This window comes from Mytilus galloprovincialis, chromosome 9, assembly GCF_965363235.1.
Source record: "Mytilus galloprovincialis chromosome 9, xbMytGall1.hap1.1, whole genome shotgun sequence".
Classification (NCBI taxonomy): domain Eukaryota; kingdom Metazoa; phylum Mollusca; class Bivalvia; order Mytilida; family Mytilidae; genus Mytilus; species Mytilus galloprovincialis.
The window spans coordinates 54,934,195-55,006,283 of NC_134846.1; the positions used below are offsets into that span (position 1 = coordinate 54,934,195).

At 32.0% G+C, this 72,089-nt stretch overlaps 2 protein-coding genes and 1 long non-coding RNA gene across 3 annotated transcripts in view; all 3 read right to left on the minus strand.

Moving 5' to 3' along the window:
• Positions 1–24,591: 24,591 nt before the first annotated feature.
• LOC143045327 (uncharacterized) lies at positions 24,592–41,102 on the minus strand. Its single transcript, XM_076217765.1, has 8 exons — positions 40,970–41,102; positions 35,726–35,977; positions 31,545–31,823; positions 30,888–31,001; positions 28,920–29,231; positions 28,305–28,337; positions 26,071–26,143; positions 24,592–25,203 (listed from the first exon to the last, which is right to left on the minus strand). Exons 1-8 carry the CDS (start codon positions 41,040–41,042, stop codon positions 24,738–24,740), a joined length of 1,602 nt encoding a protein of 533 aa, XP_076073880.1. The 5' UTR covers positions 41,043–41,102; the 3' UTR covers positions 24,592–24,737.
• Positions 41,103–48,771: 7,669 nt separating this feature from the next.
• On the minus strand, positions 48,772–56,439 carry LOC143045328 (uncharacterized). The gene is made up of 5 exons (XM_076217767.1): positions 56,284–56,439; positions 55,381–55,686; positions 53,048–53,116; positions 52,483–52,555; positions 48,772–49,629 (listed from the first exon to the last, which is right to left on the minus strand). The coding sequence occupies exons 1-5, from the start codon at positions 56,360–56,362 to the stop codon at positions 48,939–48,941; spliced, it is 1,218 nt and encodes a 405-aa protein (XP_076073882.1). The 5' UTR covers positions 56,363–56,439; the 3' UTR covers positions 48,772–48,938.
• A 13,623-nt stretch (positions 56,440–70,062) lies between these two features.
• The window catches only part of LOC143045329 (uncharacterized), an 8,206-nt gene continuing 6,179 nt past the window's right edge, over positions 70,063–72,089 (minus strand). Inside the window, exon 8 of the long non-coding RNA XR_012968935.1 lies at positions 70,063–70,611. This is a non-coding gene — a long non-coding RNA (uncharacterized LOC143045329). The remainder of the gene's footprint in view (positions 70,612–72,089) is intronic.

Here is a 72,089-nt window from a genome sequence, read left to right on the forward strand (position 1 = left end):
AAATGTGTATGAAATGTTGAATCTGGGAAAAAGAATGGAAAACAGAATGGCAAGTGGGACATCTTACCAAAAGAAAGAAGGATTTTGAAAGTTTGCACCCCTTGTGTCCCCTCTTTCCCATTGCTGGTAAATTACCCTTAGCAAATAGTTTTGTTAAGTACTATGTTACAGATTAAAAAATAAACTTTAGTGATATTCAGTTAACTCATTTAATTGTGCATATCCTTACCCTTGATAAATGGCCTCCATAATAAAATATCTTTTGCACAAATATTTAGTAGTTAAATAATGTAGATTTGTTCTCCAAAATGGCTGTTCACATTTAAGTGAAAAACATCTTCATTATGATAAATTCCAAGTATGTTATAATAAATCAAACCAAACACTTATTTTGTAAGTCTTAGGGGTCAAACCTAAAAAAATAAATAACTTACCATATTTTCATATTAGAATTTTATACATTAGGAATATGTGCAAATAATGAATCATACATAATTGTTTTGTTTTCTTACGTTATCACTGGCCCTTACATGTTGCGTTTTAATTTGTCTATGAAGTGCAATCTAGAGTTTTGGTGTTCATGGGTTGCTGAGTTACTTTGCTAACCCTGTATTATATATATGAAACTAAAATCTAATTTACTTTTTTTGTTTTTAACCTTTATTTAAATGATACTTTCAATAGCTATCTTATACTGTAAACCAAAATATTTTCGTTGATACTTATTTCGCGTTTTGCTCTTTCAAGCACACTTCGCGGCGATTTATTTTCCCAATTTTTCAATTTGCATGATGGAGGTAAATAAGGAAAGATCCAAGTTTTAGTTGAGGATTTTTATTAGCGTTACTTTTCTATTAACGGAACTTAGTTGGTTTACAGTATGCTGTAACTAAAAGAACAGGTTAATCTGTTCATGTATATGTTCATCGTAAAAGATAAAGTTTATATCTATAAGTTTTTGACATTGGTGATTAAATGATTTTTAACCTGATTTTTTTAATGATCTTTAATAAAAGTTTGTAGAAAGAAAATGTTTTCTAATCTGTCTGTCTGTTTATCCATCCATCTATTATTCTGTTAGTCCATCTGACTCGAAATTAAGGTTTTTTCGAGGTAGTTTATTACAAAGTTGTAGTGAATTTGACTTGAAACTTAATACACATTTCATTATGATGTGGACTTTTTAAACCTATTGCCAAAGTTATGAATTTTACCCAAATTTACCATTTACTGAACTATGAAATGTAATAATCTAAAACTAGCACATTCCCATGTTGAAGTTTTTGGTTAAGGTGGTTTATCATTAAGTTATTGTCACACCAACTTGAACTTCGAGGTTCATGATAACGTGTTGTTTTTGAAATAAATGCAAGAGTACGAGTTGAACTTGGGTATTTTTTGCCAAAATTTTGAAGTTAGATAAAACTTTAAGTGGCAAATTACATCAGCAAAAGAAGATCTAACAAAAGTCAACATGGTTATTATAAACACTAGTTATTGGATTCATTGTCATAAAATAAAATTGAGAATGAAAATGGGGAATGTGTCAAAGAGACAACAACCCGACCATAGAAAAGACAACAGCAGAAGGTCACCAACAGGTCGAGAAATTCCCGCACCCGGAGGCGTCATTCATATGGCCCCTAAACAAATATATACTAGTTCAGTGATAATGAACGCCATACTAAACTACAAATTATACACAAGACACTAAAATTAAAAATCATACAAGACTAAGAAAGACGACTAAGGGGTAAAACACTTTAATTTGGCATTATGGATAATTAGAAAGATCATATCCTAGGGAACATGTGTACTAAGTTTCAAGTTGATTGGACTTCAACTTCATATAAATCTACCTTGACCAAACACTTTAATCTGAAGCGGGACAGACGGACGAACGAAAGAACGGTCGCACACAAGGACGAACAGACGAACGAACGGACTTACAGACAGAAATTACACAATGCCCCTCTACTATCGTAGGTGCATGGGGCATGAAATTTTACAATACTTATTCTACAAGAAAAGTCTTGATTCCAACAACATGCAATCAGTAATTATACATCAGTATATATGTTACCTCAATCAATTGCATGTATCGATACAGGACCAGACACGGTATCAAGCTTGTCTCGTTAGTGGAAAGAGTAAAATTGATGTAAAATACACCAACATTTAATAATTTTAATGATATATTTTACATGGCCATAAAAGAGGAAGGTTTGGCATGCCACAAAACCAGGTTCAACCCACCATTTTTTCCTTTAAAAATGTTCTGTACCAAGTCAGGAATATGGCCATTGTTATATTATAGTTCGTTTCTGTGTGTGTTACATTTTAACGTTGTGTTTCCGTTGTGTCGTTTGTTTTCTCTTATTTTTGAGTGTGAATTCACATTACTATAAGACGTGTCAAGGTACTTATCTATCCCAAATTTATGTTTTTGGTTTGATGTTATATTTGTTATTCTCCATAGGATTTTGTCTAATGCTTAGTCCGTTTCTGTATGTGTTACATTCTAATGTTGTGTCGTGGTTCTCCTCTTATATTTAATGCGTTTCCCTCAGTTTTAGTTTGTTACCCCGATTTTGTTTTTTGTCCATGTATTTATGAGTTTTGAACAGCGGTATACTACTGTTGCCTTTATTTAATAACTAAGGTCAAATTGCATAATATCTGTGAAAAACGGAACCATTAAACTAGGTGACACCCAATACAATGTCCTGTACCAAGTAAGAAATATGGCAGTTGCAATCAAATAGTTCGTTTCTATTATATGATGGCGTTTGTTTTCTGTTGCACTTCAGTGTTTTTGATGTTCGTTTGTTTTCCTCCTATAGTTGATGTGTTTCCGTCGGTTTTTCATATGTTCAATTAACAAATTACAAATGAATGTTATAGTTTGACATGCAAAGTACTTGGTCATGGACGAACCGCGGAAAACAAACAATAGCCTTGTGTTGACATAAAAATCAATTTATGTGGTAATTTTATTTTTTTTTAAATTTCCTGTTTACAAAAGTTTGATTTTTTAAAAATATTGAGGAATTTCATATATTACCTTATCCGTTTTTGGCACAACTTTTTGGAGTTTTGGGTCAATGCTCTTCAACTTTATATTTGTTCGGCTTTCTAACTATTTTGTTCTGAGCGTCACTGATGAGTCTTTTGTATCTACGAAAGTCGCGTCTGTCGTGGTAAATTATCAGCCTGGTACCTTTAATAACTAATTGCAGAGATGACAATATTATAATAACTAGTCTTTTTAATAAAAATTAAATTGATATCGTTCTTTTCCATTATATCCCCTTCTTTCTATATTACTGTTTTTGCTTAACAACCTAACAAGCTGAATCAATAATGTAAACAAATTAAAGTTCAGTTCCTTCAGGAAGCCCACATTTTAGGAATGTTTGTGTCATTAATTTTTTTGTTTCACTTCTAAACTTGGCATCCATAAATGCATAAATGAAGGGGTTTACCATACTACTTATATTATATAATAGTAATGATATTACAAAACTGATTTCATCCCTACTCTTTCTAAACATATATGTGATCAAAAATGGAATGTAACTGAGAAAAAATGTTACAGAAATTGCAATAAAAATTGATATCGTCTTTTTCATGACTAGAATATTCCGTTGTGAAAGTTCAGATTTATGCTCATTTTGCTCATCGCGAATTTCTAAATTCCCTGAAATTTCAGCAGTGGTCAAAGAATTTTCTATTCTTTTGAAATGTGCATTAAGAGTTGAAATAATACGTCCGTACAGAACAACAAGAACGACAGCAATACCAATACACAGGACGAGAACAGGTAAACAATATATAATTTTATCCTCATCCGATATTTTACAAACCAAGGATGTATGATTATCACTGCTATTATTCTGAACAATATCTGCAATAAAAAGCTTTGGTAGAACCCCGATGAAAGCTACAGACATCACCACGATTATGACTCGTCCTCTCCATTTTGAAAACATCGAATTGTTTTTACATATTCTAAGATATCTGTCTAAAGCTATGGCTACATGTAAAAAGGATGAAATCCCACTAGGAAGTCCAAAGATAAACGAACGACCTTTACACAGTACGGAATACTTGTCAGTCATATTAGCATACTGTAGTATAACTAATGTTGTTCGAAGTAAAATAGAAGTTATATCGGAAACAGCTAGAACTGAAATGAAAAATCCTTGAGTGTTCTCCATCGCATGAAATTGATATACATATATAACAAGCGCATTCCCAACAATTCCAATGACAAAACGGATAACTGCAATTAATAATTCATACATCCTTTTGAGTATAATTCAGTATTACAATTAGGTTATATGAAATAGTTCTGTCCATGTTCTGTTTAAACATTCATATATTTGATAAGAATAAAATTATACTCGTAACAATATGAATGATCACCAAACGATTGAAACCAGGAACTAAATGTATATATATCAATTAATATTGCATTGTGATTATTTTTTTTCCAACAAAATAAACAATACGATTTTTGATGTTGTATTTTCGGAAACTAATATTCTATTAAATGATTCAACGGATTTCCCTCTATTTGATTATATATATATATATATAGATAGATAAAGGAAACACCTGACAACTCATTACAATGTACTTTCAAAGTTAATCCAGAAAAGTTCTTCGAAAGCAACTCATTTATAGAGTGTTATATTCGTTAGTTAACGCATGGTAGATACTTCAGACTCTGCCGATTGACTGCAAGTCGCAGACGGTATTTTTATCTCAGTATTCAGTGCTAGCCTAGATGGGTACGGTTGGGATCTCACAAAACGTATTTAACCCCGCCGCATTTTTGCGCCTGTCCCAAGTCAGGAGCCTAATGCCTTTGTTAGTCTTTTATGATTTTTTTTTTACAGCGGATGACCGTGAGGGCATATTCAGGTGTATTATTTCCACAGAAATTTCTTCCAAATTGACTTGCATTTTTGACTGATAACAAAACATATTTCGTAAATAATTACGCAGATATGATCGAGTGCAAAATAACTTTCCTTACAACTTGTTATGTATTGGATATTTATGAAAATATTTTTTTAGGACATAGATAAATGATATGAAAAAGTTTTGTCTTGAAAAATGTATATATCAATGACAAATCAAATATACCGAAAATTTGTGTTATGGCGTGCGGGAGAATATCTAAAGAACGTTTTGTAACCAACGCGGGAAATATGAATGCTACTCAAATCCAATCTATTAGAAAACATTATTAGAGAAGATTGTCCAACATGCACTTGCACTGCACTATCATTATAGTAGAGTATAATGAAATACAAATAGATGAACATTATTTATAGCTGGTTTACAAATATTTTTATAGTATATAACAACAAACAAGAGTATACTAATAACAAAAGATTATATCACTACAATATAATAATTATGACAGTGAGATTGAATTCCCTGTTATTTATAATTCATCATCATCAACACACGAACTTGTCTCAGGAAAAAAAAGTGGTCGTGATCATCCACCAGGACTTGCGATCATCCGATGTTCAGTACTTCAATACTTTGATAAATTATAGCTCTCTCTCTCTCTCTCTCTCTCTCTCTCTATATATATATATATATAACTATATATATATATATTCAGTTGTTCATCTATCTAGGTGAAATCGGATGCACGACAAAAAATATCTTTGTAGCTTGAGCTACACAAAATTTGTGTAAAAGTTTAACATATTAATTTATTGATGGTCTATATAAAATATTTTTGCCGTTTATTGTACATAACAATTTTTAAATCTAAACAAATAGTTGTTTTAGTTAAATAGAATAAAAGTCATGATTTATTCCTTTGGTTTTGGGTAAAACTGTTTTTTTTATTAAGTCTATCAGGTTCAAGCTGATGCATCCAGAACATTTCTCTCTGTTTTCTCCTTTCGGAGTCCCAATTTCGGTTTACTTCCATTATTTTTAAGAGAGCCCAGGTGGTCGTGTGGTCTAGCGGGACGGCTGCAGTGCAGGCGATTTGGTGTCACGATATCACAGTAGCATGGGTTCGAATCCCGGCGAGGGAAGAACCAAAAATTTGCGAAAGCAAATTTACAGATCTAACATTGTTGGGTTTATGTTTAGACGAGTTGTATATACATTATGTACACAGCCATGTATCACCATCATTGATGGCGATCCGATGGATACATCTGTTGGAGGGTTGTCACTGACTCAGACGTACTTATGAATATAATTATTTTCTGTGACTGTATCTTACATTAATTTGTAGGATCCTTTACTATAGATAATTTAGCTGATCTGTAACAATAACATCTTCATGCCTTATATATCATGTACTGTAGTACGCCGCTAGATTAAAACTGACGTGGAAAGGTAACACATGCTCACCGAAAGCTCTTTTTAAGAGAGCCCAGGTGGTCGTGTGGTCTAGCGGGACGGCTGCAGTGCAGGCGATTTGGTGTCACGATATCACAGTAGCATGGGTTCGAATCCCGGCGAGGGAAGAACCAAAAATTTGCGAAAGCAAGTTTACAGATGTAACATTGTTGGGTTGATGTTTAGACGAGTTGTATATATTATATATATATATATATATATATATATATATATATATATTGTTTTTAAGTTAAATATAGAGTCACAAAAAATCATTTTAAGAAGATTCTGAATTTCGTTGAATTTAATACATATAACAGTCTTTTTAAGTCTTTTTTTATTTTAAACTAGGAAGACTTACATAAAGCTTGAAGGGATGCCTGCGCTAATTTCCCAATTAAGATAGAGTGTGTGTCAGTTCTTTCATTTTTCGCTTGACACCAAAAAGGTATTGAAGCACAAATGCTGGCACACTCACAAAAGAACATACAAAAAAGTAGTACATAAGTTAAACAAAATAGTTCCTACGCATAGCTGTAACTTTGTCACAAAGTAGACAAAAAGAAGGGTGTTTTTGTGTCAAATGAATGCGCCAGGTCTTGGGATCACTGTAGAATCCTCGATGACAGTTTCTATTGAATAATAAATTAATATTTGATACTTTAATAGGGTCATATTTGCCCTGTTATTCAGGACAGAAGTACCTGGTTTTTTTTTTATATAACCCAACTTTCGGGAACCAGTGCGTTGTAATATGCAAATTAAGATATGTTGAATTTTTCAGCGCAGTCAAGTCGATTATGCATATAAATAAAGACTGCCAATGAGAGAACTATCCACAAAAGTTCAAATGAAGTCGATGTAAGTAATTATAGATAATCGTACAGCCTTCAACAATGAGAACAACCAAAACCGGAATGTCGGCTACAAAAAGACCCAGGCATAGATAAAATAGGAGTCCGTTTAATTTTAGAAATCTAAAGGCCTAATTAAATTAAATTGTTCCAGAAAACACACTTGAAGCAAGTGCGTAAAGTTCTTTCTTTCTTCACTCAGAAAATACCAAGATAGCAAATGTTGAAGTGGACAGGACACATGCGCAATATCTTTACGATTTCATTTTCTAGCTGATACAATGGATTTGAATATGCATGAAGTATTTGGCACTGGACGTTAAAACCCCAACACAATTATATCAATCCGCTATATTTTAAACAAAGCAAAAAAAAAAAAAATAGCAGTGCACTATCAGACTGATATGATAATATTTCTGCAGTCATAAGCTGCATGAATAAAAGGTGATGTAATACGTCAATGAGACAGCAATCCAACTACACAAATAACCAAAAGACATCGAGAGGGAGACGTGTAATCTTAAAAACATGGACCGGTGTCCTGACAATATGGTATATAGGTGCTATCTGATTTATATGTTTATATATTTTTCTCACCTAGTAGTGTACACGGAAAATTACGAATGAAATAGAAGGAGAACCAGATAAGGGTAATAATATGTCAATGGAACAGCAACCTAACGACAGAAATAACGGAAACAAATATCTTGATGCATACGTACAGTCCTCGACAATAGTCAGGTCACCACACAATACGTCTCGCTCTTAATTGTCTCTCGATTATATGAAAGATATATTTGTTTTTCGTTACTTATTTTGTACATAAATTTGACCGTTAGCTTTTTTATTTGAATTCTATTACATTTCTTTTAAAGCTGACTATGCGGTATGGGCTTTTCTCATTGTTGAAGGCCGTACGATGTCCTATAGTTATTAATATCTGTGTCATTTGGTCTCTTGTGGAGTGTTGTTTCATCATTAGAAATCATACCACATCTTCTTTTTTTTAAATATATGAATTCAACAAAATCAATCTAAGTTCTATATAAAAAAAGGGGGGATACTGACATTACGATATGACGAAAGACCACAATCGACAAGTATTCTGACATGGACAAAAAACGTTAAAAAAGGGTTAAAGAAGAGTTATAGATTTATCCCCACTATCCCCCTTTTCATTTAAAACAGTAAGTAGGAGAGATGTGGTGAAAGTTGAATTTTAGAATTAACCTCGTCGCCTAGACGTACGGGTTTCACTCAAACCCAACAAGGGTTAAGTTCCCAACAGAACTACACTGTTACTTCTAGTCTGTGGTTAACTGTAAAATGTTGCTTTGCAAATTTATATGTAAACATTATTTAATGAAAAAGGTGTAATAATATGCGGATAAATTCAAAGATTTGCAAAATTATGAATTGTTTTCTGAAAAAAACCATGATAAAGACTCATTTCATGATTTATACGTTGTTTAACTCTTTTTGCAACTATCTAATTTTAAACTGTGCAGATCACAACTTCAAAAAAGACGAAAAATGCCAATAAACCCACACACGTATACAATACGTATATTTCTGTCCAGATTTTTTCAATACCTTCTCTGAGGAAACTTTACGAATTGTGTACTATATAAGGGTTTCAAACCAAATACAACGTATGCTAACTTCAGAAAGAAAAAGCTTGTTTTGTTTCCTATTATGATTGGCAAACGATTTTTTTTTTTTTGTGTTTTTGTGTTTTTTTTTTGCTTTTTGCATTGCTTTTAGGTTTATTAAAGAAAAGGGGGGTGCCGTGAAGTAGATTTGTTCCCCTGATAATCAACAGCTATAAAATGCGATCATATTTTCAATGTTTTAGTAAAAAGGAAACAACTTTTTTGACACTACAACATAAAATATGAATAAAGAAAGATACAAGTTATACGTCAATAAAACAGCAACAAACTACCGATCGGCATGAAGTACGCTGTTTTTTTACCGTGTTAGATTGTCAGTTCAAATTGACACCACTTTTCACGAGCAAAGAGTGATGTTTTACTTGTAAGTATGTATATAATTGCATTAGAAAAGTTAAAAAAAAAAACCCAACCTGGAATATTATCGCACGAATTTCTTCAGCGCAGGTCTTCATTAAATTGGCAAGTTAATGGTTGTGCAATACCGTCAATCTTAGTAGATGTACACTTTATGTCACAGTAGACGAAAGCAGCCTAATTTCATCGTAAACGATGAAGTCTTTCAAAGCCAGACTCACGCTGCCATAACCACTCCATGACGGTAAAAACAAGTCCTAAGTCGTAGTTTTCGTCAAGCATTATGGCAGATGTAACGGAACTACATGACGAGTAACAATCCACTTAGTGAACCATGCAGAGAGTTAGTCCATTTAATAAATCGTCTAATGGAAACAATACATGGAGAGGATCTGAGAAATCGGTCTACACTGCAGTGTAAGATGAAGAATCAACTGTTAACACTGCCGAAGAAACAAATGAAGTGGTTATATCCGACAGAAAATAACAAAAAAAACAAAGACAATTGCAAATAAAAAACCTGCTCTTGTTAGAGTCACAAAATCCTTTCAAAAAGATTCTGAATTTCGTTGAATTAAAAACATATAACAGTATTGTTTTTAGTTATCGCTTGACTTATTTTTTTAATCCAGTAAATTAGTAAGACTTATTCAAAGCTTGAAGGGGTGTCTGCGCTAATTTCCCAATTCAAATAGAGTGTGTGTCAGTTCTTTCAATTTTCGCTTGACACCAAGAAGGTATTGAAGCACAAATGCTGGCCCGGTCACAAAAGAACACAGAAAGAAGTACATAAGTTAAGCAAAATAGTTCCTACGCATAGCTGTAACTTTGTCAAAAAGTAAACAAAAAGAGGGGTATTTTTGTGTCAAATGAAAGCGCCAGGTCTTGGGATCACTGTAGAATCCTCGATGACAGTTTCTCTTGAATAATAAATCAATATTTGATACTTTGATAGGGGTCATATTTGCCCTGTTATTTAGGACAGAAGTACCTGGTTGTTTTTTTTTATATTTTTTTTTTTATATAACCCAACTTTCGGGAACCAGTGCGTTGTAATATGCAAATTAAGATATGTTGAATTTTTCAGCGCAGTCAAGTCGATTATGCATATAAATAAAGACTGTCAATGAGAGAACTATCCACAAAAGTTCAAATGAAGTCGATGTAAGTAATTATAGATAATCGTACAGCCTTCAACAATGAGAACAACCAAAACCGTAAAGTCGGCTACAAAAAGACCCAGGCATAGATAAAATAGGAGTCAGTTTAATTTAGAAATCTAAAGGCCTAATTTAACGTATAGTTTTGTTATGAAATGACTGCCATTTTATTTGAACTAAAGACAAAAATAGCTTTAAATGCTCAAACTTGCATAATTTAACACAGAAGGGGATATGCATTAGTTTTTGGTTTTTTTTTTTTTGTTCCAGAAAACACACTTGAAGCAAGTGCGTAAAGTTCTTTCTTTCTTCACTCAGAAAATACCAAGATAGCAAATGTTAAAGTGGACAGGACACATGCGCAATATCTTTACGATTTCATTTTCTAGCTGATACAATGGATTTGAATATGCATGAAGTATTTGGCACTGGACGTTAAAACCCCAACACAATTATATCAATCCGCTATATTTTAAACAAAGCAAAAAAAAAAAAAAAAAAATAGCTGTGCACTATCAGACTGATATGATAATATTTCTGCAGTCATAAGCTGCATGAATAAAAGGTGATGTAAAGTATACGTCAATGAGACAGCAATCCAACTACACAAATAACCAAAAGACATCGAGAGGGAGACGTGTAATCTTAAAAACATGGACCGGTGTCCTGACAATATGGTATATAGGTGCTATCTGATTTATATGTTTATATATTTTTCTCATCTAGTAGTGTACACGGAAAATTAAGAATGAAATAGAAGGAGAACCAGATAAGGGTTATAATATGTCAATGGAACAGCAACCTAACGACAGAAATAACGGAAACAAATATCTTGATGCATACGTACAGTCCTCGACAATAGTCAGGTAACCACACAATACGTCTCGCTCTTAATTGTCTCTCGATTATATGAAAGATATATTTGTTTTTCGTTACTTATTTCGTACATAAATTTGACCGTTAGTTTTTTTATTTGAATTCTATTACATTTCTTTTAAAGCTGACTATGCGGTATGGGCTTTTCTCATTGTTGAAGGCCGTACGATGTCCTATAGTTATTAATATCTGTGTCATTTGGTCTCTTGTGGAGTGTTGTTTCATTAGAAATCATACCACATCTTCTTTTTTTTAAATATATGAATTCAACAAAATTAATCTAAGTTCTATATAAAAAAAGGGGGGATACTGACATTACGATATGACGAAAGACCACAATCGACAAGTATCCTGACATGGACAAAAAACGTTAAAAAAGGGTTAAAGAAGAGTTATAGATTTATCCCCACTATCCCCCTTTTCATTTAAAACAGTAAGTAGGAGAGATGAGGTGAAAGTTGAATCTCAGAATTAACCTCGTCGCCTAGACGTACGGGTTTCACTCAAACCCAACAAGGGTTAAGTTCCCAACAGAACTATACTATTACTTCTAGTCTGTGGTTAACTGTAAAATGTTGCTTTGCAAATTGATATGTAAACATTTTTTAATGAAAAAGGTGTAATAATATGCGGATAAATTCAAAGATTTGCAAAATTATGAATTGTTTTCTGAAAAAAAACCATGATAAAGACTCATTTCATGATTTATACGTTGTTTAACTCTTTTTGCAACTATCTAATTTTAAACTGTGCAGATCACAACTTCAAAAAAGACGAAAAATGCCAATAAATCCACACACGTATACAATACGTATATTTCTGTCCAGATTTTTTCAATACCTTCTCTGAGGAAACTTTACGAATTTTGTACTATATAAAGGTTTCAAACCCAATACAACATATGCTAACTTCAGAAAGAAAAAGCTTGTTTTGTTTCCTATTATGATTGGCAAACGATTTTTTTTTGTGTTTTTGTGTTTTATTTTTGCTTTTTGCATTGCTTTTAGGTTTATTTAAGAAAAGGGGGGTGCCGTGAAGTAGATTTGTTCCCCTGATAATCAACAGCTATAAAATGCGAACATATTTTCAATGTTTTAGTAAAAAGGAAACAACTTTTTTGACACTACAACATAAAATATGAATAAAGGAAGATACAAGTTATACGTCAATAAAACAGCAACAAACTACCGATCGGCATGAAGTTCGCTGTTTTTACCGTGTTAGATTGTCAGTTCAAATTGACACCACTTTTCACGAGCAAAGAGTGGTGTTTTACTTGTAAGTATGTATATAATTGCATTAGAAAAGTTTAAAAAAAAAACCAACCTGGAATATTATCGCACGAATTTCTTCAGCGCAGGTCTTCATTAAATTGGCAAGTTAATGGTTGTGCAATACCGTCAATCTAAGTAGATGTACACTTTATGTCACAGTAGACGAAAGCAGCCTAATTTCATCGTAAACGATGAAGTCTTTCAAAGCCAGACTCACGCTGCCATAACCACTCCATGACGGTAAAAACAAGTCCTAAGTCGAAGTTTTCGTCAAGCATTATGGCAGATGTAACGGAACTACATGTCAAGTAACAATCCACTTAGTGAACCATGCAGATAGGGAGTCCATTTAATATATCGTCTAATGGAAAAATACAGGGAGAGGATCTGAGAAATCGGTCTACACTGCAGTGTAAGATGAAGAATCAACTGTTAACACTGCCGAAGAAACAAATGAAGTGGTTACATTCGACAGAAAATAACAAAAAACAAAGACAATTGCATATAAAATAAACCTGCTCTTTTTAGAGTCACAAAATCCTTTCAAAAAGATTCTGAATTTGTTGAATAAAAAGATATGATGACGTTTAATTCTTATGTATGTACATTAAACCTTTTGGAACGACCATTTTACTTTAAATGGGTATGATAGTTTTTTCCTTTAAAAAAATATAATCCAAAATTTAATGAAAAAATATTGTTGTCAAGCAGTTGACAAAAAAATATTGTGAATCCAGATTTCTCCTATACTTTATAGTGTTAAATTTTGAATTTTTTTTTATGCATAGCGTCGAAAAACTTAAAACAATTATCGTGAGAAAATTATTATGACTTAGACAAAAACCATAACGACAAACAAATCTAACAGAGAAAAGTGAAAGATCAAATTCAAAAACGTTTGGTTGTCCACTGTAGCAAAAAGTTAACATGTGTGCTCTATGTCAATCTTGTTAGAAACAGTAATTGAACTAGATTTGTAACACGACCATACGTTTTATGAAATCTTAAGCAAGCTACCATTTGGTTTTCAATTAAGGGAAAAGGGAGGGGGCGCTAGGATGAAATATTTCGTCCTGCTTTTTTTAAGTTGTAATCTGTGTTCTGCCTTTTTATTTTTTCACTCTTTTCCGTCCTGCCTATTTTTATAAGTTTATCCTGAATTTCTTTCACAGAAATTGTCCTAAAAATCAAATGGAAGCTCCCTAAAGGTGACGATGGAATACCCCAGTAGCAAGGGACACTTTTTCCTGTTAATGTAACTGTGAGTAATGCAATGTAAACAAACGCCATCAAAAAATTTTCATGTTTTTTTCGTGTATATTTCCGAGGTCACAACGCTTAAACTTAGAGTATGTAACAGAAATAGTTGATTATTCAACGACAGCAATTACACTGATTGATTTAAAATGAGGCATGTGTTACCCAGTGATGACAAATTTCGTCCTGCTTTTTTTTAAGTTGTAATATCTGTTCTGCCTTTTTGTTTTTACTCTTTTCCGTCCTGCCTATTTTTATAAGTTTATCCTGACTCCCTTTTACATAAATTGTCCTCCTGAAAATCAAATGGTAGCTTCCTAAATGTGACGATTGAATCATAGATTTTAGGAAATGAGTTATGATATTATCCATTGTATCTGCATTAATAGACTGAAAGTTCATGGCCAATACCCTGTAGTTGTAGGGTGTGTACATACAAAAAAGGAGAAAGGAAACGAACAAACCGGAAATCTGGCGATCAGTCCAGATACACGAGGCATATATAGAAATGCGGAAACAGAAGCAAGAAACCAGAGATCACAGAGGTTAAAGGAAGTTTATAAATGCTTCATTTCCTTTATTCATACAAACATATGAAAGCTACTTCAGATACTTCCTATTAACAACTCCTATATTTAAAACAATTCCAGTAATGAATTTGAATACCGGTATTTTGAACATTTGCTTTACGCTATTTGACATAATTTAGATAAGATTAGATCTAAAACTTATTCTTCCACTTGGTTTTAATTTTTTAAAAGACCATAAAAGAATGTTAGAATTAAATATTATTACTTGTTTTATTGCGTAAAGATTTTATTCTCAACGTTACTATTTTGTTTGACTTTAATTTGGTTCAGCTAGACCTAACTTATCAATGAGATAAAAACAAGAATATTAATATTTAAACGACAGGGATTTTTTTGGGGGTTTAGTGTTGGGTACCCCCTTAAAGAAAGTCATGAATGACCGATGAGGCTTATTTTCATCTATATATTTAAACTATGGTGGGGATCATAATTGAAAGAAAACATTCTGATAATTTCTTATAGAAAGCTGTTAGGTAGTTAGTAGAATGTTCATTTAATTGTTGTTGAACTTATTGACATTTCTTATCTTCCAGAAGAAGTTGTAATACATTCACGTATTGATTGTGTGTATTTAAGGTAAGTCAATAACAAAACGACGGAAGTCCATGACCAGAAAGCAATGCATAGACGAATGCTTTTTTTGACAATATTACGAAAATGTTTAACGAGGTGTATAAATTTAGGAAATTTGGTCATTTTTGCCGCGAGTGAACCTAACTTCTAATTTTCCCAAAAGTATTCTATATATACAGCTGTTTGGACATCCCTGTTAGACATGTACACAGTTTTGATTTCCATAAGACTTAATACTTTCATTTAATGAGGAAATCATAAACAATCATACTATCGGTCTGGTTTATATTCCTTTGTGACATAGATAACCTTGATGTGTCGTCATTGAAATGCCAAATTATGTTAAAACAATTATGGGTGCCAGATTTTACGAACCAGGTACAATAACTTTTCGTCACTGCTTATTGGGGACTTTGTGTCGTCAAAGAAAAGTTCGAAGTGTGTATTGCGAACAAGATCGTGCATTTTCAGATTTATCGACAAACTCGATAGACTGGTTCTGCAGTATGAATCGACCTAGAAAAGGGACAAAGTTTTGTTATCACCAGGTAACTTAGAACCTCGCTGAGTATTGTTACAAATATTTTTGGGTGTGCAGAGAGGGGGACTCAACACGAAGCGTTGATTAAACGTCAAATTCATACCGGACATGGCTGCGAATGTATACACCCAGGTCGGCCAAAACGACGTTCTTTTACTGCTACATGTAACAATTTTCTATACACCAGTCAACTGATGGGTGACCTAGTCGCAAACACCTAATTCGTTCTTGAACTTCAGTTGTGTACTTTGGTTTCAGCTTTATTTTTAATAAACGTTTTAATGGCTCAGTGTATTTTGTTCAGAAAATAACAAATTTTACAACTGTTAAGAAAATGGCAAAATTAAACAACTTGAACATCATCTAAAATCTTTTAACATTTCAGATCCAAATGTGGATGGTAAATATCATATCAGGTAGGACTTAATCGTTAGTCACAAAATAAATGATAACTTGTTGCATTGTTTACGGTCATTTGTATTAATATTAACCCAAAACATAATGTTGTGTTGCAATGTATAAATATTTCAAATACCTCATGTGGGGTCTTTGTCGTAGGTATGTAGAAGGTAAATGAAATGCATTTTTAAATTTTACTGTAACCTCAGCATCAATAATGATTAATATAATTCGTTTTTACAACTTGTAATAATTTACAGGCGACGCTAAACTCCGAATCAGTGTATCATGCTATGCTTCTTTACACAGAAAATGAAATGTTACCCAAACGATAACGCTGTATGGAGTTCGATGCGTTAAACATTTTTGAAATAGAGAACTACGATATCCATTCGATAGCATACACAAAACGTCATGCAATCAGTTGAGTTAATACAAATAAATCTTCAACGTTGTCCAGTCAGATTGAAGTTTCAAACCCTATCGCCAAAAATCCTAAGCAGCTTTCGTTTTAAAAGAATAACAACAAAAGCCATTTCCACGTAATTTATTGTATGTGCTGGTAATTGTGTTAATCGATGCATTCCATCCTTGAAAGAAATGCACAATATCTATGATATGAAGTTTCGTGTAGATGATTTCAAACTTTCAAAATCGAAACCCATAGCTTTAGTTAAACTGTAATTTGCAAGGCCCACTCGATTCAACGTCTGGATTCATTTATACAGAAAGGTCGATGGTTAATAACCTCTTGTGTCAATGACATCCCGCTTTTCTCCAAGAAAGATGCTCACAAACTTTACAATTATATAGAAAGAAAAAAACTCAAATTCAATTTTTCAACTTTAATAGCAACCGTTTCCCTGATAAATACATGTACACATACGTGGGATGTACTGATTTTACTATTCGATAATTGTGCACATGACTGAATACTGTGGATTCATTATTATTCGTTGGATACACATTTTCGTGGATTTTGTGGGTACAGCTGAACCACGAAATTATATGTTCAACAAATAACAAATTATATCTGATAGGCTTACATTCACACTTCGACAAACCACGAAATCAAATAGTTACGAGCATCCAAGTTTTACATAATCCACGTAAATAATAAATCCACAGTAGTACTAATGTCAGTTTTAAATTGTTTTAATCATATTTTGATGCTGGTTTATGACAAAAACGGTTAATTGCACTGTTTTCTTTGCAGTCATCAGTTTCATCAGCATATTGTCTTCCACAACCGGTAAGTCAATAGACAGTCTAGAAATAGGGTTTTACAAACCTTACAAAGGTCGAGCATATAACAGTGATAATCTAATTCTGTTATAAATTTATTCTCTAAATGAAGTAGGAATTTGAAATTATGGAATAAAACGGACAAGATATGTTTTCCAATCAAAGGGTGGGCCATAAAATATTTTACAAAATTTTGTGTACAATGTAAATCTAAAATCAGTGTGTAACAGTCAAACCAGATAATAATTATTTTTTAACGTATTTCAGAATACTAGTATCAAAATAAATAAAATCTGATTTTGTTTAGTTTCGTGCTCAATGGAATTTATTACGACTATTTAGATATGTATGCCTTATACGTGACTAGTTTATGATAGAACTGTCTCGCAATTTTACTCCTTTTTAGATATGTTTAAAGTAACAGAACTGGGTTTTAACGAAGTTTTAACATACCTTTTATGGTAACATTATGATTGATTTCCGAGGAATATGTTTTATTATGCAAACAAAAATGTTTTTTTTTTAATTAAAAGTCTTTTTTGAAAAGCATTGTTTTATACTATTTACCTGTATTATAGGCGCAAATGAAAGGTTTCAATTTTGGCGCAAATGAAATCTGGTTTGTTGCGCAAATGAAAGATTTTTTTGGCGCAAATGAAATGCCAATTGGCGCAAAAGCAAAGCACCGCTGAAGGAGATAACCAATTTTATTTGCCAATTAAGAAGCGGAATAAAATAATTTAAGACAGCAGGGAAGATTAACTTTGTAGTTTTATAGCTTTAACTGATAAAAAGAATGAGAGCTTTATATGGTAAATTTTACGATGTCTCTGAAGTGACCAGTGGGTCAGATTTGTATAACATTGCTATTTGATTTATTGTCTAAATTGTACATACACTTTTTAACGTGTAGAAAACCATGTGAGTGGATTCCTTAATCTTATTGGTCAATGATCTTGCGTGGTCAGCACAAGTTTACGTGCCATGTGTGCACTTCATTTTATCATTAACTTTCGTCTTGATAACTTGTGATTCTAAAACATTGCGTGAAATTTAAATTTCCCACCCGCAAACCTCCCTTTATTTATCTTTACGTCAACTAGTTTTGTAAATAGATTTTTTTAGTTGGGCAGATTTTTCTCCCCACCTTTGCTATTATTTGTCATTTATTCAATTGATATGATTTTAGTTGATGTAATTTCGTATTAATTATGCATTATAATTGTATATTAATTATGAACTTTTATGTCAAATGTTTTTTTTCCAAATTGTATTTTTTTTGCAGTTAATGATTTTGAATAAATGACCTTTTTTCGTCAATCTTGTTTTTATAGATATAGCAAAACAAGCTCAAACTCTGGCTGACATGTTTACATGTCAATAAGTTTATGGTATCTGTCTGTCTGTCTTAAATAGGTTATACGCCAATAAGACAGCAGCCAAACAACAAAAACAAAGTAAGGACATATAGAAGGCAACATATAGTATAGTTTTCAACAATAGATAGGTGTCTACACAATATGTCAATTTATAACTCGTCACTAATTTATATAAAAATTGTGGATAAATTTAACAGAAACGATTAAAAAAAAACTACCATTAAATCGCAATTCTCCAAATAATGTTACATTTTTTTACACTTAAGGAAGAAGCCTAAGTATGAAAAAAGTTAATTTTTTGATACTTACCAAATTCTTAATACATAATGTCCCCCTTTCTTTATACTACAAGAAACTCCTAGGAGCTGTGGATTGCAGAATATCGTCCGCATATTATCAAAATGTACACGTAAATGTTTGGCGTCATGTGTTAAAACAGTTATTGGCCAATCAAATCGGTATATCTGCACGGTTCGAGATGACCCTTAACCCGAACTCCTACGTCGACCGGGTTAATACGGGTCACTTAAGCCGTGCAGATTAAATGCTATATACCGATTTGCTTGGTCAATAACTATAATTTCAGATTATTTTTCTTTAATTTTTCTTTAATAAGGATTGCGGTGTTTAACATGTAGAGATGACAGAAGGCTAACAGATTGTTTCTGGAGAGGACCATCTACTTGTTCAGATGGTGTAGAGGTAAACAATTTAGTACTTTATTTTATAAATATGCGCTCTATACTCGATATATTTTAGGAAGCTATGGTAACTACTGTACATGGCTTTCATTGTATGACACATTTAACGTCCTTCCTTCAGCCCAACAACGGTAAAAGTACAATTTAAATCTTAAAAACAGTGTTTTAATATATTACAGTCAATTGCATAGAGTGCGAGATAAAGATAATATCTTTGGTTAAAGGAGAGTAGTTTACCTTACCCTATAATTACTTCACGGTTCAGCTAGCAAGCAAGCTAACCAAATATATTAACTTTGCCTACACACTCAATGCAATTGGCTGTAATGTTCTTTGATTCCATGTTTTACTTCTTTCCAAGAGTCATATAACATCATAACTTTTTAGGTCCCTTTTTTTATAAATTAACAAAACAAACATTGTACTAACATAACTATAATGAGTATTGTAAATATCTATATTGTTAATATAATTGTTTTGCTTCGTGAAGTATGTTTATATTCGATTAAAATGTTTGATTGCATTATATTTTTAATGATTAATTATAGTCAATCTAATTAAAATATTGATCTCTGATTACGTTATACTATATGTAGTATAACGTAATCAGAGATCAATATTTTAATTAGATTGAATTAAAATATTGATCTCTGATTACGTTATACTATATGTAGTATAACGTAATCAGAGATCAATATTTTAATTAGATTGAATTATAGTTATCCGTATACGGTTTGTTATAATAAAATTGGAACCCTCTATAATATTTTAGAGATGTTACCTCGAAGTTAATGTACTGCAGACGTTAGTTACAGTAATCAATGCTGGATGTCGTTCTGAACTGGTACATGTATATAATTATATGTTTAAGTATTTAAAAAGTCTGATTGACCCCTTGTCATCACGACTGCTCCCTATTTCATAATCAAAGTATCTCATCACTCATGATTGTTTGTTATAATTTCTTGTACCATTACGATTAAACTTTAACTTTCACATTTGCATAATGTTTGAGCGAATGAACAATGCTAAAATTGTTATATCCATTAAAAATGGATGGTCAAACTCACGGAAATTCTGGTTTGCTCGTCGACTTTATCAGAAATATTGTTTGCATATTTAGGACGAGAAAACAAATTAATCAAACCTATGCACATCTACATTTTCTTGTAGAGAGTGACATACGATTAGCAGCTGCATTCGATTAAAACTATTGGTTTTTGGAAAAGACAATGTTACCTAATATGATCAAAATGTGAAAAATGTAACAACTATTCAATTTTACAAAGAGATCAAAACGATTCCTCGTAGTATAGCAGCATCATCGTTAAAGCGCACATCATCATCATTATCATCGCCATCCTAATCTCTGTCGTTATTTCTTCATCCCCTTTCCTTTTTCCGACGTAGTCGGTATAGTTTCGGTTTGTGCCCTTTGAACTTAAGAACGCTTAACAATGACAACAGAATACGCATGCTCGAAAATCCTGTCTGTGATTGGACAAAATGCTGTCATGGTGGGTGAATTGGTTGTGTTTGAAAAAAACGTCTCGTTAATTATATCGTGATGGAAAGCAAGTGGAAAACTATAAATATTTGAACTAGATCTTACAAAGATTTATATTTTTATTAAAATAATTGGTTCTCCAATAGCTCTTTGCATCCGTAACAGCTGTTTATTTGGGACAATTATATAATTTTTAATGTAAACTTTGTTGTACGAACGTACATGACTTTTAGAACGCACCTACGCATGTGAGATTTCCGCGGGGTTTTGGTGAATGTAAACAGAAAGATACGAGGACCGAGAATACTGAACACAACTTGAACAGAGAAAACGTTATTTAAATGGTATCTTTGTGCTTCTGAAGGTTATGAAAATGATAGTTTTAAACATATACTCAAATTTAAATACGTCGGTTATCTTTTTTAAAGATAGTTCTTGTTGCAGTATAGTTTATTAATATTGATGTTATTTATATAATGCATGCTCACATTCAATTTGTATTGTTACATATATTGTATTGTTACATATATTGTATTGTGGGAAAGGCTTTATAAGTATGTTTTTCTTGTGTCTGATCCTTTTTTCTTTGAGCAAACAAAATATGTAAAGATTACATCGATAAAAGTTCCACAAATAGAGGTTTTGATTTCGTGAGTGTACTATTCTGCGTATTTAAATGGATGAACCGTCTACACGTGCTATAATGACAGACGGGGGAAGACCGAAAAGCTGTAGTTGCATATCTGACAATGCGCGTAGTTAGGACAAATAAATCGTGAATATAGATTTAAGTTTAAACAACATTTCATCTTGCAGAAACTGATTTTAAGCTGAAGCAAAACCAATTTAAAGAAATCAACTGGAAAGTCTGCAAGTATCTATACATTCAAGAATATATACATGATTGTTAAGATTTTCGATAGACTCACTCACTTACCACATACATAAAACCACAAACAAAAGTAAATCAATAAACAATATCTTAATCCATATTAATCTTATTTACAAAGGTTTGCCATTTAATGGATACATTGAACAAAGACAATGTGAATATAAACAACACGTCAACCAGTATAGAAAAGCGATGGTCAAGTCCTCATGCCGGTACTGCATGTGCTCAATGTTGTTCACAACCAACAAAAGACCATGAAATGCCGTGTAATACAGCTTTATGTAACCAAAGTAAGTAATTGTTTTACACTAGTAATTTTTTGGGGCCCTTTATATCTTGCTGTTCGGTGCGAGCCAAGGCTCCGTACTTTAGATCGTACATTGACCTATAATGGTTTACTTTTATGAACTTTACTTAGATTGCGAGTTGTCTCATTGGTAGTAATAATACCATATCTTTCTATATCTAAGTTTTAAGGCAGTAAGATTTTGAAATAGGTTAAAATTCAGGAATATATCTTCCTCGAGCAAAGATCTGATTTCTTTACCAGGTTTGGCTATATTTTTTGTCCTTTCTTGTTTATGCGGTCATCTGTTCATAAATTTGGGATTTTCAAATATTTTTGCCTCGATTACATGTATCTCTGAAGAAACAGTAATTTTCAAAAGGTGCATTTAGTTCAGAAACAAATAATACCGCTAATATTATTAGATAAAAGTATAACATGGTAAAAGACAGGCTTTGCGTGATTGTGAGAAGAGAGTGAAGACATCAATAGGACAATAAAAAAGGTAGAATGTTAGCAGACACGCCGAAAAGACAATCTATACAAACTACCAAACAGAAAAGTTAAGATGTAGCTTCACAGAAACTTCCAAGAGACGGACTCAAGTGCTGCTCTTGTTGGGATAGCAAATCTAGGTTCCCCAAAGGGACCCTAACAATAACGATATACATTTATTTCCATTGTGTTAGGGAGATATGATGTTTTGTTAATCCCAATAAATTCATATGTCCCCAGGGTATTATGATTTTAATTTTTATACGTACATTGTGTTTGAGATAAAGTTTATACTATAATTACTTATATGCTGGGTTTACAGATAAATCAGCGACATTGAATTTTTTTTAAACTTTACTTATTAGCTGAGAAAATGTAAAGTTTAAACCGCGAAATGCTTCACAAATTGAAACATTAAAAATATAGGCCTCGATTTTAACAGTTTCTGAAGAGATTGAATGCTAAACCGACAAACTGCGTCGTATTTGTAGGATATAGTTATCAATTCTATATAAAAATGAAGTTAACCATATGTACAGTATAACTACGGTTAACTATAATTTCTAATTTCAGAACCATTTTCGAGAATTTTCTTCGGTCTGATTGGTAAAAGAAATATGAGATAGTAAATAAAACATAACCAATAATTGTTGTGTTCATGTGTAAAATTAAATCACAGGACTACTTAGATAATTTTTTCTATTATGTTTTTTTTTAATCTTTTGCGTTACTCCGAAGTGTAGACTGTTTATTTTCTCTATATCGTCATTCTAATTCTTTACTCTAACTTCAATACTTGTTAGTCGAAGGAAAAAAAAGCACTCACATATGAATAATCGGAATATCAAACTATAACAGGAGCACGAACACGTACCAATTCTGACTGAACATTTAACCATTAAGGGAGAATGTCTGATTTAAAAAGTGAAATGTTACCAGCCGCTCGCAGATTGCCTATAGCAGTCAGCAGCCAATCACAAAAGAGGAAATAAAAGGTCCAATGCTTCCCATTCTTTTGAATTCATAAATCTATAAAGCATCTTGGTTTATATGAGTACCAGATGTTAGTCCTTCAGAAACTAGAACACGATGAAAAGTATGAATAGAAAAAAAACCCTGATACATGTAACTTGTATACTTTCAGAGATATATCAATTATCCGAAAAAGAGTACATATGAAAACAATACAATCCGATAGTATCGCAAAAAAAGATTCAGCAAGCTTGACTTAAAATTCCATTGATAAAGAATGCATATCTTTGGGGCCCTTTAAAGCTTGCTGATCGGTGTGAGTCGAGGCTCCGTGTTGAAGACCGTACTTTGACCTATAATGGTTTACTTCTTAGTGTAAATTGAGACTTGGAGGGTTGTCTCATGGGCAATCATAACACATCTTCTTATATCTATTAGTACGAATTCGTATGACAAACAAAAACATATGACCTGACCATAAATGTTTCTTACTTTTGTATCTATATATTTTTTCTTTTCATACTCATTTTTCGTGGAAAGATAGTGATATTTCATTGGCGCAAGTGGAAATTTGGGGGGTTTATATTAATCGTTTATGCATTAAAAATATGGAATAATCGCTACCAAGACAGCAACACAATTATTTTGTTCTAAAAATTAGACACCCGAAAGTTAAAAATGCGAGTTTTTACATACGAAGATAGTCGATAAACCCAGCTGTGAATATTTCCGAATCAAAACAAATTTTGAATAATAAAAAAAAAATACTTCATTATTCTGTCATAAAAAAGGTTTATAAAAGTAAAAGGTATCAATTGGCAATGTAACGGATTTTTAGAAATTTTCCCTAAGCATCACGTAGTTCAATATACTAGTAGTTAATACCCTCTCATTAGGGCTTGTATTTTTATAATATGACTTCCTTGAGTAAGGGTTGTTTCCTTAAAGGAGGATATGTAACCAAAATTCCCTTTGATATCTTTCACATCTATATTCCATGTGGTGAAGTTGAACATATTGAAGGTATCCCTTTGACCGACGCCAACACGAGTTGGTTGACTGTTGGGGTGATCGATTATGTGTTTCACAGATAACGACGGGTATATTCTAATTGTCTTAACCTTCATTATCTTCCGCCTCTCTTATGCAAGCAACTAGAAAATGTGTAACTGATTATTTTTTTTGATATTTTATTAAAACTATAATTTACAAGAAAGGATTGACTGTAGACAAGGTACGCCTCACGTAAAAAATTTACAAAAGACTTGTTTCGTTAATGAGTTAAATGGTACATGTAACGTGTACGGTGAGATATGATAATGCTAACCATCATTTTGTATAACACAATCATCATATGAATTGTCACGTTCTTTCCCTCTCCTGTCATTGGCTGAAGTGTCGTAAACATCATCAACAGTATGACTGTAAATGTTAATTTCATCTTTTTCTATATGTCGTCTTTCATTCGTGACGTCATAAACCCCGTCAGAAGACGTTGCATATTGAGTCTCGTTGTCTTTTTCTGAATAATTCGTATTCGATCTATTGAATCCTGTCGCACCAGGATCTAAAACAAAATACTGACCACCATCCAACTGAGTCGCAGCTTCCGGTGTAGTCGGTATAGTTAATGTTACACGCTCTTGTTCTCCAGTATCGTGCATGTCATTTTCTCTATGGTAATTTGCTGTAGCTGATTGGTTATTCATATTACTTGGTTTGTCATATGCTGATGTGTTCTCTCTCGTTTCATATCCAGTCCTCTTGTTTACTTTCTTGTTCTTTCTTCTACAAGTATTTTATATGTGTTATTTTAAATTAATATTTCAAATTGTATGATTGAAAAAAAAAATGGGACGACATCGACAGGAAGAACAGTAAACATATCTTGATTCAGTTTGGAGTTCATATGATTCTCACTATTTTTGATCTTTTAAGAATGTCCCAACTTATTCCTAAAAATTTGGCAAAAGGGTTTTGAGAAAGAAGTATGAAAAGCTATACTTCATAGTTTCTACAGTCTCATGTATCATCACAAACTGGTTGACTTATGTGACGTGCACATTAGGGCGGTCTTTGGTCGTAAGTTCTGATTGCCACCTTTAACTATCTCATGGTACTTGATTTTGTTTCAGTTGGATATATCATGTTTTCTTTGGTTTGTATTTTTAAAATGGAAATATGGGTTCTAATCAACTAATGTACGTATTCAGAGGATAATATGATATATACATAAGAAAGATCTGAATGTTTTTTTTCTCTATGAAAGAAGTGTTATACAGCTTCAATTATAACTACGATATAAAGAACACGAATACCATTACGAATGTGAGATATCAAAACTTTTTTAAAATTATAATATGATATGACTTAGTTGTACTGCTTTATATATGACCCAAAAAGTTGATTTCTAGTTACTAGTTACTGGTATATATTTTTGAAAAAATAATTTACACGGTAGAAGCTGTAATCATGGTAATCAAAATAATGAAACTTGTCAATATCGACAAGTCACTGCCTTCTGTATTTCATTGACTAGAATTTTATAATACAAACTTTCTTATAGTCATTCAAATGAAAATTTTACAAACTTCTTTTATAATCTTTGAAAAAACTTTATGCAAAGCATGCATTTAGTAAGTTATAGAAACATACCTGCGACATAAAATAAATACTACAATGATTACGAGAACAAATACAAATCCAAGAATCCCTCCGACAATTATTCCTAAAAAAAATTCAACTTTAGAAAGCTAATTCATACATATATATGTGCGTATATGACATGCATTTACTAGTAATATTATTTTGTCCAATATGCTACTCATAAATAAACTCTTCATAGAGTGATACATGCTAGTTTAATTATAAGAATAATACTATCTAACTGACTTTACTATTTTTTTAACTTTTAGACACGAACCTTATCAAATATATGTTTTGCCCAGATGTTTTATAAATTTTTATTGAAAGTGCGTTTTAGGTAAGGTCAACGCTCATATTCCGTTTACCAAGTGTAAAAGGTAAAATAACAAAAATACCAAACTCCAAAGGAAATTAAAAACGGATAGACCCTTTTAAAATGGCAAAATCAAAATGTTCAATAACATGTAACCAGTGGATTTTGCTGTGATTAAATATGTTACTTTTAAGGAGGTCAGATTTATTTCAGGTATTTCTTGCCTGTGACCAGACAAATTGGTTTAATTAAAATGATTGAATCAATAGATATAATCAACCCTGTTTCTTAAATAACGTAACAAATGACTTGTTCAGCTGCATGTCTCTTTTCAACATCTATCAAAGTTCTGGTACAAACTGGATTGAATATCGTATGTGCACTTTTTCAAAATGCCTTCCCATTTTCTTTTTTTCGCATAAATAGCTGTCTAGAATAAACTTAATTTTTTTCATAATTAACTTTTTTATGGCCTTCCTTTACTTGACCTCTGTTTGAATTATTCTTTTTGTGAATAAGAATATCATAATCCACATATTTTGATACTCAATTTGTGTAAACAAAATAGTAATCTGAGAGATTTGTATGCATTAAATGTGGTAACGTATTCAGCATTACGCAAAAATAATTGTTAGAATGTTGCAGGTATACCTAACTGAAGTTGTTACATGTAACTGTCTATCAAAGTTAAGATTGAACGGTTTTTGGAAACGAACTTACGATGAAAAACTTCCTAGACATTGACAACTTGAGGGTAGTTTCCTGCGAACTACACATCTTATATCAGCGGTGGCGACTAAACTGATTATTTTAAAGAAATCTTTTGTTTTGTTAGCACGATCAACTCATTGACCAACTGCTAAAGTCAGACAAAACTTGATCTTTAGTTTATAAGAGAAATATAGACATTGCACAAATCTGTACAACGTACAAATACCTATATTATTTATACCTCCGATAACATGGTTCATGACATATTTTCACTGTGTTGTAACTAATTGAAATGACAGGGAATGTTCTACATACTCTCATTAATAAAATTTAATCAAATGGTAAAAAACCTTTGGTAAAATTATAAGACAACATTGGAACAATCTGCAAAAAGTCAAGCAATGCAGTGACATATTCACCCAAGTGCCTATCATAGCGCATAAACATAACAAAAATATAAAAGAATACCTTGCTAAATCAAGGCAATAGTTGGGAGACTTGTGAAAAGGGACCCATGGTTTAACAATATATTTAAATCATAAGCCTGGTACCTTTGATAACTATTAACACCACTGGGTCAATGCTACTGCTGGTGGACGTTTCGTCCAGGAGGGTACTACCAGCCCAGTAGTCAGTACTTCAATGTTGACAAGAATATCAAGTATACGGTCATTTTTATAAATTTCCTGTTTACAAAAGTAAATACTACAAATTTCTTATACCAGGCATAGATGACCTTAGTCGTTATTGGAACAACTTTTTGGAATTTTTGGAATTTTGCATCCTCAATGCTCTTCAAATTGTTAGTAATAATCTTAACTATAGCCAATAAACTTTCATACATATAAAATAGAAAAAAACGGTGTAAAGTCTTCAGGAACAGCATTTAATTATAATGTGTATTTAATTGTAATGCGAAAAACATACGAACATACACTCACCTAATTCACTCATCCTCAAAATATACAAAATGCAGGTTCAAACTTAAGAATGTTGAAAGAAGAGAAAACTGTGCACCTTATAATCAGTATGACTTTATCAGATGACAATACAAATACTAAATTTCGTGCTAAAAATTAGGCGTTGATATTTTAATTGAGCCACGGACCCGCGCAGGTCTTACTGAACGCATCCATTATTACTAGTTATTTATGTATTCTTTGTTTGTTTCTATAATCCGTGTCAATCAAATTTTTTCATTGACCACTTTTTCCCTTACCTGTTTTAACCGAAAAATGACTGTCTGTGTCATCTGAAATATAAATATTGAAATATTTTTATACAATAATTTTGTTTTGCTTGCGTTTTAAAAATACAAAAACTTCCTGAAGTCATCATATTTTAATAATCACGGTACTTGTCTATCCCAAATTCAAGTATTTGGTTATGATGTTATATTTGTTATTCTCGTGAGATTTTGTCTGATGCTTGGTCCGTTTCTGTGTGTTACATTGTAGTGTTGTGTCGTTGTTCTCCTCTTATATTTAATGCATTTCCCTCAGTTTTATTTTGTTTTTGTCCATGGATTTATGAGTTTGAACAGCGGTATACTACTGTTGCCTTTATTCATAGCATTTAATAGTTCCTTTTTAAATTTTTATAATAACAAAATTTGATGTATCATTGATCTATATACTAATTTCATTCCTTTGTTGTTGGAATACTAAAAGCAATTTATGTAATTAAAATGTTAATTTATTTTAGATTAAAGTATTAACTGTCAGACGAAAAAGATGTTGATTGTTTATGCTATTCATATGGCAAAGCATAACAAATCCGTAATATATCTTTTAACAGTTTAGTTTCTTATTTAATAATGCTATTGGAAACTTACTATAACACCTAACACTTGCGTCTCCGGTAAAATTACAAATCTTTCTTGAAGCATTGGTATTGTCTGGTTTGCATTCAAACGGATTCGTAATATTAACAGGACAGTCTAGTCCGTATGCTATTCTCGATAGATTTGAATTCCTGGGTATAACTCCGGCAATCCCATTATCAGATCTTTTTAAATGGCGACAAACTATTATAGCATACTCATTTGTCCAATTGTTTGCACAAAGAGAGTAAGTTAGGTTTCGTTTCTTGTTAATAACAAGTAGCCTAGCATCTTTGTCTAAATCTAAAATCCATTCAATTTTATCTGAAGTAAAGAAACACAGTCATATTAAAGGTGAATTATAATTTTATTATTCCTTGTTGTGAACAACAATGATTTTCGAGGAAAACTAGCAGAATAAACCAAATGACAGCATTTGTTTTTGTGCCAATTGTTAATTTTTTAGAAATATTATTAGCGCCAAACACTATTTTTTAAAGTTATAAATTGAATCAAAATACGAAATGCATGGTGGTTAAATAATATATAAAAAAGTATGACAAATGTTCGGAATTGTTTCATATTAGAGAATCGCCTTGAAAGATCTCATTTGCAATGTATTCGACTATCCATTTTCAGGGAAGGTATAACGCTCAGTCCAAAGGAAATAAGAGTTTCATTAAATTTTACAAGACGCTGGAATCGTGAAGAATAAGGATGACGACTTTGTTTTAGTAAATGATATCTAAAGTGTAAAAGTGGCTTTGAAATGGATATTTCCCTACTAAAGACGGCCTGCTTATCGATGTGCTCTTAGGATAAGGACATGACTGTCATAAGATCATCGTAGGACGCATATTTGTCTTAAATGCGTTGATCAATCATGTCGTAACTTACGAATTGTCCTAACTTTAGGACACCTATTTAGGTGTTTAAAGATGGTCTTAGAATGGTCCCAACTTTAGAATATATATTTTTGCATGGTTGATTTGTTAAAAAGTACGATTGCCATCTATATATGGATTTGCCTTTTTCTAAATTTGCTCTGTTTTTACTTATTCAATGTATTATTGCTCTCTTTCAAAAGATATAACAAACCAGTAGTATATATATGATACCGCTCTTTTATTTTCCACGTGGAAAATAAGAATAGTGGGGCAGCGTATATATATAAAACACATAAAATAAATGTACATATGTCCTAATATTATTCTAATTTATTCCTTAGAGAGCTGATAAGACAAATCCTAGAACAGTTTCGATAAACAGGCACCAGCACACTAGTTAGAGGACATTTGTTTATAATGTTAATCAAAACTACAATGACAGTATAAGACAATAAGAGACTCAAGAAAATAAAATAAAATAATTTCTAAATAGATTTAACGATCCATTTCAAATTTTCGAATGTTAATCGCTTTGATATTTTGATACTTCTTTTGATAAAAATTAAGTAGTAGTTTGGAGTGTGAACATGCAATGAATACAATCTAATTGTTACCCGAAAAAGAACCTGCTGTTTCTATAGAAAATTTAAGTTATTTTTTTTGTAATATTTCGAAAATCAAATGGAAATATCAAAATTACATGTGAATACATTACTGAATGAAGCCCGCCTCTGGGATCGGGATTGTCTCGCTGTGTTGAAAACCCATTGGTGGCCTTGGGCTGTTTACTACTCTCTGGTCGTGTTGTTGTCTCTCTGTCACATTCTCCGGTTCTATTCTCAATTTAATACAAGATAGTATAGCAATATAAAAGTATTTGTGGTATCAATTATTCATTTACTTATAGTTCAATATTACACCAAATATATCTCTTAGAAAACCGTAACATAAACAAAAATCATGTAAAATCTTTCATAATCTTTACCAAAGAAACGTGTAGAGATAAGCACAAAACTCTGAAAATCAATTTTCAATCATTATTCATTGAAAAGTGATGGGAAGTTATTATCTTCTTTTCATCATTAAGCCTAACCTGATTTTGGCGGTTTTGTTATATCAACAGCAATTGTCCTTTGAGGCACGTCTGCTGTCGGGATGATACCATGGTTTCTATTGTTCACTGTTGTTGTAGATAAACCTGTTGTTTCTGTAATACACAACAAAGAACTTTTGCTCAAATATGAAAAAACGAAGATGGAAGAAACATATGTACTACTAAAGCAGATTAACAAATTTTAAAATTTTAATATATATTAATATTAAGGTATCATATGATAATATATATAAACTGATATTAAAACTGAGTTATCATTCATGTTGAATTTTTTTAAACCACTGTTTATTCGTTTCTATATTTAACATTTATTCTACCTACAGTATATGCTTCGGTTCTTTACGTCTTCATTAGTTTTCGACCACAAAAAAATGTTACTATACAACTCATTCAAATTGTGCATTGAAGCATATATGTGTTACCAAAACATAACGACTAACTATTTCTGCGGTTTTGAGCCAACTGTGTAATACGAAGTGAAATAAAAATGGGAAGGCTTTGTCACACAATAATAACGAGCCAAAAGAGAGAGAGAGAGAGAGAGAGAGAGAAGAGAGAGAGAGAGAGAGAGAGAGAGAGAGAGAGAGAGAGAGAGAGAGAGAGAGAGAGAGAGAGAGAGAGAGAGAGAGAGATCACCTTCTTTGCAGCTGTAATCTATAATTGACCTTGGAGCCAAATAAAAACACTTCCTGTTATTTAACCGGATGTTACCACAGCTCCTATATCCAATGCATCTTCTAAAAGTTTTCGTAATGCAGTTTGATACTTCTCTTCCAACTTCGCATTCATCTATAAACTCAATCTTTAGGATATCAATTTTACTTATTGCATAATAATAACCGCAATACATTTCAGCGAGCGATCCGCATACCTCAACATGTTTGGTATACGTATAATGACTATATGGCCACCATCCTTCAATGTAAAACAGTTGTATATAAGTTATTACATATGTTTTTTTTTAAAGCAGACGATTTTTTCTTTAGGAAGAGTTTTTACAGATGTTATGTTGCTTATGGCTAAGTAATAATATGGTACCTGTGATAATTATACAATCTGGGAAAGAAAGACATGACATAGACATACAATAAAAATGAAACAAATCATGATGGCATCAATAAAGCTTTTTTTGGATGAGTTCAGCATAACCCTTTGTATAGCCCGTTGTAAATTTTTTTAAAAGGCGGAATATACCAAAAAAAGACAATCTAAAGAGACACCGACACCATGACATGAAACAAGAAAGAAAAAACTGAGACTCATAATAGAAACTGAAGACCGCACTGAATAACTGTCATGTTGTTAGATACTGCTAAACATATGTCACCTGTCGTGGTGCTCGTGATGAGTACACGTTCAGGTTCATCCTTTTTGAGCTGCAACTTTCTATCAAGGAGTAACATCGGTCTAACATTGACATTTCAATATTTGTTGATATATTACACATGTTATATAAATCAACAGATAATAACTATTTGTTATTTCCACTAAATAATTACAATTTTTGTTCATAGCTTGCTTAAATTCATATGACGTTGTCTCATACGTCGTAGAAGATAATATGACAACACAAACATAATAATTTCTCTATGGTTGACTTGTATTCTATTTTACTAATTTCATATCAATATATATGCGCTTTTCTGGGTTTCATAATAAATGTCATTTGCATCGAACTTAATATGACATAAACAAATACAGTTTGTGATATAGAATATAAATGATGAAAAAACTTCTTTTTTAAATCTTTATTTGTCTGCGCAGAAGGAAGGATATCAAATGAGGTGATACTCGAGATGATCAAGTCAGTGTCAACAAATGAAATGCAATTTTTATTTTTATAGGCAATTTGTCTAAACAAAATGTTTTCTTTGGGGTGAATATTAAAATACATAAATAAAGTTTTGTATTTTTATTAAAACTTCTTTTACGTGTACAAAACGTTGTGATAGTTGTTCGGTTGGACGAATAAAGTCTCGTTTATTTTATTGATAAATCGACGAGGATGGAGATAAACAATCCATGTTTCTGCACTGATACGTCATATCATAGTTTAAACTGTTTGTATTAGCGTGTTTTTTACTCATTGATATGCGTAAAATATCAGCCGCGTGCCACACACTCAATTTGGATGTAACAACACGTCTTCTCGTTGGCTAAAATAGTTCTGTCTATCAGCCCATATACATAATTTTGTCATCAAACCGTGAAGTTATCAATTTTTTTCCCCCAATTTAATTCTTAGTATTTTAGAATTGAAATATAAGAACGACTTATTTTTTTGAACAGAAAAAATGTTATTTTCACGAATGTGACCTACCGAATTAGACTATTAACCGGCTTTGTAATGACATGAGCAACACGACGGGTGCGACATGTGGATCAGGATCTGCTCTTCCGACACACATGTGATCAACCCCAGTTTTTGGTGGGGTTCGTGTTGCTGTTGTTCCCCTGTTTGTGACATTTTTACCTATTGTGTCTGTTTCTTTTGTTCACACATCGTTGTCAATATAATGGTATTTGATGCGACTGTCATACAAGTGAGAGGTTCAGCAAGCTTGAAACCAGGTTTAACCCACCATTGTTCCTCAAATTTTCTGTACCAAGTCAGGAAAATAGCAGTTGTTTTCTTATATTTCATTACTGTGAGTGTTGCAATGTCGTTTGTTTTGTTGTTGCACTTCAGTGTTTCTGTTGTTTCTTTGTTTTCCTCTTATCGTTGATGTGTTTCCCTCAGTTTAATTTGTAACCCGGATTTGTTTTCTCTCAATCGATATATGACTTTCGAAAGCGGTATACTGCTGTTGCCTTTTTTTACAGCCCTTCCGTTTGCACACATTTTAGTCAGTCATTCCTTAAATGGGAGAATGTTTTTAACTACAATCTCATTCGAGCGTAACTGATGAGTCTTTTGTAGACGAAACACGCGTCTGGCGTATTAAATTATAAGCCTGGTACCTTTGATAACTATTAACAGGGCAAGTTCAGATTTCAAGTTAACACGGCAATACCGTGTATGACCAGCTGTCACCTCCGTTGCAATGAATCAATTAGACGTGGAATGAAGTCTAAGGGATTGCTGCTTCATTTCCTGAAAAAAAATTTCGGAGCTGGGCGAACGTTTCAGGTGGATTTGGGCTATTTCTGATACGTCGGTCAAGTTTGTCCCAAAGATAAATCGTTTGTCGATAAATCTGGAGTCATTGCTTGCCATGGCAACACACGAATTTGGTCATTCTCCAAAAAAGTTATCGTAATGTGCTCCATGTGACAACGAGCGTTGTCCAGCCGAAAAACGTTGTTAAAACGATGCAGTCACAGAAACGGGAGAACGACTGAAGCCAGAATTTCGTCCCTATACTTATAGGTTGCGATCAATAATTGTGAGATCGTTACGTTCCTGGTAGGTTATTCCGTCCCAAACCATAATTCCGCCACAACTAAATCGATCTGGTTCCTGTAGGCACGCATCAGTAACTCGTTCATTGTGTCTTATTAAGAGCCTGGCTCTGTCGTCTCTAAATTTAGAATTGAATTTCGATTCATCGGTAAAAATGGACCTGACTCCATGTTAGCCTTTCTATTTAATCCGTAAATGAGTCCATTTAAGTCGCGCCATCCTGTGACGCTGCGTAATGATAGGTCCCTTCAATGGACGACGAGCTCTTAGACCAACTTGACGCAATTGATAACGAACTGTTTGGGCAGACATTCTGTTGTTAATTCGTCCATGGGTTTGTCGTGCTGTTTGTTACAAGTTTACAAATAGATTATAGAGATGAATAACTATAGAATAACTAATCGAAGAATTCAAATAGAGAAAAATATTCAACGAGTGACCGAACAACCCATTAATTCACGAATGCGCGTAGCGCATGAGTTAATTATTAGTGTTGTTCGGTCACGAGTTGAATATTTTTCGATATTTGAATTCTTTAATTAGTTTTTCTTTTTATTACATTGGCAAATGTCTTTTTTAAAGAAATTAATGTAAAATATGTATTACTAAGGAACTATATCTTTTTTTCTACGCATTTACAAATTGTTTTGATCCGCCGTTTTGGACGTCTTGACAACGCCTATTGTTGTATGACGTCAGAGAGTAAAATAACCACGTTTATTTCACATGTAAAATTATCGGTTATTATTTAACTGGGAAATCAATGTAATTCATTGCAACCAATGTAATAATGCGGATTAGCCTGTCTTGACGTAACGTCGTTTCACGTAGGGTGATCATTTGTCGTGCGAGTATTTCCAAAACGAGTCTTAAGCCTTGCTTTACAATAGTCATTCATTTTTTTATTTGTTAACAATAGTGTTCTACGCAATTAATGACCAAAAAGGACAACTCGATAACAATTCTATACAGGGCATGAATGCGTATTTGTTTGCAATCATAAAATGACGTTACGTCATATCCGATTTTTTTTACAAATTTGTAAATTTGATAGATAAAGCATTCAAGACTTAGTTTTAATCTAGAAAACATTTTAAATTAATAAATGTATTTTTTTTTATTAAAACCAATGTAACGTTTCTTTTTTGTTGTTGCCTATAGTATATATTTCCTCGAATTGTTAAACAGTTGAATATCTAGGTTTGTTGATTTAAAAATTGATAAATAAATTGTTGACACAAGTTAAAATGTTTGACTTACTGAACCTTCTAATGAATATACACAAATCAGTAAAATAATTAATTTGATTTATTACTTTGACTTTTCACTCATTTGCTTCCGCGTGTTTTCTAGTTGAGAAACTGTCTATTTATTTCAACTCCAATATTAACTCTTTTGAAAAGGATTTTTTTACCTGTACAATACACTTTTACATCCACATGTCTATGTTGCTTACTACACGAATTGAAGTCATTTCCCACCAAAGTACAGGTTTTATTGCTGTTGCATTTTTCTTCTATCAATTTTCTCCCAGTATTGCAATTGCCCTCAAAAGCAGACCTACATTTAGACTGCCATGAGTACCAAACTACATAATTTATGTCAATTGTTTTGTTTTCGTGACATTGAAGTTTTGATGACTTATTTCCACATTCAACAGATTGATCTAAAATAGAAAATAACATAGAATGTCTAATAGGGAGACGTTACGCACGATATTACTTGCCGTTTTAAGCCGATTATTAAAAGATATATTTTATTTCGTTTGCAACTTTTTTTTTGCACATCAATATGGATACTTCTAAATGCATGTTTGGTTGCACTGAATATGCATGAAATATTTCCCACTAGAAGTAGCGACACAACACAATGTATGTATTTGGGATAGATAATAGTATATATAAAAAAGAAGATATGGTATGAGTGCCAATTAGACAACTCTCTTCCAGAAACCAAATGACATAGAAAGTACTTAAATGCAATGTTTCCTCACCTAAATCCGAAAAGGAAGAAGGTATCCGTTTTGCTTTAATAAAAAAAATTGTGGAAATTTACAAGTAAAAAGTGTCTGACTTAATATACAATACACTTTACTTTTTAAATAAAGGAACAATTAAATTAAGAAATGCAGCGAATGTCAGATAAAAATAGTTATATTCATCCCATATATGTTTACAATACTCATCTAAAAGAACAACCCAGTCATCGATTTTTTTTTTTGGTACTTTGTGGTCCTGTTGATACTATCGAATAATGTCCGATTAAATACAACAACGTGTGCTAAAAGTTGCATCTAACACCAAAACACAAAACAAACAAACAATTTCATTTTGAAAGGCATAAATAGGGTCCAGAGTCGAGAACGTTGAAAACGTAACAAAATCGTCCCACGGACAAACTTACTAGACATTGGATTTTTATTTGTGGTATGAGTGCTGCTAAAATTCGGGTTTAACATGTCCTATCTAATTACTTTTGTCAGCTTAGTTTATGAAAATGAAATTTGATATAATCTTATATTTTAAAAACCTATAAATTTGATAACTTTCCAGTTTCCTTAATCTGACCGTGGTGAAGACTATTTATTTTTGTCAAAAAATAGCTTTGGCAGTTACATCAACGTATATCTAGTAATGTTGTAATATTTTATATATGAAGCACAACATTCATGCGAACTTTCGCGGATTAAACACTGTTTCGAAGAGAACAAACTCCCCTGTAAAAATTATTATGCTTATAGTCTGTTATGTCTGACACGCATGTTTTAGACGTTGGGGTCAATATGTTTGTCCTCATTTTAGACTTTTGTAAATTTCGATAAAATTATTTCTGATTTTTTTTTTAAATTATAAATATCTGTCTTGTCTATTGTAATAAATTTTATATAGCTGAACTGTTTAGATTTTAGAAAAGAGCTGTTTATTAGTGTGTACTGGTTGATTTCACGGTATCGTTCTTGATGTGTTACCATTTCAGTTAATAAACGCATGCAAATAATCCAGCGTTTTTAATGCTAATGCGGTCTAAAAAAGGCGATACTGCGCAGATAAGGAATATTTAAAAAGTTTTAATATTTGCCTAACAATACTAAATATAAGATGGTAGCATACGAAAACGATACTATTGAACCGTTTGTAAATATCTTTGTTGAACAAATAAACTTCTACAGTACAGTGTCAATGTCTCTTTCAAGTATTAAAAACATTACATAGTGTTCTAGTGACCTAATACGATATATATGGGGTCAATAAATTCCATATGGGATGATAGCGACGCTCGAATACCTATATGGAATTTACCGACCCCATAAATATCGTAGTAGGTCGCTAGCACACTATGTAACGAATTTATCTAACCGACTATCTTAACATGTGGCATTCAGACTAGTGGCATATTAAAAAAGATCAAATATTCAATACCATTAGTACTAGGAACATACTTCTATTAGTCTATACAGAAGAAACTTGTTAGCTTCAAATGTGTTTTATTTCAATCGTTCATTTTTAATTTCATCGTCTGTTGAAACCTTTAAGATTACTAATTGTACATTGAAATAAGCCCAGCCTACTTATTTAATATGGAACATACACGTTCTATCCGCGGTTGCTTTTACTCAATCATATTCCTAGAAATATATAAGAGGCAAGATAATATACCATACTATTCTAGGTGTTTATGTTTTAAAATAGCTTTCTACCTGTAAATCCAAATTTACCATCTAATATTACATTCATATTAGCCTTTAAACTAATCAATTTAGTCTATTTGGAATTGAGCGCTCCCGATAAATGTAAATCCAGTATAAAAAGTTGATACATGAAATTTTGTGTTCATATATATGCAAAAGGTTAAAAAGGACGAAGGGGCAATCAACAATTCACAACTCTTCTCAGAAATATCAAGACTGAACAAGTTGTAGTCCACATGTTACACTCCAGGGGCGTAGCTAGGTATTCTGTCAACTGTAGGCACCAATCGGCAGGGGGTCTTGGGGTCGCTCAAGGCCTCCAGTAGGTCCAGGACAGAGCCCTGGTAGGGGGCTGAGGGGGGCCAAGCCCCCCGACGGAAAACGGTTTTCAGCATTTTAGCTGCAAAATTTTATGTACAAAAATATTAAATTTACTGGTTATTTTATAATCATGATAATTATAATATACATGATGAAAAGTTCGAAAAATTATGAATAATTCACTATAACATCTGACTGGTGATTTAGAAAACGCGCAGTACAATCGGAAATATGAAGAAAAAAATATTTACAATATGCATTGCCTAACTGTAGATAAGCGTATCCCTTTAATTAAGCAGTACACCCTGCTTGGTATTTTCATATCTATACCGTTCTGATTGATATAGGTATAGGAAGATGTGGTGTGAGTGGCAATCGGACAACTCTCCATCCAAATAACAATTTATAAAAGTAAACCATTATAGTTCAATGTACGGCCTTCAACACGGAGCCTTGGCTCACACCGAACAACAAGCTATATGTATGATTGTAACGATCCTTCATTAAAAAAAATAGGCGCGTAAACACTGATATTACTATATAATAAAACTATCCTTTTAGCTAGACAAAAACCATCAATCTTTTGATTCTTAAACCTTCGCCCTAGCCACACATACACACATAGTCGATGCCTAATGCAAAAGTTCTGTTCTGTTCATACTATCGTAACAAATTCAAGAAATTCATATTGCTTTATATCCTCTACTGTTAAATTCCTACCTGCTTAGGAATTTGAATAATTGTGGTCATTGCACGCAGATCTGAGAGTACTCAAAATTACTGGAAGCTAGTTGATTGATTGATTTTTAAACATCCAGTGTCAAATATTTATGCAAGTTCAGGACAAAAAAAAATATAACAAGAATTACAACAAGGAGCTAGGTCCTGTAATAGATGTCGTCCAGGACGAAGGTCTGGAAATTTGAAAATGCCATGCATTGTCAGGCATAGATTACCTTAGCTGTATTTGGCAAAACTTTTAGGAATTTTGGTTCTCAATGCTCTTCAACTTCGTACTTTATTTGGCCTTTTTAACTTTTTTGGATTCGAGCGTCACTGATGAGTCTTTTGTAGACGAAACGCGCGTCTGGCGTATATACTAAATTTAGTCCTGGTATCTATGATGAGTTTATTTAGAAAATGAGGGACTATTGGATAGGAGCAGAAATTTCGCCTTTCAGTAGCCAACTACGAACTCCTCAAAGAGTGGCATTCTCTCTACAATTAGAGTGTCGGATGTAATGTCCCCGTTCTGACCAGACGCGACTGCGTATTTATACATCCTGTACAGCCAAACGGACGACCAACATTGGCAAGTCCGGTGAAGACAAAGGGGAAACTGACTAGTTGAACACTAACAACAAATAATTAAAGAAATCATGTTTCTAAGTTGAGGTTCATTCAAGTTTTTGTTGATAGAAGTGAAATGATCTCATTCTGAACCAAAGTTCTAGTTTATAGTTTCTATATAAGGTAAAATCATAAAAAACATTCAATTCTATCCAATATTTTATTCACTGAGAATGAGAGACTGGCGTTCATCTACAGATAACGTTGTTTATTATTTTTTTTAATAAAAAAATAAATTGTGAAAAAATTATGTGTAGGCTCGTGCCTAAAGTGCCTAACGGCAGCTACGCCCCTGCACTCACCGTGTTACTTCTGTTAAAATACACTGGTGATTCATAGCAGGGGCTTGGTTTCATACACATACAGATTTATGAATTTCTCTTGTGTATCCTATGACATCAACTAAACGTATTAGCAATAGGAACATGTAAATTATCTAACCCATAAATTTAAATGATGTTAAATTTTTAAGCAGTTTGAATTACAAATAATAAACAAGACTGTTTCCGGTATAAACAACACATGCATTGACCATACAATAATTAATGATATCAACATGATGACTGGAAATCCGGAAACCAGTATATATGTTATCAAATTTTAGTTCAAAGGTACTTTTTAAATCACGATTTTTTATCTTTGTTTCGAACACCCGTAGTAAATGAAATATAGAATTGAAAATGAACTATTAGCAGTCAGTTTTTTTCAATACTGTAAAAATAAGCTAAAAGCATCTCTGATTTATTATCATCTTGCAAAACAATAATTCGACCGCATTGCAGTTTGTATACATGGAATGTTTAATTTAACCTTTTTTTTTCTTGAAATGAGAATCACAAATGCTCATCACAATTTCAATGACCGTTTTGGTCAGCAAAGAAATCATTCTCTTACGGGTAAAACGATGATTTACATATGTTTTTGTCTATGTCATGAAATCAAATAGAACATAAACAATCGCAAATTATATAATTATGTTTATATAATTATGGTAGTCTAAGACGTGTTGCTCAATGGTAATTTAGAGGGATCTATTGTAATTCAAGTATGGTTATAAAATAAGTTAATTTAGATTTAAGTATTTTGAGCAATCGTTGATAGTGATTTTGGCAGCTTATTGTGCCCTTTCAAGTAACGATTTTAAGTAAAACTGTAGAGGGTAAAATAAACCAGTTTATCTTGATTAACTTCATATACCAGAAATGAATCTATTTATGTTTATTTCCACATCTGATTTCCATTAATCACAACCTTTTTTCAAACTTTCCACTGCTTAGTTTCACATTTTAAATTGCTTACCTGTTTGAAACTGTGGTACAAAGGCGTTGAACACAAAAGTAAAAATATATCCTATATATTTTGTTTTCATCATAGCTAAAGTTTCGAGAAGAAAATACTTGTATTTATACTTGTCATGTGCTTATATGTAAAGCTCGCCTGTTTCCTTCCCCTTTACATTTCCAAAAATGACGACTTACTTGTAATTTAAAATTACACTACTTTTAGATTAAACTGTTCAACGTTTAACTTAAATCTTATTGTATCAATACCGTTGATGGATATGCAAGCAGTTATCAGCAAAATATAATATTCTTTAATTTGATTATAAAATACCGTGTTTAAGTAAAACTTGCTAAATATTTCTTTATATATAATCGAAGGCTTTAACAACAAACATGTCATTTCAGTGCATTTGCTACTATTTCTACAAGTTGATTATTCAAAAATGAATATATCCCAACAATTTTAAATCAATAAAATTTAGCAGGATTGGTAAAGTGAAATAAATATATCAGGAATTTATATCAGGAATATGTTTTTTCCCCAAGAACTTTTAATTTACTACATTTATTTTCCCAAGCAATTGCATACTACAAAATTGTTAGTGATTAATATATTATTCCTTGTTTACAAAATTCCAATAGGGAACATACTTTATAGTATTGTAACAATAAACCAAAATGTCTCAAAAATTGGTTTATTGTTACAATAATAATATATAATTCTTAACAACCTTTATAATTATATTTTTTTGTAATAAACTTATATTTCATGATTGACAAAAATATACATGTAAACATATTATATTGTATAATTTTTGTTTATTTTAAGGTTTTAAAGGCAGCACGTACTATTACCTATAGTTGCAAAGTCAACGTCATTTAGATTCTAGAGTAGTGGCCTCATTAATTGGCATTCATACGATTATCAGATCTCCTTATTATTATGCCAACATATCCATTGCCATTCGTGATTTATTAATACTGGTATGCGATATTTAAGTTACCCAAGTAACTGCTTATTTTTATTTAGCATATATAGCTGTTTTATTTAATTAATTATAATTACGTCATATGTTTTAGAAACATCTATAATTTTGATAGGGTAAATGCAATTGTCAGGCATTCCAATATCGAATTCTATTTTCCGATAAAATTTGACATTCATTGGCTTCCCCTGCCAACGCAACAATGCATATTTGAAAACAAACAACCGGAATTCGCACACACAATGTGCTTCGTTCAACTATGTTAAAGGAGAACGTATTGAATTATGTGTTTCGGCATTTTTCGGTGTGATTTTGTGTGTGTGTGTGTGTGTGCTGGGGGGGGGGGGTGTATTTGTTCACGCTGGGGGGGGGGGTGTATTTGTTCACTTTCCAGCTAGATGTTTTGAGGGATGGATTATGTACACAGCTACTTTTGCATAGGTACTATTTCTGTACTAAAAATATGTAGTACTGGAAACTTACTTTTAATATTTAGTACTATTGCTGTACTTTAAAATTATTGTAATATTTAGGTACTTGTATTTTACAGTACTTGATTTGTACTAAATATTTTGGTACAGAAATAATACAATATTCCATGTTTGAAAATCATAATTTTAAGAGATTTGAAATAGTAAAACTTTCAAAATGCTGAAAATTTAACGGTAGTAACCAAAAATCTGTAGTACCTAAATTTCAAGTACAAATTAAGTACTGTAAAATGAAGGTACCTAAATATTACAATAATTTTAAAGTAACAAAATGGTACTGAATATTAAAAGTAGATTTTCAGTACTACAGATTTTTAGTACAGAAATAGTACCTATGCAAAAGTAGCTGTGTATCATACCAATGAACTTCTACAGAATATACTCTTTTAGTTTAAAAAATTTAAGAGACAACTTTTATGTATTTTCATGAAGTTATACTGTTGCCTGCCAACGTGAAATACATAATTACATAATAACTTATAACCTTAAAAGATAATACATCCGTTTATTTTCTTAACGTACATACATTTAATCTATATGAAATACACAAAATCTTACCATTTAGAAACATTTTGTAGATTTTTTTGTAAAATTCAAACTCAGACTCGACGAATAGTAACTTACTCTCAATTGTTTCATCAATCTAACTTAAACCATTTTAAAAAAAGTTTCAAAAAATGCGTTTATAAGGGTGTATTCTTCTAAAGGAAAAGAAAGTCACCTTATGAATGTTTCACATTTTATCGTGTCGTGTTCTGTTATAGACAACTACAACTATACGGTATGGGTTTTGTTAAATGCCTGCGAACGATGATCTATTGTGGCTTACATTCACTTTATTTTGGACTCTGGTAGATTGTTGTCAATAGTAATAATACTACGCCTCCTAATTTCTATAAACTAATGAATTAATAATTAGATGGTCATTTCTTGTATCTGAATCTTCCAACTATTATCAACGTAGTACCCACACTATACAGTTCCACTAATTCGACTTTGTTATATCAGCAATTATTATCCTAATGCTGTTTCTCAGGCTCTGTGACAATTTATAAATAAACTATACCTTCAGAAAGTCTAAATAGAAGTTTCGACAAAATAATGGTATACATTTCACTTACTTTTCAAGTTTTGGGTGATTTCGTTTTTGTAAAGAAAGCATTTGACTGAGTTATATCAGAAATTAAGAGATTTTAATATTTGACTAAACTCAACGCGTTACATTTGAAAATTTTTCCGGTTTCCTGTTTTCTGAGATATCATGTTAAAATCATTGTTTTTGACTAATTATAGTAAATTTTGGTCATAATGTTTTGTCTGTTTCCGTATATAATCATAATTGATATCTTTAAAATAGTTACATTTGACAAATTTTCTGGTTTCATTATGGTTGAAGATTTCTCCAGATACTAATTTTTGGTCATTACCTTCTGTCAGTTTTCTATTACAATCATGTTTGTGATGTTTCAAAAAGATAAATTTTGTAATAAAAGATGTTTATCCATTATATCATAAATATTACAATTCCACAGTTTTTATTTGTTTTTATATAATAAAAACCGACGGTCTCAATAAAAACTCATCTATTTCCACTAACATTAACTTGGTACGCTTTAAGTATGTCAACTATAATGTTATCCTGAACACAAAAAACACTCATGTAAGGATAAATATCTGAACAACTTTTTTTTAGACTGTTGACACAGAGATACATGTATGTCTGACTAAACAAAAATCATAGTGTCATGCAAATGTTGATTTAATTTAACATTACTTTAAAAGACAGGCGAAAGATACCAAAGATATATTTAAACTCATTAGTTGAAAATAAACTGATCCGGTCATGGCTTTTAAAGAAAAATACCAACAGACAAACAATAGTACAAAAAATACAACATAGAAAACTAAAGATTAAGCAACAGCAACACCAACCTTACCAAAAACTGGATTTGATCTCAGGTGTTCCGGATGTGGAAGCAGATCATGCAGTTGATGTGTTACTTATGTTAGTAGAAATTTGTATATGAAAAGTCTAATTTGGCAGGTCACATTCGTCAATTGAGGGTTCGACTCGGTTGAAAACAATATTTGAAAAAAGACCATTCCAGTTTTTCTTTCTTTGGCCTGAGTAAGGGGTTATCTCTTAGTTGATGCGATATTCATGAATTTGCATTTCCTATCATGATTTTCTTGTTTGAGAGGTCGCTGCTAACATGGAAGCTATATGTTCAAGATTTATTGATTTTATTGATTTCATACATCGGAAGCGTTTCTCTATATTTACATGGATTCATCAGGAACGCTCAATACCAAATATTTCTGTGCCAAAGATGTATAAGAACCGTTGAAGAGCTTTATGACCAGAAAATACATTAAATAAGAGCCAATATCTTCTGAGGTCAACTTTGCCTGAAAAGAGATGAAATCTTAGTTTAAGTGTTTTCTTCGAAAATTGTATGGACCCCATCACAAGTTGGTTGTGATGCAATATCTTTTTCGTATATGACGATGAATGTGACTTACCGAATAATGCTTGTCGCTGGGTTTGTATAATTATGTACTTACACGAGTAACATAACAGTGGTCACATGTGTATCAGGAAAGTCTTACCCTTCCGGAGCACTCGATATAACCCCTAGTTTTTGTTGAGTTTGTGTTGCCAAATCTTTATTTTTCTATGTTATGTTTTGTATACCGGTGTTTTTCTATTGATCTTTTTTTTTATTTGTGCCGTTGGATTATCATTTCCTTTTCGACTTTTAAGTTTAAATATGCCTTTGATATCTTTCGCCTTTCAATTGATGTTTTTTCGGAGATACTCGAGGCCCTTTAAATATTTGAAAGTCCAAAACTTGATACAAATATTGAAGAGCTGACAAAACCAAAAAAAAAAAAAATGATAAATTAATAAACAGCTAAGAACAAGCGAGATACATTTGATTGGTAAAATAACGCATAGAAATCAGAAATGCAATTTGATGTTTCGAAAACAAAAAGATTTTTTTTGTTTTGTTATAAATTATAGTTTGGAGTTTCCATCAATGTCCCAAGAATGAGATGATGATATGAAGCACATCTTCTTGCCTCTGTATTTTACTTACTTTCATGTTCATGGAGTTATATAACAATAAATACTATAAGCTTTATTTATGATAATCGAACACGTAACACGTAACAAATGCATATGAAATTACCAAAATAAAGTATAGTGTAACTGAAATAAGTAAAAATTGCTAAATACTATTAGTTACATGTATAGTGTGCTAGTGACCTAATACGGTATATATGGGGTCAGTAAATTCCGATATGGAATTTACTGACCCCATATATATAGAGAATAATACATGGCAAAATCCGTATCATATGCCGTATCATCCCGAGATACCAATATCAGCCATAGGGTCTTTAGGCCCGAGGGATGATATTGGTCGAGGGTGATACGGCATGTGATACAGGTTTTGCCATGTTTTATACGCTTTATCATATATTTCAACAGGAGAGTATATATATATATTAACTGCTTTCTGTTCCCTAGTAGCACCTTGGTTACCTTCATTTCTTTTCTTTTGTCTTGTTTTAAAAGCTTTAAAAAAACTGCTCAATTACTCATCCGAAACACATGGGTTACCTTACAATTTGCGTGCTGTTGTTATAAAAATATTTTTTATGTTTGTTTTGTATAGTATTTCATTGAGTTCTGTTTTATATTTGCATTTCTTGTGTCAGAAATATGAAAACTCGACGTTTGTGACGACACATTCCAAACAATGACGTCATTCAATAAATTGCGTCACGCCCGAATTACCGTTCATTTAGGACACATTTTGAGGGGGAAAAAATCTGAAGAAGCTTACATAAATTAAAACGGAATTTATGTAAAAATGAAAAAAAAGGTTAGTAGGGGTGCGATAAAGGGTGCAATAAAGGGTAGGGGTGTGATAAAGGGTATTATAGAGGGTGCGCATCAAAGTTGCGCGATATGGATTAAACAGCAGGCTATTTATCAAATATTCAAAACTACTGTATTTACTACTAAATATATGATAAACCGTATTACGTCACTAGCACACAGTGTAACAAATTTATCTTACCGACTATCTTAACGTGTGAAATTTAGACTAGTCAATCAGGATTCTACTTCGTCAAAATTATCTTCCCATTACGCCAGTTCATTTTCGCAATCGTAGAAATGGAAGCCAATTTTGCTCTTGAAAACCGATAAATGTCCACATAGCACCATTACGATCCTTATATGTCAGTTGTAAAAGACAAATGTATCTGCTAGCTAATGAGCATCAGTTAATGATCTTGTCTGCATTGATTCAACTTAAAACTATTGTCTGATCGGTTGTTTGAAGATTATAAACCCTAGTTATCGCACACAAATTTTTTTTTCTCGAAGATATGCATTTTCATCGTCCAACTTAAAAGACTGTCGTCAAGTACTTTAAAAAAAATAGCTATTCGAACACACCTACTCTGTTTTTGTGATTCATTAGATAGGTATTTCACTTGACCCATATATTTCATTTTTTCGTACTGTGATTTTTTTATGTTATAAAGTCAACCTGTAGCTTTGATATATAATCTGAAGCGAGATGATATATCAAATACTCTTGCTTCGTACGTTTTAAAGACAAAATATACATCTCAAACCCGCCCTAACATAAAAAGGTGCACTCGATTTTCTCTTTTCGATACAACTGTTACCCATTTTTTGGAATTTTTTCTTGGGTCACATAATGGAAGGGCAGACACGAAAATTACTGATCTAATAGATTGATATGTTCTCCGTCCGTGGTAATTTAAAAAAAAAATCGGAGGTTATGCATTTTCTACATCCAACTTGATAGATACCTATGTCGTCGACTTGATATCTATTTTTTCTGCATTACTATGTAATAGATAAATTGAAAACTTATGCATTTGGTGTTTTTAAAATAAAACACTTCGTAATTGAGAAGAAAATTGTCGTTTTATTTGCTTTCTATTAACTTTTAAATGTTTAGTTACTATAGTAAACATTACAGTAATCATTTGTCGATTCCTCTAACAAAGAGCTTCGATTCTTTTGTTCTATTTCAACTGGGTTTCCGCCTGTAGTGACCTATCAAAATGAGCAAGTCTTTAATACTGTTAGCATTAAGAAACTACTTCCATTGATCCTTCAAAAACAGATGCCAACCATAACAAATTATTAGGTTTAAATGTGTTTTATGAATTTATTTCAATCTTAATTATCAATTTTTTCGTCTGTTGAAACCTTTAAGTTTTTTTCTCAGTACCGTTTTGTTTTTATAAAGGGACGTAACACCACTACTAACCGTGTATGGAACAAGCCCCGCTCCTTTCTAACCTAATATGGAATATAAAGGGACGTAACAACAGTACTAACCATGTATGAAATAAGCCCCGCCTCCCTACTAACCTTATATGAAATATACACGATCTCCACGTGGACGCTTTTAACCAATCATTTCCTAAAATTGTATAGGAGGTAAGATAAATAAATATCTATATTGCTCTTTGCCAAATCTCGATTAGAAGAAAAACATTGTCATGTTTGTTTCTCGTTTATAAGACATGGTATTTTTTTTTTAGTTGTTTCATATTTTGTCACCATATGCTCTTAGTGTGGTACTATTCAGAGTAGGTTTTACTTATTGTTAACAGGGACCTGCAATAATCTTATATGTACGATCTGGTCTTAAGGTAATGTTCTCATTGGCGCTCATACAAAATCTCTTTACTTTCATATTCATACATTGTCTTTTTGTACCTCATAAAAATAATTTGTGTTATCATACTTTCCCGTTTGAAAGCCAGATGTTGACTAGTTAATACGAGGGCCAGGAAACAATCTTCTGAATATCATCGTTTCGTACAGACCGATAAAATATCGACAATTTGAATGATATCAATAATTTTATAGACAATGCTTAAGCTCTACGTTTCGGCTGCAGACATTTTTCAAAAACTGTCAACTAAAAACAAAATACACCATGTTTCACTCTGGTTTTTTCATAATTATAAGATAACGTTGTTCAGTACATGTTGTCGTATGGGAATTTTCAATTTCAGCATTCAGCATAACAAATTAGACATGTTAGATAACATAGTTGAGAGAGTATTATAGCAGATTGTTACCACTCGCGTTAAACATTGCCAACTAAGATTTTGCCTCGGTTGACAATGTTACTGAGAGAAAAAAGTTATTTATATACTAAAATTGAGAATGAAAATAGGGAAACCCGACCAAAAAGCATAAAAGTTATCAAAGATACCAGGCTTGTAATTTAATACACCAGTCGCGCGTTTCGTCTACATAAGACTCATTAGTGACGCTCAGATCAAACTATTTAGAAAGCCAAACACGTACAAATTTGAAGAGCATTACGGATTCAAAATTTCCATAGAACACTATTGATTGTTATTGTCTTTCCATATAACACTTTTCAAAAGATATATAATAATCATACCAAAAGACCCCTAACAAAGTGGTCGTGTATCAATTATTTAGTCCATCATTGCTTGATTGTTGTAAATGATCGTATGCAATGTCTAGTGTTTTATTCCTCATGCATGTCATACTGTCATAGGCGTCACCAAGAGACCGATCGTAGATATTGACGTCATCTTTGGTAACGTGACGTCGATTATTAGTTTCGTCATACACACCTTCTTTTAATATAGCATAATGGTCATAATTGTGTGATATCGAAACTGCATTCTTTTCTTTTAAAGTTATTACTGAAGACTCTGCTATTTCCGAATAGTTATTTGCATTGTTTGAACGTCTTGTTTCATTTGGATCAAGAACAAAATAATTATTTTGGTTGAGTGAATTTCGTTGAAATCTACTGGAAGACGATGCAGCATGATTATCTATGTCTGAATAACTATGGTCTATGGTTGCTTCCGATTCACTTGGTTCAATAAGAAAATAATTGTTCTCCCCATTTCTTTCCATTCCATGCAATAGGTCCACAGATATATTTTCGCTTTGAAAAATATTGATTGGATATGACGTATTTTCCGTTTCTGCAGGTGTAGCAAGAAGAGAATCTGGACTGTTTGTAGCATTTGCATCAACATACAAATGAGACGTTTCATTTAAACCATCGTTTCTTTGTAAATTCTGGTAATGTATTGGTGCTGATATGTTCGATCCAAAATTATGTTTCGACTTTTTATTTTTCCTAAAAAAATCGAAATTAATATTAATTTACGAATATGAAGTTATAAGATTACTTAGCTAAAACTATCATATGAATTGACTAATGGTTAAGATGGTACTTACAACTACAGGGAGATAACTCTGTAAAGTCATCTAAACGGTTAAATTACGTTGTGTTGTAAAGGGAACATAAAGCTTCTCAGTGATGAAAATTGGTGTTTGTCAAACTGCTATATAACCAGTGTAATTTTTCTGATAAAATGGTTGGTTCAAATTTTTTGAAATTTTAATATTTTTGTTAAAGGGTCAAAGTAAATTAAACGAGCAAAATTAATTTTAGCGAAAGTGTTGGGTACCACCTTAAGAAAATAAGTGAAATACCAATCTCTAAGGTAAATTGAAAATAGGGGGAAGTCCATAAAACATGATAAAACCAAACGGTAGACTACACCATACAATGGAACAAATGGAAACAAATTGTCACATTACTAACTTGGAACAAGATACGTCTACTCAATCATTGCATTAACGCCATATGGAACATAGCGATTTGCGTACATAGAAAATTGTTTGCTGAGAATTCATATGTCAATATTTCATGAAAGTATTTTTAAAAAAATCACTTTGTAACGGGCAAAAAATAACATGTGATTTGGAATAAAACAAATCACATCAAATATATCAGGATTATAATTTATTTCGTCAGACGAAATTTTTTTTATTTTCTTGTCTTATACATAGTCTTTCCTGAAAGATTATGTCTTTCTAGTACCAAGCAGTGTCAAACTAGATGTAGCCTGTTGCTTGCAGTCTGCCTTATAATATATAAGACGGGTTTTGAATAAGGAAATTCAAATATTTTGCAACAGACGAACTTGTGAAAAAAAGCATAGATGAATGCAGTGTACAATACGGAATACTTATTTTACGAGTTGTAATAACTGTTTGAATGTGTGTGTGTGTGTTGTTTTTTTTTTATCGCAATTCGGTTTAACTGTGTGAGTACAATATGCGATCGGATCAAGTTATGGAGCTGATTCGAGATCACTTGCTAATTTCAACTAATATTGGCTTTTGTATTCTTGTCTTCCGATTTTGCAAACGTGCTTTGTCTATATTCCTTTTTAGTATATTATTTTTCCAAATATTTGCTTGTTTTTATAGTGATGAAGATTATAACAAAAAATTGACTGCTGTAACCCCATTTTTGACCTTTTAACTTATTATGTCTGTTTGTTTTTGTCCGCACACCATTGTAAATATAATGGAATTTATGCGACTGCAAACTCGTGTAAGGGCTATGAAACCTGGACCAATCCACTATATGAAAATACCTGTATCAAGTCAGGAATATGACAGTTGTTCCCCATTCGTTTGATGTTTTTTTTTTGAGCTGTCATTTGCTTGTGGACTTTTCGTTTAGAATTTTCCTCGGAGTTCGGTATTTTTTTGTTATTTTCCTTTGTATGCCAAAGTGGAAGATTTGTCGATGTGCAATGAGTGCTGCTATATGAAAAAATTGACAGTGCTACAAAATAGTAAATGCAACTGATGACCAACTACAAATACTTGAAAATACAGGCCCCGAAACCAGCATTATTACTTGCATGATTTTTCTTTAATCAAATTTTCCTCGGTCATTTTTGAACTAAAGTAAGATGGATCAATAGATCTTACTACTCGTTTGAAATTTTCGGATTGATCAATTAACGCCATTAAACACAAATGACTCGAACAACATGCTTTTAAAATTAGTGGATCAAACAACGTCAAACTGTTATGTGTCATACATCGGAAATATCTTTATTAGTACCGTCAAGCTTTGACGATAATACCTATACCAACTCTGCATATTTATATGAGTAGAGTAATAGCATCTCTATGACTGATGTCAAACATAACTTTTTTTTAAAATTTTCTGAGTCACATCTTGTTTCTAATTAAGAGATGTAAGTACTTTATCTAATTAACACTTTGAATCGGTACTTAAAACCATTTCCTTAATTTTCTTCCGATTGCAATACATCTTAATGAATGAATCAGAATAACACTTATACTATGATAAATCAAATTTAATTTTCTGATTAGGGACGACATCAAAAGATCAATGTAAGATAACAAAAAACTTAATTCAAATAGTTTGAGGGTGGGGTTGAACTGCAGCAAGATTTGGTTATCCGACATTGATTTTTACATATATCCATATGGGTCAATCAATTTTTCCCAAATTAAGTTAAGAGGGGGGTGGGGGTCAGTGAAAAAACTATGTGAATTAAGTTTTTTATCCTTCATTGAACTTTTGATGAATAACCTTACACGAAGTAATGTGTCTTTGATCTCTTTTTGCTGGGCAGGAGTATACACCCAAAAGCTACCTAGATCTATCTTTCTGTAGTAGGAAGCACATTTAAAACACTTTCAAAAGTACATATATGTTGTTTCACAGTTATACCAGTAACACAAATATTAAAAAAAAAAATGAACATGCATATTTGGTAAAATATTGAAAATACTATTGGCTTTAGCATTGAGTTGTCATGGCATTCATAATGGATTAAAAGAATAAATGTCTTTTGATGGGATAATCATGTTATTAAGTTAAATTAAAAAAAAAACTGATATGCACGTCCTCAATAAAATTAGTTTTTCTCTGTTTCTCTATGTGTGTCTAAAAAACAACAAAACTACCATACAAAACAACAAAAAATAAAGTAATTGAATAATATTACTTGGTTTGTTATTATCCTTACACTACTTTAACCGTGAAAATCTTTTTTTTAGAATACACTAGCTATTTATATCAAATTTTAAGCAGAGAAAATATCTATTCTTTAGTTTCAATAACCTGTGATTTCAAACTGCACTAATCAAATACCTGTATATGATGACGATAACAAACAATACAGTGGCAATGATTACTATTGGCGAAATAACACCAGTTTCTGTTCCTGGAAAGATTAAAAGGGTTATACAATTTAAATTCAATTCATGAGAGTTTGCCATTTCCCCAAAAATTGTTAGAGAACGATATGTTTCTACAATTTCGTCAACTATACAATTTACAATAACGTTTTCAGTCTGTCTTGGTTATAATTTATCTGGGAATGAAAGTTATTTCAATATCAGAATTAATAAGGCAACCAGTTGAAAGAAAAACACAAAGGTCATCTTTTGGACAATAAATAGTCTTAACAAAAGAACCAAACTTCCAAACGGAAAGTACCCAAGCAAATAATAAAATCAAAAGGTCAAACCCCTCAAATGAACCAACTGTCAAATTGATTGCTTTTGTACAGGCATTTTTTTATGTATACAATGGTGGATTAAACTTAGTATTACAACTTGCAAACAGTACACTACGCAAGTTGGCAAGGTATTTCATCAATTAAATTTAACTTAAATATTAAACTTTCTCGCAAGAATAAACTAGCAAATATTACCTGTCATGTTTGAAGGAATAGCTGGTGGTACAATTACTTCAGTTGATGAAACAGGATTAGTATTTAATGCTGCAATACAGATTTAGAACAATTTTAGACAATATTAAAGAGACATATCTTACCTAGGTTTGTTGGAATGATTTGTTAGTGTATTTTTGTCTTTAAAGTAGAATGACATCCTTTTGTATAGAATAGCGATCAATCCTATTTTTTTAGTTGTTTTGTGTATAAAAATAATATTGAACATTTTATTCATACATTTTTTATAATTAGCATTGCACAAGTAAAGACCTTTTATCCTTTTTTAACCAAATTTAAGTCATTTAAATCAGCCTATCTTTTTTATTCTTTTATTCAATTTAATTTTTCAAACTAAAAGTTGTTTAGGTGTATTTCTATAATCATGAATTTTTATAGTTTAGCGTGTATCACAGAACATTGCCATCATTTGAACTATATCTGGAATGGAGATATTGTTAGAAGTTTCGGGTTTTCTTTACCTAACGAAATGCACGTTTAAATAAAATATCATAAAATATTACACAAACAAAAACAATTAAGAGATACAAAGACTAAACATGATGATAAAACTAAAAAGAATACGAACTTACTAGTGTTCTGCTAAAAACTCTTTTTATTTTGTGGGTCAATCACAACTAAATTATAACATACTACATGTTCAAAGTCACAATCTTTTGCATATTCTACGTTTTTTCGCTTTTTTTTTTTTTTACAAAATTTACATAAAACGACAATTTTAAAAACAGAAGTTCCAACTAATAATGCCAACCTCTCATTTAAAGGTAAAGACAGTGTTTGCCATCAATTTGTTTTTAAAAATCATACAGTTTCTTCGTTCATTAGTTAAGCAAAGTTCGGCTCCACGAGAAATCGTTAAAATGTATACATTATCAACTGATTTACCATAGACAGTATGTGTAAAGTGATATTCAAAAAGCGGTAACAATCTTAAAACTAATCCGAAAGGTTCCAAATTTACTGTGTATTGTTTTCATATCTAAAGCATTGATTTGAGACGAAAATAAAAAAAAACTTTTTTTGCAATTTTTGAGATTTCAAAAATCACTTTTTTTCCCAAAAATTAAAAAAAAACAATATTTCAACCCATTAGTTACAACATGAACATAACTTGATTAGCATATTGAATATTTTTAAACAAATTTAAAATTTTATTTAGTACTTAGAAAATTATGTGTCGATTTTTTATTCAACTTTCCGCAAAACAAATTTACACCCTATGATCGTTTACACGGAATTTAGATACTTTCCGAAAAGTTTGATTTTCATTATCACATGTACATACATTGCAAATGAAAGCTTTTTGAAATAGTGTATATCATTTTGTTTTATATGTAACACTTGTTGATAAATTTTATTTCAAAGTCGTGCATCGTTTCTTTTGTTGACTAGTATATTATAACTAGCAAACAGTACACTTCGAAATTTGCCAAGGTATTTCTTCAATCAAATTTTAGTTAAATATTAAACTTTCTCTCAAGATAAAACTAACAAATGTTACCTGTCAGGTTTGAAGGAATAGCCGGTGGTACAATTACTTCAGTTGATGGAACAGGATGTGTGTTTAATGCTGCAATACAGATTGTTAGTGTATTTTTGTCTTTAAAGTAGAAATACATCCTTTTGTTTTGGATAGCGATCATTCTTATTTGATTAGTTTTTTTGTGTATAAAAAGTAATATTGAACATTTTATTCATACATTTTATGTAATCAGCATTGTACAAATAAAGACCTTTTATCCTTTTTTTTTTAACCAAATTTAAGTATTTTGAATCAGCCTATCTTTTTATTTCTTTTATTCAATTTAATTTCTCAAACTAACAGTTATCTAGGTATTTTTCTATAATCATGAATTTTTATAGTTTAGTTTAGCGTGTAACACAGAACATTGCCATCATTTAAACTATATCTGGAATGGAGATAATGTTAGAAGTTTCGGGTTTCTTTAATTAACGAAATGCACCTTTGCATCAAATATCATAAAATATCACACTAACAAAAAACAATTAGACGATACAAAAACTAAAACATTGTGATAAAACCACAAAGAATACGAACTTACTGTTCTGCTAAAAACTCTTTTTATATCGTGGGTCAATCACAACTAAATTATAACATACTACATGTTCAAAGTCACAATCTTTTGCATATTCTACTTTTCATGACTTGGTGGGTCAAGACAATTAAATAAATGTCCATCTATCATTTGTGATATTTATCAAATGTAATCAAATATAACTTTACGTTAACTTCTGAAATTTATAGATTTAGTTTTAAGCATTAATCTCCTTACTTGTACAGCGAACAGCGTCGTCACTGTTTTCACAAAATGTCTGAGATGATCTGTCAAATCGACACAGAAGCAATGTTGATTCATTACCAGAACAATTGACATCAACGTTTAGTTGTTTATAATTCTCTTTTCTAGTCACTGTAACCGCAAATCCAATGTCTGACAAATTAAACTGTCGGCAAACAATAGTTGCGGGCGTGTCAGTCCAAATATTTGGACACAGGACAAAACTTTTATTTTGCCTTCCATCATATATCAAAACTCTCAAATCGTTGTCTAACTTAACCTGCATATAATATTTAGTATCTGTAATGAATAGTAAAACATATCAAATTTATTGTACGAACATTCCCTATATTTTACAGACATAATGCGATTAGACAGTTAAGATGATTGGAAATGTTTAGGCGAGGTAAAGATCTGACTCGTTTGAGTGAGGAAAATAATAGGACAAATATGGTCGGTAAAAATACGCATATTTAGGAGATATGCTATTTTAAAGACACATATCGGGGGATTGACATGTTTGACAATAAAGATGACAATTCGTCTAAACCAGAAGAATCTAAAATGTCTTTAAAAGTGGATGTAATACTGAGCGTTTTCAGACCCTGTTAATCAAAGCAGACACCCACAATCTGTATTTTAATCAGATTATAAAACAAAAGCTTGACCGTTTGACGTTCACATCCAGATAAATAATATAATAGCATCCGGAATGCTACCTCTTCTCATAATATATTATTATACATTAGGTGTAATAAATAATAATATTTTGGAATGAGAAAGTTTATACGCTTGAACTTTGTTTTAATAAGCTAAGTTATTCCTGAAAAAAGCTTGTTTCCTTTCTCAATGTTCAACCAATATTCTATAGTATAGTATAATGCAGTATGTACTTACGACTTTCAGTAAAATCTAATGTAGTCCCGAACGTTGCAAATAGCAAATGAATCAGACATATAAACTGCAAAACGATCATTTTAGATGTTCAGACAATGTATTTGTTGTAAAGGGCGTTAAATATTTATAGATTTTTGTTTTGTTTACAGGAATCTATTACACTAACATACATCATGTCAAATCCTTAAAGAAATAATTGACAAATGTTACATGTAGTACTTATTAGACCTTACTTACTATCCTTTAAACGGATGTTGACATTAAAGGTCACATGAACATTAAAATAGATTGTTCACTGTCGCCACGATGACAAGTTGTTTTTACTCCTTCGCTATACCGTATAGGCGAGTGACATTTTCAAAAAAGAAGCTTAGTTAGTGACTTTAATGCACCCACCTAACACACAGCTGGATTTTTTTATATGTTATAGTATAATATATGAACTTCCTTTTTTGGTCGGTCGTAAAAAATTCGTACTGTGCAATTTTTGTAAAAATTGAATTAAAATCGAGAAATAATTCCAAATTGAAAAATGACCAACAGTATTGAAGAGTGAAAAATTAACATGTAGATGTATTTTCTGTTGTCACAATGCAAAAATTATGTACGTTTAACATGTCAATGTATAAAAAAAAACTTTAAAAAAAAAAGAAGTAATTTTTGCAAAAAAAAAGGGGCTTTGTGTAACAATTTTGGATTTTTTTTTAAAATGGTGCCAATTTTCAATTTTTTTTTTCATTTCTTAGATATTTTCGGCTTGCAACCCAAATATATGATGTTCGTATTATTCAAAAGTTCATTACTTGTTTAAAACATATCGTTATCACTGTATTATTCTGGATTTTATACATTTTTACACACTCCCCCTTTTCAATCAAATTTCCGAAATCGCTTTCTTTGTTAATTTCCCTCAAGTTAACGGACCTAAACGCTTCGAAAAAGAGTATGAATAACCATGGAGGCATTTTTTTGGGTACAATATTATGCACAGTATATAAAAAAATTTAAAAGGACCATAGAAGCTGAGATGTCAACGTTTTTTCTTGGTAGAAAACCAATATCTTATTGTTCTTAGTAAATTTGCACTTACAAAAAAGCAGAGATTATGAATAACTATTGAAAAATACTTTTTTCTAAATTGGATCAATACACATTTTAGTTTTGTAAATAAAAGTACGCAAAAATGTGTCAAATTTATTATTTTCCCCATGAACTTGAACGTGATATATGTCCACATTTTAAATTTCCTACCGTTTTAACCATCGCATGTTATACGGTAGACTTATTGATGGTGCAAATTTGATCAATATTTTAGAGGAAGCATAGCGTATGTGCTAGGGCCACGCCAAGAGCCTGTATGTTTACAAACTATAAATACTTTAATATATGGGGATATCTATTCATTCAGTTGACAATTTTGAATTCTTCGTATAGATATTTGAAACACAATAAATGTTCTACTTCAGGGGGTATATATTAATTACCTAAGCTGTATTTTAAATAGGATTACGTGTTTTTAAATATTCTTCGAAGTTTTACTTGGTTTCGAGCGTCACCAGTGAGTCTTTTGTCGGCGAAACGCGTGTCTAACGTAAAAATCGATCATATGCCTAATATCTTTTAAATTGATTTGTTATTCATTATGGTTGTCGTTAGTTACTTTTTATGATTTTTGCTTTTGTTGGTAGTTTTGAGCATGACTCAAGCTTTTGGGTATCTAATTAAAATTGTTTAAGAACCTTTGTAGCTTGATATACAGTGTTGGCTATTGCTTCTTGTTTTAGGCCATACGATAAGCTTTAGTTGTTTACCTCAAAGCATTTAGTCTCTGGTATACAGAAATCGTAGTGTCCTTTTAATCATACTTATCAAAGGTACCGGGCTTATAATATAATATCATCAGGCTTCTTATTCTAAGTACGGATTAACAATTTAAGAGGAGTAATGTCAGAGGATCAACGATGACCTGACACTTCGTTGTATTCTAGACATGGAACAACTGTGTGCTGTTTACGAGTTCTATAACCAGTAGGAATTATGGTTGGCGATGCACCATGTTTATTGTACATGTATAGTTTCTTTTATTAAATATATGTAGATTTACCAGCAATTCATGCTCTTACAGGTTCTATAGCTCATCATCTATCTTTGTTCCTAAGAAAACTCTCTTTTAACGCTATCGAAATCATCAATAGATGGCGGGTTTATCACAAATTAAACAAAATTCATATTGACACGTAGATCGGTGCTGCAAGAAAACTCTAAAGTGTCCGAAACCAAAAATAAGTATGTTTAAGTCTAAGCAAGACGATTTGAGCAAGCTACATAATATCAGACTTTCAACCAAAAAGATTGCCATCGTGTCACGCCTACCACCAAGTGCATCATCATTCAAACTACATGTTCTGAAAGCTGGCAAACAAAGACATGGCGTCATAACAAACAAATACGGCAGTAGGTTTACCTAAGTATGAATACGGATGACAATGGTGGTCTTAATACGTCATACTTTCTTCAGGATTTGATAAATTTGTTCTTGTGAAGGAAAAATATATGCATTAGGGAAATTGTACATGTACTAAAATCATTGTAAGCATCTGTTACACAGAATTATGTTAGTAACAGCAAAGTATCAGGAATCGTTCCAGTTAAGCAAAAGCTTCACAGGCGCAGTTTTAAAATATAAATTTCGACTGTCTTATATTGTTAAAAATCACAAAACAGAAAAGTGCATTATTTGTTATAAATTAGATTTATTTCGTTTCTTTTAAAGAAATCACAGAAACTCCTCCAGAATGACAAAAAAAAAACTATATATAGGTTAAGCCGAACTATATCCCGCAAAATTCATATTAGTTGATAAATATCTATATATATCTAAGTTTTGAATACTGGTAAGACATTAATGCTTGCATTTTTAACTGCAAACCTTTTGACTGCACAAACGTGAGTGAAAATAAATGCAGTCCTAATAAAAAAACACGTTAGGAAATTAAAGTGTTTGTAAAGTATACAATCCCAAATGTCAAAATAAAGGTCACCGTGTGACCTAACTTAAGTTAATAAATCACCGCATTCTAATTTTTGCATCTGGGGTCAGTTTCACAACAAATCTTTCGACTAAAGCTGGTCGTAAGTCAGGAATAGTTCAGTTTATTTACGATTAATCTTGTCTTAAGTTTTTTTGTAAAACCGATTTCTGTATCTGAAGTTTGGTAAACCTTAGTTTTGCAGCTATATATGTCGCGGACAGGATTCCATTATGATTGGATCCATATCATAGTGACCTGATTTAAGTTGATGACCATCCCCTATTATATGATGTGTATGCATACTTAGTTTGGAAAACCCAGGTTCAACGGTTCAAAAGATATGTACCGGACACAAACCAGACAAGGACGAATCAAACAATGTTTGAAAACCTGACGGCTCAAATGTCAATGCCAATGGCAAAATGAACTGATTTAATTTATGAAGAACCACGTGCCATCTCATAATACACAGTGTATATAAAGTGCGAATCCAGCTAGTTCATTTTTACTGTTATATGCGGGTATGTCTATTGTAGAATAAAGGATCATGGGAAAACTGTATTTGTTTACGTTTTGAAAATATCAAGTTAAAGGATTTTAAGTTAAGTTTTAACATATTTTCATTGTGATATGTCTTTATAATATACAAACATAGCATTAAACTTCAAATAAGTGTTATAAAAGCATCATAATATAGCATATCGATTATTGAAAGCGATCCATTTTAACTATAGATGCGATGAATTATCACTGTTAGTGCAGTCATTATTAATGTAGAATTTTCAAAGATGCGAGGAATTTTTATTGTAGAATTATGTGATAAATGCACTCAACAACAAATGAAAAAAAAAACTTAGTTGATGACTTTAGGATTTATGATACATGTATTTTCCAATTGAAATACAAACTCCTCATTCATTCTTCATCAAATATATTGCTTTTCAAACTTGTAACAAAAGCGATTCTCAAAATGTCATATTGTATTCTTCAGATTACGTTTCTCCTTGATTTTAACTTATATAGTGAATCACTGGAGCGTGACAGCAGCGGGCCCTCTTAAGCAGTCAGTGGGCCCCTACTTATGAAAAATTCTAGATCCGCGAATGGATACTACCACAGAGGTAAAACCATGCACATTTGGGTTATTGTACACGAAATGCATGCTACAATTCATTTTTGTTGATTTTAGACCCTTTGGAACTCTATGTGGGCTATTTCAGCAACTAGGCAAAAAATCCCCAAACTTGATACATGGTCAGATTCAGCATGTCAACGAATTCCAAATATCTATATTAAAGGACTTTTGTCTATAAATTTGCACCCCACAAAATTGAAAAGGGACCAAAAATATGAAAAAATGCATGCATCGGATACTTTTGTTATTGAAGGCATGACTGTAACAATAGGATGAATATACAAAAATATCTTTTTCAGGGGTCTAATTGGGGGGTTCTGATCCCGGATCCCGCCTACTGTTTTGGCAGATTCCCGTATTCTATATCAACATATTTGTTGCCATTCTTGATTTATTTTGTACTAGTATGCGATATTTAAGACCTAAGTGACTACTTATTTATACTTTCGTTTTCCCTGTGTTTAGCAGATTACGATCTTTTGTGTGCATTAATCTAAATTTTAGTTCGGGGTCATGAGAACACACAATTTGAATTATGTGTTTCGGCGTTTCTTTGTTTTTTCTTTGGGGGGAAGGTGTTTGCTTGCCGACTATTTGTTTTGGGATTGGTTAAGTATCATGCCAATATAATTCTACAGAATGTATTCTTCAAATCTCAAAAATATAAAGGATAAACATAATGTACTCCTTAAAATAATAGTGTGACCTGCCAGCGTGACATAGGTAGCTTAAAAAATAACTCATGCATTTGTTTTCTGTACAATCACTATAAAGAATATTTATCCAACTTAAACCATTTTAATTTTGTTTTTAAAGGAATGTGTTAATTATGGCGTATTTTGGAAGAAATGCAATATTCGCCTACCGGCTGTACCACATTTTTCATGTCGGGTCCTGTTATAAAGGAATGTAACTATAGGTGAGGGATTTACTATTTTTGTTAAGGCCCGCGTACGATGATCTATAGTTGCTTTCATTTACTTCGTTTTGGACTCTGGTAGATAGTTGGCATTAGTAATGATAATACTCCTCCTCGTTTCTATAAACAGACAGATTAATAATTCAGGCAGTGGCCGGGTTATGTCATGCCTTGTACATGTATCTGAATCTACCGACTACAATCTGCGTAATACCCAAACTTATACAATTCCAATAACTAGACTGATTTATATCAACCATATATGCTGCTTCTCAATAATCTATATAGAGCTATTCAAAGTTAAAGCTCTAACCATACATTTAAAAGGTTTTTGAAATAGAAGTTTAGACAAAATTATGATATACAGTTTATTTACTTTTCAAGTTTAGGTGAATTTTTTTGTAACGAAAGCATTGTACTGAGATATATCAGAAATAGAGAGATTTGAATATTTTGACAAAACTCATGATCAATGCGTTACATTAATTTGACAAATTTACCGGTTTTCTGTTTTCAGAGATATCATGTTAGAATTGATGCTTTTAACTCATAATTGTAAATTGTGGTAATGATATTTTGTCTGTGTCTGTGTAAAATCATCATTGATATCTTCAAAATATTAACATTTTGAAAAAAAATCCGGTTTCATTATGTTTAAAGATTTCTCCATATACTAATTCCTGGTAATTAATTCCACTTAAATATTAAGTATGTCAAATATAATGTCAACCTGTACTCAAAAACACTTATGTTAGGATAAAACTTAAAACAATGTATGTTCTTTTTCACGGGTTCAACCGAACATATAGCATTTCTTTTCTATACAAGGCTTAATAACACAAAACACAAATATACTATGGGATGTAGGTTTGCAGCATCCAGTCTTTTAATAATACATTCGGAACATAATAACAACATGGTAACAAAAATTTAGAAGGGCAGGTGTAACGCCAAACAGTCCTTATCACATTCTCTTCACTAGAAGTATGATCAACAGCCTGAACAATCTACAAAATATAATTACAAAAATTAGAAACAATTCACAACCACACGTAAATGAATGAAAAAAGAAAATTGAATAAGTACTATAACTTTGGACAGTATACATGTGCATCTATTGGATTGTACAATTCAATAAGAATAATCTTATACGTGTGATAGACAGTACCTATAGAACAAAAATAGTTTTTTAAACAACAACAAAAAATTAAAAGTCAAACAGACCTTCACAGCAGTTGCATTAAACGTGTAGACTAATCATGATTGAATGCAAACCGTCGAATGATTTAATTCCCGCTTAAGTATGCACGGGTGAATCCACCCGTGCAAATTACTACGCATAACGGTATTCGTGAAGCCTTATAAAGAAAATAAATTTATTTATGTTCTTTTTCACGGGTTCAACCGAACATAAAGTATTTCTTTTCTATACAAGGCTTAATAACACAAAACACAAAACACAAATATACATGTACTATTGGATGTAGGTTTGCAGCATCCAGTCGAGACAAAAGACGAAAGAGTGTATATCAGATGCCAAGGTATAAGAAACAGAAGTCTTTTTTAATACTGTCGTTCACATAAAAAAATATCCGTCTTTAGCATTTTCAGATCGCCAACGGACATGAACTTTGAAAGGCCTATCTGAAACACCGTTGTTTGCGGCTTGAGTAGCACCTCCGCTCCGTAAACTATGCAAACCAAATTGTTTTTTGTCTAACCATATTGCGCTTAAAGCTTCTCTGGCTTATTTATTTTACTCACTACTAACAATGACTAAGGTGTCTTTTTTGAACTACAAAGAAAAAAAATGTACTCCGAAAAATTAATCTTAAGACTTGCTAAGTCACAATAATGTTTATAAAAAAATTAACAGGATAAGTCGGTATATCCGTTCTTGCTATCATAACTATACTGCCTTGTCTATAAATGTCGGTCTTGCTATTGTGAACTATAATTTCAACGTGTGTTTTATGAAAACTGATATCACTCGTTATTATAAGCGAGAGTTTTTTGTATCTAAAAAATCAAACATAAGCCAATTATAACATACAAAGTAACCTACAGTTGGACAGGTTAAAAATATCATGCTACTGGTTAAATAGTTTAACAATCATATCCGCTGTGGTTCTTTCTTTTCTATGGGTTTCGCCTATCCTTCAAGGACAGAAAATCGCGGCCAGGTCCGCATATTGAACCGTGACATGTACACTGTACAGTTACAATATCAAAAAACAAAAAGCGGCAAGGTCCGCATAAAGAAATTTTAACTAAAAATTCATTCATTCATTTTAGCATCAAGTTTCAATACAAGACATGGAAAGATACGCAATATCCTATCCTTCAAGGACAGAAAATCACGGCCTGGTCCGTGATACAAGCGGCCAGATCCGCATGTTAAACACATATACACTGTGCAATCTACAGTTACAACATCAAAAAACAAAAAGCGGCAAGGTCCACATAAAGAATTTTTTACTCAAAACTCATTCATTCATTTTAGCATGACGTTTCAATACAAGCACATTTGAAATAAATCTGTATTCGCAGAAAACCGAATTCACAGCAGACCCTGTGTTGAAAAATTAGAATAGGTTTTATACTCAACAAAGTATTGCACTCAACCAACAAACTTGACTTGTCAACAGACTCCAGCATCGACAAGACAACTGCCGATTTCAAGTTAGGGATAACCAATGTACCGTCAGCTTTACATAATTGAATATGTTTTACAGTGTAAGCTATTAAAGATACAGGTGAAAGGAGCCAATTAGTATCGCTTGACCAGTCATACGTGAATGCATCAATCAAAAAAATTATATAACTTTTGTTAAAGGATAAAAAAAACTTTGAATTATACCTTGGGAGATAAGCATTGTCACTATTAGCAAACCGATATAAGCTAAAAGGTCCCAATATTTTATTAAAATAATGGTAAATTCTGTCCCGACAACGACCAATCGTCAAAATCAAATATTTTACTATACTGATCCGCGGTAGTATTCAAAGTTCTTGGTATCCACTCAATTTTCAAACACACCGAATTTTCTATACTAAAATAAAACATCTACATAGCTAGATTTGGCAAATCCTGTTTCATACTGCCAACTTCAGATATTTTAGCTATGTTTTGGTAATCAGTGAGTAGTTTTACAAATTTATTTTAAAATGATCCGGAAAGCCAAAAAGTCAAAATCTCTGCCTTCAATTCTCGCCTAGTTGAACTTTTGAGCTTTTCTACGTTTGCCACATCTGTTGCGCAATTTGATCGAAAAAATGCACAATGTAACCAGCGCCCGCATATGAACTTGCATCATACAGTATAAGCTAACCTCTTAGCTTAAAGGGAAGTCTCTGTATTGGTGCTATCACGCAATTAGGTGAAGATTTAAGTGAAGAATGCCAAAATTCTAACTCTTTAATAGACAAAAGATCTAACTTAACTGTAGAGTCCAAAGATGATCGGTTGTTTACTAAATGATGTAAATGTCTTGTCTAAATTCTACATATATTACCTATTCGGGTGATAATACAATGATTTTACCAATATCCGCTGCATCTTTCCTTGCAGTCGTATTACAAGGATTTATAAGTGCTAAAGCAAAAAAAATCAAAATATTCAATAGTTTTCATTATAAAACGTATGTACATATACTTTTTTCTGAAGAAAATTCTTTAATTTATTCATATTTAGAAGAAGTTTACTTTATTTTAATTGCTTCCTGGAAGGAAGCAATTCCCCCGACATATTTTCCGTATGCAAAGTGACCTCAGTGTGACCCATCTAGTAAAAATCCGGTGATCACAATACGCATGGATGTCCTTAAAATAAACTATTATCTAAATGTACATGTTAAACACGTGCTCAATTTCCGTGCTTTTTTGTTGATTTTTTGTCGATTGTTGACAAACAGGTGACAATCGTTAAACTTCGGCTTCAAAACACGAACTTTAATTACCTGCCATATTTTCACAACAACACTGACCGATTGTAAAAAAAATTGACGATTATACGAAATTTACACGAAAAAAAATATAAATTCGTGCACAGAAGACTAAGTTTATAATGTTTGTATGCATTGGTTCAAGAATTGGAAGAATATTATTTTTCACCGGTCACTCGTTTCTTATGACTTTAAATGCAAAATGTCTATTTGCTGCATTATGCAAACATTTTGGCCTCTTTAACACCCTCGAATTTAAATTTAAATAACATTTCATATTTATGTACGTGTCTGAGGTCAAGAAACAATCATTCCTTGCCAGTTGAGTTGACCGAAACCGATAAAGGATTAACAACAAAAGGGGGAGTGCTAACTTCCTTAGCGACTCCCGTAAATACCAAATCTGCAATTGCACGTTAAACGAAATCTTTATGTTCAAAAGCAGATCTATTGTTGTTCAAAAATACAGAAGTAGGTGCATCGGTGATTTTCAAAAAATAGCCAGATTCAAGTATAGGTAAACCAAATTCTTTAAACTCGGCCAATAAACGTTTTTCTTTCCAAAATTGTAAGCTATTATATAATCGACCTTTTACATTATAAACTCAAACATAAAGTAAAGTCAATCAAAGATAATACCTCATTTGGAACTGCTTGTGTTGTTAAACTTATTGGTTTTTTCTTGACAGTTAGACGACCAATGTCCTGTGGACAACGATAAAGCATCAGCTGTAGGGTTGCTTGTAGTATTGTCAACTTCACCCCTATGATGACCTCTAGCAGATGTACGTTCGGGAGAACTTTGGATTTCCTCGTCAGACATGAAGAAGAAGAAAAAGGTCAAACAGACCTTCACAGCAATTGAATTGAACGTGTAGACTGCTTGAATGCAAACCGTCGAATGATTTAATTCCGCTTAGGTATGCACGGGTGAATCCACCCGTGCAAATTACTACGTATAACGGTATTCGTTAAGCCTTATAACGAGAAGAAATTTATGTAATTTTTTGTTTTAGACTGTTGACACAGAGATATAGATATAGGAAGATGTGGTATGAGTGCCAATGAGACAACTCTCCATCCAAATAACAATTTATAAAAGTAAACCATTATAGGTCAATGTACGGCCTTCAACACGGAGCCTTGACTCACACCGAACAACAATCTTTTAAAGGCCCCAAAATTACTAGTGTAAAACCATTCAAACGGAAAAACCAACAGTCTAATCTATATAAAAAAACGAGAAACGAGAAACACGTATAAATTACATAAACAAACGACAACTACTGTACATCATTTATATGACTGACATTTTTGTAAATTTTATGGTTTAATACAAATGTTGAATTAAAATGGCATTGATTAAAAAGACAGGCGAAAGATATCAGGTGGACATTCAAACTCATTAGTCGGAAATAAACTGACCAGGTCATAGCTAAAAAAGAAAAATACAAACAGACAAACAATAGTACACAAAACACAGCATAGAAAATAATAACAAAGCAATACGAACACCACCAAAAAAAAACTGGTGGTGATCTCAGATGTTCCCGATGTAAGCAGATACTGCGCCCCATGTTGCACCCGTCGTGCCACTCATGTTAGTTGAATCCGGTCTAATAATGATTTCAAGGAAATTAAATATGAAATACATCATACCAAATATATTTGACTTTCCATAAGCAGTTACCCTTAAATTGAGTTAATAACAATACTTATCAAATTGTTAACTCAACCGACACCACCGAATCCAGAAACAGCACACCTAAATATATCTTCCACTACTTCGTCACTGAATTATTCAAGGTTTGATGGCCATGATGGAAGCATCTAGTCCATCGTTTTTGAACTGAAGGACACAACAGATACAGTCTTTATAGTGAACTTTCAATTCCTATATAGCAATATTCCAGTTCGGCATGAATATTGATTAATCTCTAAGCTGATGCGATATTCATAATCTCACATTTGCTAACATGATTTCTTGTTAGAGAGGTCGTTTCTTACATCGAAGCTGTTAGTTCAAGATTTAAACAAACACCAACACTTTATTGATTTCATACATCGGAAGCGTTTTTCTATATTTACATCGATTCATCAGGGACGGTCAATACCAAATATTTCTATGCCATATATTTATAAGAACCGTAACAGTTGAGGAGCTTTATGACCAGAAAGGATATAAAATAAGAGCCAATATCATCTGAGGTCAATTTTGCCTAAAAGGAGATTAAACCTTATTGTTTTCTTTGAATTGTATGGACCCCATAACAAATTGGTTGTTATTGAATATCTTTTTCGCAGATGACAATGAACGTGAATTACCGAATAATGCTTGTCACTGGGTTTTTTATATGTACGTACACAAATAACATAACAGTGGTCACATGTTTATCAGGAAATTCTTACCCTTCCAAAGTACTCGAAATAACCCTTGGTTTTGGTGGAGTTCTTGTTTGCCTTATTTTTTGTATGTTGTGTTTTGTATACCTATGTTTGCCTATTGTTGGTCTTTTTTTTCGATTTTTACAGTGGCATTATCAGTTTCTTTTCGACTTTTAAGTTTGGATATGCATGTGAAATCTTTTGCCTCTTCATTGATGCTTTTTCGGAGATTCTAGAGACCTCTAAAATATTTAAAAGTCTGAAATTTAATACAGATATTGAAGAGCTGACAAAACAAGAAAAAAGGGCAAAAAAAAAACCAAACCCACCTTTACATTTGATTGGTAAAATAACGTTAACTACAGAGAAATGTAAAATTGATGTTTCGAAAACAAACAAAAAATATCATTTTTGTCATAGATCCTAGTTTGGAGATTGAAATTCCATCAGTGTCTCAAGAATGAGATGAAGATATAATCCACCCCTTCTATTCTCTGTATTTACTTACTTCCATATTCATTGAGATATATAACAATAAATACTATAAGCTTTATTTATGATAATCGAACACGTTACAAATGCATATGAAATTACCATAATAAAGTATAAAGTAAATAAGTAAAAATTGCTAAAGACTATTAGTTACATAGTGTGCTAGTGACCTAATACGGTATATATGGGGTCAGTAAACTCTATATATATATATCCATATATACCGTATTACGTCACTAGCACACTATGTAACGAATTTATCTTACCCACTATCTGAATGTGTGAAAGTTAGACTAGTGACCTATCAAAATGAGCAAGTCTTTGATACTGTTAGCATTAGGAAACTATTTCCATTGATCCTACAAAAACAGATGCCAACAATAACAACTTATTAGTTAAATGTGTTTTATGAATTTATTTAAATCTTAATCAATTTCTTCGTCTGTTGAAACCTCTAAGTTTTTTTTTCTCAGTACCGTTTTGTTTTTATAAAGGGACGTAACACCAATACTAACTGTGTATGGAATAAGCCCCGCTCCATTCTAACCTAATATGGAATTTAAAGGGATGTAACACTTCTACTAACCGTGTATGAAATAAACCACGCCTCCCTACTAACCTAATATAAAATATACACGGTCTCCACGCGGACGCTTTAAACCAATCATTTTCCTAGAAATGCATAGGAGGTAAGATAAATATCTATATTGCTCCTTGCCAAATATCGATTAGAAGAAAAACATTTTATGTTTGATATTCACTGACATAATTGTTTTTCTCGTTTATAAGACATGGTAATTTTTTTGAGTTGTTTTATATTTTGTCATCATATGCTTTTAGTGTGTTACTATTCAGAGTGGGTTTTACTCATTGTTAACGGGGACCTGCAATAATCATATATGTACGATTTGGTCTTTAGGTAATGTTTAGTTTTCTCATTGGCACTCATACCACATCTTTTTATTTTAATATTTATACATTGTCTGTTTGTGTTATCATACTTTCACGTTTGAAAGCCAGATGTTGATTGGTTAATACGAGGGCTCATCAGAAGACAATTTTCTTAATGTCATCGTTTCGTACAGACCGATAAAAAATCGACAATTTGAACGATATCAATAATTTTATAGACAATACTCAAGTTCTACGTTTCGGCCTTAGACATTTTTCAAAAACTGTCAACATAAAACAATATACACCCTGCTTCGCTCTGTTTTTTCATAACTATAAGTTAACGTTATTGGGTACATGTTGTCGTAGTGAATTTTTAATTTGCAATTTCAAATGCAATAATGACATGGCATTCAGTATAACAAATTAGATAACATAGTTGAGAGAGTATTAATGCAGATTGTTACCACTCGCGCAAAACATTGCCAACCAAGATTTCGCCTCGGTTGACAATGTTTCTGAGAAAGAGAGAAAAAAATATGCTCTATCACCTTCTCAGCAAGTGTTATTTATATACTAAAATTGATAATGAAAATGGGGAATGTGCCAAAAACCCGACCAAAAAGCATAAAAGTTATCAAAGGTACCAGGCCTGTAATTCAATACACCAGACGCGCGTTTAGTCTACATAAGACTCATTAGTGACGCTCAGATCAAAATATTTAGAAAGACAAACACGTACAAATTTGCAAAGCATTAAGGACCCAAAATTTCCATCGAACACTTTTCAAAAGATATCTAAAAATCATACCCAAAACCCCTAACAAAGTGGTCGTGAATCAATTATTTAGTCTATCATTGTTTTGTTATTGTAAATGATCGTATGTAATGTCTAATGTTTTATTCCTCATACATGTCATACTGTCATAGGCATCACCAAGAGACCGATCGTAGATATTGACATCATCTTGGCTAACGTGACGTCGATTATTAGTTTTATCATACACACCTTCTTTTGAAATAGCATAATGGTCATCATTATTTGATAAAGAGGCTTCATTATTATCTTTTAAGGATATTATCAAAGACTCTTCTATTTCCGAATAGTTATTTGCATTGTATGAACGTCTTGTTTCATTTGGGTCAAGAATAAAATAATTATTTTGGTTTAGTAAATTTCGTTGCAATCTACTGGAAGAAGATGCAACAGGATTATCTATGTCTGAATAGTTATTGTCCATGGTTGCCTCAAATTCACTAGGTTCAATAAGAAAATAATTGTTTTCCACATTTCCTTCCATTCCATGCAAATGGTCCACAAATATATTTCCCCTTTGAAGATCATTTATTGGATATGACATAATTTCCGTTTCTGCACGTGTAGCAAGAAGAGAATCTGGACTGTTTGTAGCATTTGCATCAACATACAAATGAGACGTTTCATTTAAACCATCGTTTCTGTGTAAATTTAGGTAATTTATTGGTGCTGATGTGTTCGATTCAGAAATATGTTTCGACTTTTTATTTTTCCTACAAAAATCAAAATTAAGATTAAATTACGAATATAAAGTTATATGATTACTTGGCTAAAACTATCATATACATTGGCTAATTGTTAAAAAAAACAAGTGAAATACCAAACTCTAAGGTAAATTGAAAGGGGGAAGTCCATAAAACATGATAAAACCAAACGGTAGACTACATCATTCAATGGAACAAATGGAAACAAATTAGCACATTTCTTACTTGGAACAAGATAAGACTACTCAATATTGAATGAATGCCAAATGGAAAATAGCGATTTGCTTACATAGAAGATTGTTTGCTTAGAATTCATATGTCAATATTTCATGAAAGTATGTGTAAGAAAAACACTTTTAAAGGTCAATGTAACGGGCAACAAATAACATTGTAAATTGGAATAAAACAAATTGCATTAAATATATCAGGATTATAATTTATTTCGTCAGAAGAAAATTGTTTTATTTTTTTTGTCTTATACATAGTCTTTCCTGAAAGATTATGTCTTTCTTGTACCAAGCAGTGTCAAAAATAGATATAGCCTGTTGCTTGCAGTCTGCCTTATCGTATATAAGACGGGTTTCGGATAAGGGAATTCAAATACTTTGCAACAGACGAACTTGTGAAAAAAACATAGATTTTTGCAGTGTACAATACGGAATACTTGTTTTACGAGTTGTAGTAACTGTTTTAATGTGTGTGTGGTTTTTTTTTATCACAATTCCGTTTAAAAAAAAAAGGTAAAAACACAAAAATACTGAACTCTGAGGAAAATTCAAAAAGGAAAATCAAAAATCAAAAGGCAAAATCAAAAGTCCAAACACATCAAACGAATGGATAACAACTGTCATATTCCTGACTTGGTAAAGACATTCTCTAATGTAGAAAATGGTGGATTGAACCTGGTTTTATAGCTAGCTAAATATCTCACTTGTATGACAGCCGTATCTGTGTGAGTATAATATGCAATCTGATCAAGTTTTGGAGCTGATTCGAGATCACAACCTAATTTCAACTAATATTGGCCTTTGTATTCTTGTCTTTCGTTTTTGCAAATGTGCTTTGTCTATATTTCTGTTTAGTTTATCTTTTTCCAAATGTTTGCTTGTTTTTATAGTGATGAAAATTATAACAAAAACTTGACTGATGTAACCCTATTTTTGACCTTTTTACCTATAAGTCTGTTTGTTTTTGTTCGCATATAATGGAATTTTATGCGACTGTCAAACAAGTGTAAGAGCTATAAAACCTGGATCAATCCACCATAAGAAAATGCCTGTATCAAAGTCAGGAATATGACAGTTGTTATCCATTTGTTTGATGTGTTTGAACTATTATTTTGTCATTTGCTTAGGGACTTTTCGTTTAGAATTTTCCTCGGAGTTGTTTTTTTTTTTTTTTATTTTGCTTTGTATGTCAAAGTGGAAGATTTGTCGATGTGCAATGCTTGCTGCTGTATATGAAAACAGATGCTACAAAATATTAAA

What these genes read in the sequence shown, in the direction of transcription:
- LOC143045327 (XM_076217765.1), bottom strand. Translation starts at nt 41,042, where the DNA reads ATGATGAAAACAAAATATATAGGATATATTTTTACTTTTGTGTTCAAC. An exon ending in AGATTACAGCTGCAAAGAAG is followed by an intron (nt 31,002 to 31,544) that starts GTGATCTCTCTC and finishes TGTGTATTACAG; the next exon opens with AAACAACAGGTTTATCTACA. An exon ending in CGCAAGTGTTAGGTGTTATA is followed by an intron (nt 28,338 to 28,919) that starts GTAAGTTTCCAA and finishes TTTATATTTCAG; the next exon opens with ATGACACAGACAGTCATTTT.
- LOC143045328 (XM_076217767.1), bottom strand. Translation starts at nt 56,362, where the DNA reads ATGATCGTTTTGCAGTTTATATGTCTGATTCATTTGCTATTTGCAACG. An exon ending in ATTAGATTTTACTGAAAGTC is followed by an intron (nt 55,687 to 56,283) that starts GTAAGTACATAC and finishes TATTCATTACAG; the next exon opens with ATACTAAATATTATATGCAG. An exon ending in GTTATCGTCATCATATACAG is followed by an intron (nt 49,630 to 52,482) that starts GTATTTGATTAG and finishes CGATTTTTTTAG; the next exon opens with GAAAAATAAAAAGTCGAAAC.